Here is a 62,450-nt window from a genome sequence, read left to right as displayed (position 1 = left end):
ACTGCAGAGCTTTGTGTTTTACTCATGATTCCAGCGTCTGCAGTTCCTTGTGTCTCCAGGGCTTTATTCTTCTAAGGGGTGATTTTGGCCATTGGTTGTGTATACCGTCTGTGTAATGGTTCAGGTGCTGGTAAAACATAACCTCTTGCAACAGGAGGAATTTCCAGACACACCGAGTCAGTCTGGACTCAGTAGCAGTAAAACCTTGGTCAGTGGTCACCCAGCAGCCAGCAGTTGTTGCACGCCCAGTGTGTCTAGTATAGTATAGAGATACAGCGCGGAAACAGGACCTTCAGCCCACCGAGTCCGCGCCGACCAGCGATCACTGCGCACTAACACTTTCCTACACTAGGGACAATTTTACAATATTAGCGAAGCCAATTAACCTACACACCTGTATGTCTTTGGAATGGGGGAGGAAACTGGAGCACCCCGAAAAAACCTAGGCAGGTCACGGGGCGAATGCACAATCTCTGTACAGGCAGCACTGTGGTCTAGATCGATCCTGGGTCTCTGCTGGGGCTGTGAGGCAGCAACTCTACTGCTGCGCCACTGTGCCGTCCTTGTGTGTGTGTGTGTGTGTTGTGTTTTGAAACCTGTGGACAAATTGACAGAGGTAGACCTACCCCTTTGTGCCTTCCACAGAGACTGCTCCCCCCGCAACTCCCTGGTTCACTCATACCTTTCCACTCAAACCACACTCTCCCTGGGTGCTTTTCCCCGCAACTCCAGGAGATGCAACACCTGTCCTTATACGTCCTCCATCCAGGTACATCGGCCAGACCAACTGTAGACTCGGTGACCTTTTTACAGAGCATTTGCGTTCGGTCCACCAAGGCCTGCTGGATCTCATGGTTGCTCGTCATTTTAACATCACTTTTCATTCCCTTACTGACCTTTTTGGCTTGGGCCTCCTCCATTTCCAGAATGAGGCCACACGCAAACTGGAGGAAGAACACCTTAGGGTAGCTTACAACCCAACGGTATGAACTCAATACTCCAATTCTCCAATACATAACCTTCTCCCATACAACCCTCTCATCCCCATCCCTCTTCACTGTGCCCCACCTTGGGCTCACACCTATTTCTCACCTCCACCTCCCCCCCTCCCCTTCCACGCACATTCCTTCCTCTAGCTTCACAATTTACAACTCTTCAAGCCCTTTGTCACACACCTTCAGCCTTTTCACTGCTGGTCTTTGTCCAAACATCTGCCCATCAACCTATCTACCCGTTATCTGCCAGGCTTTGGGAATAGGGAACAAGATGCTAATTTCCGAGTATGTAAATGGCCATAACTTTTTTAATACTGAAGATACGAAAGTGAATTAGGTGTCAAATTAAACTTCTTTTTATGCTTTATCCGATGGGATAAATTGCAGACTTGATTTTTTAAATCTCAAAATTTTGTAACATTGCTACACAAAGCTGGAGTAACTCAGCGGGACAGACAGCATCTGGGTCACCTATCCACATTTTCTCCAGGGATGCTGCCTGACCCTCTGAGTTACTCTAGCACTTTGTGTCTTTTTTCCCCGTAAACAAGCATTTGCAGTTCCATGTGTCTGCCCTTTAAACGTAATATAATCTACCCCACCTTAAATACATCTGGACTCCACTGAAACTACAAAAGAACCGCACTGATAATGATAATGTGAGTTGAGGGGAACTTGACAAAATCCAAACACAGAGGGTGCTAGCAATCTGTTGCACCGCCGGAAGGTGCTGGCATTGGGGCCGGGCAGGGCTTTAGACACACTGTTTGCAAGCAAGCAACGTTGCAACGCGATCTGTTGCAAACCCCCCTCCTCAAAAGCAGTGCAACGTTTCTGGGGAGGAATCGGCGAGCCATCGCTGCCGCCTGTCCTCAGAGAGACAGCACTGACGCCGGCCAAGCGGCCAACGTGACGGGTCGATTGACATTAAATGCCATTGATTTTCCGATCCGGAAGAATAACTGAGAGGTGTGTCACCCTGGATTGCGGAACTGTTTATTTACGGTAAGAGTGATCTGATTGTAACCAGATTTTATCTTCAGAAAAGGAACAGCGTTGTGTTCTCTGCAGCGGCTGTTGTTGATGTTATTTCAGGAGCGAAGGAAATAGGCGACGTTTCGGGTCGAAATCCTTCTTCAGACAACGAACGTCTCGTCCCGAAATGTTGCCTATTTCCTTCGCTCCACAGATGCTGCCTCACTCGCTGAGTTTCTCCAGCATTTTTGTCTACCTTCGATTATCCAGCATCTGCAGTTCCTTCTTAAACAACCTGATGTTATCTAAACTGCCATAAGTTACAGTGACACTGTGAAACACACGGTAATGTTTTAATAACAAACTAATGATAAATCCTTACTGTATCCTGCAGCGACAAAAAAAAAAAATCGGGAGCAAATACATTGCAGTTAATCAAAATCGTCTTCACACTGTGCGTGTGTGATCGGTATCAGGTTAACTCACTATAAATGTACATGTTGACTTGTGTGTAAATGATAATGGATATTTGATGGAGTGCAGGAGGATGAGGGGTGATCTTACACCGGTGTATAAGATCACGAGGGGAAAAGATAAGGTAGATGCACAGTCTTTTACCCAGAGTAGGGGAATCAAGAACTTATCAAGGGCATAGGTTTAAGGTGAGAGGGGAAAGATTGAATAGGGAGCTGGGGGGCAACTTTTGCACACAGAGGGTGGTGGGTGTATTGAACAGAGGAGGTAGTTGAAGCAGGTACCATAGCAACATTTACAAATGTATTTGGACAGGTACATGGATGAGAAGGTTTAGAGGGATATGGGTTAAATGCTGGGCAGGTGGGTCTAGAGTAGACGGGCATAAATAATAATAATAATAAATACTTTATTGATCTCCCTCAGGGAAATTCAGATGTCTAGAAGCCAACAACCAACAAACCAACACATTCAGAACAAAAGCAGACAAGAAAATACATAAAATACAATATGGACAATACCTGAAAGCAATAAATACTTAAAAAGACCCAATAATTAACTATTAAAAATGCAAAGCACCTCCATACAGCCTAGCGGTCAGTATTATAAAATCTAACGGTCGGTAAGGGCAAGTTGGGCCAAAGGACCTGTTTCCGTTTTGTATGACTCTATGAAGATAGGAACCAGACCGGTTAATAAACAACCATGATCAGAAGTCCTTGCCGTATCAGAGTAAAATACCATGTGACTTGAATTTCAATTCACACAGACACACTGCAGAACAACTCAAGGTTTTGATTAGCTATTTGAAAAGCTTCATTGTTTGTGAACAAGCAAACACAAGGTCACATTTATGGGTGAGCACAAATCGTCTTTTCATGTAGGTGTACAAATGTTGAATAATGAAACTTACATTGTACAGTTGTATATTGTCCCGTGTAGTATAGTGCAACGCGCTCGCTAGTTGGTGCAGACTCGGTGGGCCGAAGGGCCTGTTTCCGCGCTGTATAGAAACAGAAAATAGATGCAGGAGGAGGCCATTTGTCCCTTCGAGCCAGCACTACCATTCATTGTGATTATGGCTGATCATCCACAATCAGTAACCCGTGCCTGCCTTCTCCCCATATCCCTTGATTCCGCTAGCCCCTAGAGCTCTATCTAACTCTCTTTTAAATTCATCCAGTGAATTGGCCTCTACTGCCCTCTGTGGCAGAGAATTCCACAAATTCACAACTCTGAGTGAAAAAGTTTTTTCTCATCTCAGTTTTAAATGGCCTCCCCTTTATTCTTGTGCCCCCCCTAGTTCTGGACTCCCCCAACATTGGGAACATTTTTCCTGCATCTAGCTTGTCCAATCCTTTTATAATTTTATATGTTTCTATCAGATTCCCTCTCATCCTTCTAAATTCCAATGAATACAAGCCCAGTCTTTCCAACCTTTCCACTTATGACAGTCCTGCCATCCTGGGGATTAACCTTGTGAACATACGCTGCACTGCCTCAATAGCAAGGATGTCCTTCCTCAAATTAGGAGACTAAAACTGTACACAATACACCAGATGTGGTCTCCCCAGGTTCAACTGCAGAAGGACCTCTTTACTCCTATACTCAAAATCCTCTCGTTATGAAGGCCAACATGTCATTCATTAGCTTTCTTCACTGCCTGCTCTACCTGCATCTTTACTTTCAGTGACTGTTGTACAAGGACACCCAGGTCTTGTTGCACTTCTCTGTTTCCTAATCTGCAGACCATCAGGCCCTGGGTATTTATCAACCTTCAGTCCCATCAGTCTACCCAATACTATTTCTCGCATAATGCAAATTTTTTCCTGTTCCTCTGCCTCCCTAGATCTGCTGTCCTCTAGTACATCTGGGAGATTGTTTGTGTCTTCCTTAGTGAAGACAGAACCAAAGTACCTGTTCAACTCTTTTGCCATTTCTTTGTTCCCCATAATAATTTCACCTGTTTCTGCCTTCAAGGGACCCACATTTGTCTTTACTAATCTTTTTCTCTTAACATACCTAAGATGGTTTTACTATCCTTCTTTATATTCGTGGCTAGCTTACCCTCGTACTTCATCTTTTCATCCCGTATTGCCCTTTTCGTTACCTTCTGTTGTCCTTTGAAAGTCCTCTGGCTTCCCGCTACTCTTTGCTGTGCTATACACCTTTTCTTTTCGTTTTATTTCCTAACTTCCCTTGTCAGCCATGGTTGCCTTACTCGCCTTAGAATCTTTCTTCCTCTTTGGAATGAAATTATCCTGCATCTTCTGGATTATGCCCAGAAATTCCTGCCATTACTGTTCCACCGTCATTCCTGCTAGGATCCTTTTCCAGTCGACCTCGGCCAGCTCCTCTCTCATGCCTTCATAGTCCAGTTTGTTCAACTGCAACACTGACACTCCTGATTTAACCTTCTCCCTCTCAAATTGCAAATCTCTAAAAAACACCAGTTGCAATGGTTGCAATGTTACCAGTGTTCAGTCTGAGGAAGGTTTTCGGCCCGAAACATTGTCTATTTCCTTCGCTCCATAGATGCTGCCTCACCCACAGAGTTTCTCCACCATTTTTGTCTACCAAAAATAAAAATGTTTTAGAACTATTGGAATGTAGCTCTGACGTGAATATTCTCTTCAGAACATACACATGCTGTTGTGTAGTAACAAAGGGATGTAGGTGACAAAACAAACGCTTAGCTCCTGCACACCAAGCAAATAATAAGCTGACCCATGAAGTCTCTTTCCAGAGAAGGCAGTGTGAACCATTGTAAACATCCCAACAGCCTATATCCCAATCTGAGCAAAGCCTTTCTAGTTTGAATTGACTTCTGAAAATCAATGACACAGTCACAGCTTTGGAAGTGCCAAGTTGCCAGTGTAATATTCGGCTTGGTGTCAGTCTCTTTAAGGGAAATAAACAGCTTCAGTCTCCTTAATCTAATCTGTTTAAAGCTGATTTTGGGACCAGTTCCAACTGTTTAACACTCTTGTTTAATATACAATTAAACAGACTGAAACTGTGAAGTTTAGCAACGCATTAATGTTCGGAAATATTTTTTAAGGTGTCCAAACATAAGCTGACTGTTGGTACCGTAAAATGGCATTGTTTTAACTGTGAACAGCAACATTTATTCTGCAGGGTTATTGTGTCATTGTGTAGTTATGGAAACCTGTTGGAGATGTTGTAATACTGTAAATCATGGCAACATTCTGCTGGATAGTACTGCAGTCAGAAACGGCCTACCGGTGTTAGTTAAGTAAGCTGTTACTCTCTATGAGACTTCTGCCATTCGGCTTGGCATGCATAAGAAGAAAAAAAAAAGGTTCAAGGTGTATTGTGGTTTGTACTTTGATGGTGAAGCACAAGGTGACGGGACCTAACTACAGGCCAGGATTTAATAGATAACCTCAGTTGACAGTGGGATATCCAACTGAAAAGGCACTCTGTTTATAATGAGAAATTAAACTGACACTCCATCCACTTTGAAGTTATAAAGGTGTACAAAATCACGAGAGGAAAACATTGGTCTCTTGCCCAGAGTAAGGGAAACGAGAACCAGAGGACAAAGTTTTAAGATGAAGGGGAGTAATAGGAATCTGAGGGGTAACTTTTTTTCACACAAAGGGTGGTGGGCGTATGCCAGAGGAGGTAGTTGAGGCAGGGACTAACACAATGTTTAAAAAACATTCCGACAGGTGCATGGAAAGAACAGGTATTAGAGGGATGTGGGCCTAACACTTGGCAAGTGGGACTAGCGTAGATGGGACATGTGAGTCAGTGTGGGCAAGTTGGGCCGAAGGGCCTGTCTTCATGCAGCCTGAGTCTATGACACTACTAGTTTAGGTGGATGTAAAAGGTAACATGACACACTTTAGAAACCTTTAGGTTTAGATTTGTTATGGTCATTTGTACCGAGGTGCAGTGAAAAGGTTTATCAGATCAGATAATACTATGATTAAATACAATCAAGCCAAACTCAAGTGCCACGGGCAGTGCAAAGGGTAAGATACAGAGTGTAGAATTTAATTCTCACCATTGTAGTGCACTGAGTAGAAACATAGAAATTAGGTGCAAGAGTAGGCCATTCGGCCCTTCGAGCCTGCACCGCCATTCAATATGATCATGGCTGATCATCCAACTCAGTATCCTGTACCTGCCTTCTCTCCATACCCCCTGATACCTTTAACCACAAGGGCCACATCTAACTCCCTCTTAAATATAGCCAATGAACTGGCCTCAACTACCTTCTGTGGCAGAAAATTCCAGAGATTCACCACTCTCTGTGTGAAAAATGTTTTTTTCATCTCGGTCCTAAAAGATTTCCCCCTTATCCTTAAGCTGTGACCCCTTGTTCTGGACTTCCCCAACATCGGGAACAATCTTCCTGCATCTAGCCTGTCCAACCCCTTAAGAATTTTGTAAGTTTCTATAAGATCCCCCCTCAATCTTCTAAATTCTAGCGAGTGCAAGCCGATTGGCTGGCGGTCCCCGGCCCATCGGGGAGCGGGGTTGTGCTGGAGTTGCCACTTCTTCTCCGCGCTGGCTGTGGGTCTGGGGCCGCTGGTGTCATCAGACCGGCCCGGCTGGGGTTGGCTGAAGAATTCCATTGCCTTGAAATGAGCAGAATAGTGAAATTCGACTCAGAAACTATCATCGTTGCATTCCAGTCTGGAATACATTAATTTCCCTATAATGTGACCACATGGCACCCCCGTTCCTCAGATGAAATATATTTTTACACACAAATTATAAATAAAGATAAGAATTTATAGTTTCTTCAGCCAGCGCTACCTTTGCTTTTTTTTTTGGTGAATGTCCTTTGACAAATCCCATGATTCCTTGCATTTTTTGGAATACCGAACTCGCTTATTCCCAGTGGCATGCAACCCTCACCCATTCCTTCTCTCCAGAGATGCTGCCTGTCCCGCTGAGATACTCCAGCATTTTGTGTCTATCTTCTTATTGCATCTTATCAACCAGATAAGGACCCATTTCTGGACACAGAGTGCTGGAGTAACTCAGCGGGTCAGGCAGTATTTCTGGAGAAAAAAGACAGATGACGTTTTGGGTCGGGCCCCTTCTTCAAACTCATTCCAGACTACTCTATGCTTTCTGTTAACCAGCAACCTTCTACCCACAGCAATAGCACAAGCTTTTCCTTTCTGCACTAACAATTGATGTGGCATTGTATTGCTTGCTTTCTGCAAATCTCAGTGTTGTAAATCCATCTTTTTATCCACTAGCTACTTTACTCCTTGACAGAAGTCCTATAAGTTGGTCAAATATCTTTCACAAACCTCTAATATCAACTCAAAAAGCTGGAGTAAAAACTCAGCGGGTCAGACAGCATCTCTGGAGAAAAGGGATAGGTGACGTTTCGGGTCAAGGCCTTTCTTCAGACTAAGACTAAGGGGAAAGGGAAACGAGAGATATACTGTAGACGGTGATGTAGAGAGACATAGAACAAATGAATAAAAGATATGCAAACAATAGTAACAACGATAAAAGAAACACAGGCCATTGAAACAGGTGAAAAGGAGCAGACAATGAGACGCGACAAGACGACTTTGAAGCTGCTATAATGGGTGGGGGAGGGATGGGGAGAGATGGGATGCTGGGTTACAAATCTCTTGACTTTTACCTTGAATTTTACTGTGTCCTATTGTAATGCATTGAATGATAGTTTTCATCACTTTTAAGCTTACTGACGTGTATACTCTTGTTTGAACAAAGATGCCAGCACAGAATCTCCTGTCACTTAACCTATGAATGCCCAACACAAGGATTATCCTCATATTTGCTTATGAGACGGGCTCAATGGGCCATAATGGCTACGAGCTGCTGCAAGGTCAATCATGTTCTCACACTTATCTTCCACTGAGCTCTCTCTCACATTGCCACTAACTGCCCCATGATTCTACTAACATTCATCTCCTCTAGTGGTACTTTACAGGAGCTAGTAAACTAAACAGCCAGCGTGCCTTTGTGAGGTGGGATGCACCAGAGCATCTGGTGGTCTCAGGGAGAACATACACAGGCCACGTTGGGGTTGGAGCACAGAACTGACTTGGGTTGTGGGAGCTCTGAGACAGGTACATTACCAGGATTGTCTCTAAGCCACCCATTATATTAATTATTACGTAAAGTATTCCTTAAGTTATTTCATTAATTCATTTAACAGCAAAAGATCAGGGACATAGTGTTTATTTTAGTTAAGTTTAGAGATACAGCATGGAACCAGGCCCTTTTGGCCCACCGAGTCTGTGGGTGATCTCCGCACTCTACCACTATCCTACACACTCAAAACAATGTACACATTTTTTTTAATCTATGCCAATTAACATACAAATCTGCACGTCTTTGGAGTGTGGGAGGAAACCGGAGCACCCGGAGAAAATCTACCCAGTCAAGGGGAGAACGTGCAAACTCTCTACGGACAGCACCTGTGGTCAGGATTGAACTCGGGGTCTCTGGCGCTGTAAGACAGCAACTCTACCGCTGCGCCACCGTGCCGCCCAGAATAGATGACACACGAATGCTTTATCTCTTGTGTTGTAGTCTTGATGCTTAGAAACCAGGCAGGAAAAACACCAGCTTTGGTGAGCGTCCTTTGCCACAACATATCTACACACTCGGTGGCAAATGATTTTGCATCAAGGTGGTTCAGTTTATTTTAAACCTGTCATTCTGCTGTCCTTTATTTTGTTGGACAAGATGGAGGAGCTGTCCGGTGCTTAAATCTGCCTTGTGCATCTTGCCTCCTTTCAGGTAGGGTGACAATTTCAAAGTGAAGCCACGCTGATTTGGGGCTGTGCTGCTGTCAGCAGGAGTGAGATAACGTTGATCCGTCAGGTTCAGGTCCTGGGGGTGGGATCTGATCAAACTATGGAAATATCGTCATATAACTATCGTCAACCCATCACAGCTGAAAGATGGAGAGGCAATGATATTGTGTAGGAAGGAACTGCAGATGTTGGTTTAAACTGAAGATAGACACAAAAAGCTGGAGTAACTCAGCGGGTCAGGCAGAAAAGGAATAGGTGATATTTCGGGTCGAGACCCTTCTTCAGAATAGTCTTCAGAAGAAGGATCTCGACCTGAAACATCATCTATTCCTCTTCTCCAGAGATGCTGTCTGACCCACTGTGTAATGCCCCTGTCCCACTTAGGAAACCTGAACGGAAACCTCTGGAGACTTTGCGCCCCACCCAAGGTTTCCGTGCGGTTCCCAGAGGTTTTTGTCAGTCTCCCTACCTGCTTCCACTACCTGCAACCTCCGGCAACCACCTGCAACCTCCGGGAACCGCACGGAAACCTTGGGTGGGGCGCAAAGTCTCCAGAGGTTTCCGTTAAGGTTTCCTAAGTGGGACAGGGGCATTACTCCAGCTTTGTGAGGCAATTATATTGTCCCATTCAGGGAGTGGGGACGAGCAGGAAGTGTATCAGGACTTAACAGTGTGAGAGTGAAGCTTGTGTTTCTCACTGGATAGCAGCCCTGCTTTATCTATAGTTTTACATTTCTCTCCGCCGGGTCTGAAAGCCCGTGGAGCTGAATTGACGATACGCCGACGTTACAGTCTCCTGGAATCAGCGAGTTTGCTCCAGTCTCACATCGTTTGTGTGCATTGAGTTGCCGATGATGAAAGTGAAAATGAAGGCAGGTCTTGATTTACGTCGAGTCTAATCAGAGTTGAACTGAAAGCACCATGTTAACCAGACAATCTACTTAAGGTTGGCAATCATATCTTCTCATGGAGTGCATTTGCTTCATTGCCAAGCTAATCATTTACAGCAGATGGTTTGCAAAGTGGAAGCAAGCCAGCTTAGCTTTTCAGTTGCAAATTTAGTGATTACTGTTACTTCCAGCAAAGAAGCCAAGTGGTTGCTTTTGGGCCACTATTTAAGGGTTAACTGAGCATTGCTTAAGGGTTTTTGAGGCTTGCAGTGAAGGCCCTTGAAGCTCCCAGATTGCGGGTTATTTTGGGTCCTGCAATGGGTCAAACAGCAGGCTGACCAACGGAGCGGTGCCTCCAGTTATGAGGGCCAGAAGCTGTCAGCGGCACTAATAAGTCATCTGCATCCCAGCGGCAGTGGCGAGTGTTTTGATATTGCAAGCTCTGCCACAGGGCACTGGACTCTCCAAGGCTGAGGAACTAAGTGTTTCAGGAAGTGTATCAGGACTTAACAGTGTGAGAGTGAAGCTTGTGTTTCTCACTGGATAGCAGCCCTGCTTTATCTATAGTTTTACATTTCTCTCCGCCGGGTCTGAAAGCCCGTGGAGCTGAATTGACGATACGCCGACGTTACAGTCTCCTGGAATCAGCGAGTTTGCTCCAGTCTCACATCGTTTGTGTGCATTGAGTTGCCGATGATGAAAGTGAAAATGAAGGCAAGTCTTGATTTACGTCGAGTCTAATCAGAGTTGAACTGAAAGCACCATGTTAACCAGACAATCTACTTAAGGTTGGCAATCATATCTTCTCATGGAGTGCATTTGCTTCATTGCCAAGCTAATCATTTACAGCAGATGGTTTGCAAAGTGGAAGCAAGCCAGCTTAGCTTTTCAGTTGCAAATTTAGTGATTACTGTTACTTCCAGCAAAGAAGCCAAGTGGTTGCTTTTGGGCCACTATTTAAGGGTTAACTGAGCATTGCTTAAGGGTTTTTGAGGCTTGCAGTGAAGGCCCTTGAAGCTCCCAGATTGCTGGGTATTTTGGGTCCTGCAATGGGTCAAACAGCAGGCTGACCAACGGAGCGGTGCCTCCAGTTATGAGGGCCAGAAGCTGTCAGCGGCGCTAATAAGTCATCTGCATCCCAGCGGCAGTGGCGAGTGTTTTGATATTGCAAGCTCTGCCACAGGGCACTGGACTCTCCAAGGCTGAGGAACTATAGGATTGATGACCAGGTAGTTGGACTGCTCCTACAGGGGGCAGGAGAAAGGAATTGGCCGCATTTGCTGGAAGTGATACAGTCGGAATGAGAAGAAATGGCAGGTGTGAGCAAACGGTGTTGCGAGGATAGAGAGAGTGATCAGGGAGATGACTGGCCTGAAGAAGCTGAAGTGTAGAGAATCATGAGAAGAATGGATCGGGTAGATGCTTGCATGGAGTCTCTTGCCCAGAGTTGGGGAATCAAGAGCCAGAGGTTCAACATAGGTTTAAGGTGTCGGGGGAAAAATTTAACAAGAATCTGAGCGGTAACCTTTTCATGCAAAGGGTGGTGGGTGTATGGAACAAGCTGCCAGAGAAGGTACTTGAGACAGGAACTATTGCAATGTTTAAGAAACAATTAGACAGGTACATAAATAGGACAAATTTGGAGGGATATGGGCCAAATGCAGGTAGGTGGGACTAGTGTAGATGGGGCATGTTGGTCGGTGTGGACAAGTTGTTTCCATGGTGTATGACTCTATGTCTCTATAACTCTTACGTTAATTAAGTCAAAAGAACCGTTTTGAAGGCCAAGCTCTGATTACGAGTGAGCATATTAGGAAATCGGCTTTGAAGGGACCTAAATTTGGATGAGAATGTAGGTGGCGTGGGTAGTAGGTATGTGGATGACATCCAAATATTGGGCAGTGAAGAAGATTGCCGCAGGTTACAACAGGATTTAGATAATCTGGGAGATCAGGCAAGGGAATGGTAGATGGAATTTTATTTTATTCGGACAAGCATTTTGAGAATAGGTAAGGACATACGCAGTGTTGGCAGGGCCCTCAAAGTGTGTTTGAGGCATGTCCTCGGGGTTGAAGTACATAGTTCTCTGAAAGGTGCAACACAGGGTAGCAAGGAAGGCGTAGAGCATGCTTGCCTTCATTGACCGGGGCATTGAATACCCGAATTAGGATGTAATGTTAGGATAGTGTTAGTATCTGGGGATCACTGGTCGGCTTGGAACTGAAATAAAGTAAACTAAGGGTCCCGACGAAAACAAACTATTATGAACGGGTGATCGATGGTCGGCGTGGACTTGATGAGTTGAAGGGCCTGTTTCCATGTTGTATCTCGACACGAAGCTAAATCAAGTGCTTTGAGAGGTTGATTATGACATATATTAACTCCTGCCTTAATAAGGACTTGGACCCACTACAATTCATCTATTGCTACAATAGATCAATAGTAGATGCGATCTCGCTGGCTCTCCATTCTGCATTGGAGAGCTTGGACAATAAGAAAACATGTATCAGGTTGCGGTTGATCAGCTACAGCTTGGCATTCAACACCATTACCTCCTCAACACTTATCATTAAGCCCTCCTCATCAGCAGATCTCAACTAGTACGAGTGGCACCAACACTTCCTCCTCAATGACCATTAGCGCGGGAGCACCTTAAGTCTCAATCCCCTGCTTTACCCTCTCTATACCCATGAGAGTGTAGCTGGAGAAAGCTACATGCCCACCTTTAATGTTACCGATGATACTACCATTGTTGGATGGTGGTTTCAACTTGAGGTCATCTCTGGCGAATGCAAAGAAAAAAATCTTCCTCGACATTCTTAGCAAGAAGGACAGGAGAGATGTTGCCAGTCTGCTGGCTAACAATGTTTCTTCATGGTCATCGTCAAAAACAAATGATCTGCCCATTTTCACACAGCTTCTTGTCAGACCTTGGCAGTTGACTGCTGCTTTTTCCACTTTGGCGAATAGTAGCTACCATGCATTTAGTGCTTAATTGACTGACTACACTGTGTTCAGGGAGTATTATTTCTTTGTTGTGATAAGATGTTCTGTAAAACTTTGTCAGGAGGGATGGACATAGAAAGATGGCAGTACTCCAAGTTCATAAAATCATAAGTGGTAGGCGCAGAATTAGGCCATTCAGCCCATCAAGTCTACTCAAGTCTAGAGCACTTTGTTTTAATTTTAAAACTTTTTAGCTGAGAAAGCCGCATTTACTTTCTTTCTCTGGTAAACCAGCATCTGCAGTTCCTTGTTATTACATATTATATTTTACTTTAATCACTTCCTTTTGGTGATGTTTTCTCGACAGATTTGCTGTAGTTTGGAACAATGTTGCCTTTTTGATCAGTTATTGGTTTACTGGGCCTTTAAATAAAGGGGAATTGGTTATTGAACTGGTGCAGAAGATATGGCCAAAAACTAGGTTGTGCTCAGTCCAATGGGGAAGAATGCACAAGGCTATCTCTAGCCCTGATAGCTGCAGTAACATGAAAAACAAAGAGTATATTAGTTCATAAGTTCATGTCATGGGAGCAGAATTAGGCCATTCGGCCCATCGAGTCTACTCCACCTTTCAAGCATGGCTGTTCTATCTTTCCTTCTCAACTCCATTCTCCTGCCTTCTCCCCATAACCCCAGACACCTGCACTAATCAAATACCTGCCAGTCTCTGCTATAAAAATACCCAATGACTTGGCCTTCACAGCTGTCTGTGGCAATTAATTCCACAGATTCATCACCCACTGACTAACGACATTCCTCTTCATCTTATTTCAAAAAGGTACCTGTATGTCTTTATTCTGAAGCTGTGCCCTCTGGTCCTAGACTCTCACATGAGTGAAAACATCTTCACCACATCCCCTCTATCCAGGCCTTTCATTATACATGAAGTTACTATGGAAGCCCTTATCCTTCTAAACTCCAGCAAGTACAGGCCCAGAGTCATCAAACACTCATGGTATGTTAACCTAATCATCCCTGGCATCATACTTGTAAACCTCCTCTGGACTCTTAGAGGTGAAAGATTTAAAATTGTTTTAATTCTGTTTATAGAAAAAAAATGAAGCAAATTCATTCATTCTCCAGCACTCCCGAGAGTAGCGCAGTGGGTCAGGCAGCATCTCAGGAGAACATGGATAGGTTGAAGAAGGGTCCCACCCAAAACGTCACCTGTCCATGTTCTCCTGAGATGCCAGACACACTGGAGTAACTCAGCAGATCAGGCAACAACCTTGGAGAAAAAGGATGGGTGATGTTTTGTGTCGGAGACCCTGCTTCAGACCCTTCTTCTTCTCCTGAGATGTTGCGTGATGCTCCAACGTCTCTGTGTCTTCTTTTGTAAACTGGCATCTGCAGTTCCTTGTTTTCTCACAGGTTTTTGTGTTCACTTGGCAGGCAATGGCATCAACAGAGCAGAAGAGCTTTCACATCTGCACACCACTGCATAAAAGTCTGGCTCTCTCCAAGGTGGCCGGGACCACAATCTACCTTAAACTTGATAATGTGCAACCAACTGGCTCCTTTAAGATAAGAGGAGTGGGACATTTGTGTCAGAAGGTAAGCAGTGAGAAAGTTGGCAGGATCATTTCTGCTTCATGTGAAAAGGCACTTGGAATTGATATTGATGTCTTGGTTGTAACTAAAACTGTGCCTCCCTTTTACAGGCAGCGGAGAAAAACTGCAAGCATTTTGTATGTTCTTCAGGTAGGCAATAGTTTCCTGGTGTGGTGTTTCATTCCTTGTAATTGTATTGGTGTATGTGTAGATAAACAAATCTATATAAGCGAGTTCGGTATTCTGACTGCGCATGCCCAGGTCAAAGGTCACTATGCATAAACAGCCCAGGAAAGCAGTGGGGCAGTGAACCTTCATTTCTTCCGGTTTTATCCAGCTTTGATTCTTGTAGGTATGAAAATACTGCATTCAAACAATGAAACAGTTGTATTTATTGTTCCTTTGTTAATAGCTATGATTATTTTGTCGTTTTTATAGCTTTATGCGTTGGTGAGTGAGGGAGACGGTGCTCGTCCGTGACTGGTGTCGGGCCCGGTTCTGTTGAGTTGCTGCTGGGCCGTCCCCGTCTCTGTCCCGTCCCTGTCCGGGGGCGGCCGGAGGTGTTGGGCTGGGCTTGCAGCCGGCGCGGGGGGGAAGGGGGGGGGGGGGGGGGGGGTTGGCCGCTGCCGGTCCCCGGGAGTTGTGCTGGAGTTGGCGCTTCTTCTTTGCGCTGGCTGTGGGCCTGGGGTTGCTGGTGTCGTCGGTCAGGGGTTGTCAGTTGTCCCGGCGGTAGTTGAGCAGAATAGTGAAAGGCAATGGGATTCTTCAGCCAACCCACAGCTCAACTCCTGCTGGGCCCAACCCCAGCTCAACTCCCGCTGGGCCCAACCCACAGCTCAACTCCCGCTGGGCCCAACCCACAGTCCCGGACCGACGATACAATTTTACTGAAGCCAATCAGCCAACAAACCTGCTCCGTTTTGGGATGTGGGAGGAAGGTGGAGCTCCCGGAGAAAACCCATGCGGTCACAGGGAGAATGTACATACTCTGTACAGACATCACCTGTAGTCAGGAGCTGTAAGGCAGCAACTCTACCGTGGCTCCACCATGAGTACATGGTCCATGGAGCGCGCAGGCAACAGGCGGAATTTTTAGGCATCATCTTTAAAGGCCGTGCCCTGGTTCTTATGAGCGGTGCTGATAAGTTCCAGGCTGTTGTGGGCCTCCATCCATCGCCTTCCTTGGGCGCCACGTTCCTCTCCTCGCCCGTCCACTTTTGTTCCCCACGGAAGGGGGTGGGGGGGGGGGGGGGGGGGGGGGGGGGGGTGTAAGGGATGCAGGAGATGCCTTAAGGGCCTGTCCCACTTTTACGACTTAATTCCCGACCTCTGCCGAGTTTGCCCTTGACTCATACTCGCAGCAAGGTTGTCACGAGGTCATATATAGGTCGTAGGTAGGTCGTCATGCTAGTCGTAGGTACTCGTGGCATCAAGTAGGTCGGGGCGTTTTTCTAGCCTGATGAAAAATGTCCACGAGTAAAAAAAGGTCGTGAATTAAGTCGTGCAAGTGGGACAGGCCCTTGAATCTGTTTACTAGGTGAAAGCGATCGGTTGTCAACGTTGTTCTAACGCCTGTGGATGTTTTGACTCTCAAGGAGGAAACGCTGGTTTAGCCGCTGCATATGCTGCCCAGAAGCTCCAGATTCCGGCCACTATACTGGTGCCCAGTAGCACACCGCTATTTACCATTGAGAGGTTGGAAGAATATGGAGCTCTTGTGGAAGTGGTTGGCAAGGTAGGTCCTCGTTACTGTCTAGAACTGAGGTGGTGGGATGGTTTAGGATGTAAAGTTGGTGAGGTGAAACTATGAGTCTAAATTGTAAATCCCACAAAAAAATATGGTAAGATCATCGGGGGGGGGGGGGGGGGGGGGGGGGGGGGGGGGGGGGGGGGGGATACCGGCCCGCAAAGTCACTCTTGGGCACTGTCTATGGGAGCGGATCAGAGTTAGAGCCCCGGCCACAGGGGACAAATATGATCGGCCGTGAAAGTCCTGAGGAGGTTGAGATCGGCCACCTCACCCGGCCTAGGCGCCACAATTTCAGGGGGACTTCCGGGGGGGATTTCAAGTGCGTTCTCATCATTTTGTCCAGGTTAAAGGAGGATTTCCTGGAAAATCGGTGGTGGGCTTGTACTGGATCTCGGAAAACACCCTATCAAAACTGCAATAATCTGGGAACAAACTTGCCCAGGAAATATAGACGTACCTCCACTTTTTTTTACTGGCTGTTGTTGGAAGGAGGATTGCCGAATGTGTATTGATGAATAAAACATCCTGGTGCAGCTCTGTACTTTTGCTTTTACTTCAAGATATTGGTGGGTGGAAAGAATTTGCTGAAATATGAAAGAAATGAATAAGTAATTTGACAATTCTCTGCAGATGTTGCAACAGACAGCTCTGTGTTTTGTTGTTCTGTACGTTGCATTCGGTAGTTGAGTTCAACAGCTGTGCCTGTATTCTGAGGCATTTCAAAAACATTGTGAAGTTAGTGGTTTGAGACAGTCAGTTCAGATTCAATGAGTCTGCTGTTAAACCTGCTGAGTCCTGCTGTTAGCCACAATTCCAATTGCGATTAATCTCGCCGTTGGTTCACGGGATCCACACCCACTGCATTCATTGGGTTTTGTTTCCCTCGCCTCTCCATTTGGTTCACTTTGAATTTTCTGGCTCATTAAACTGAACAAACCTTGCATACCACTCAACATTTTGACCAATTGGCCAGATCTTAAACATATAACCTTCTGTTCACCGGCCATCGTACAAAAAAAACCTCCCATTCTGCACATAAAGATCATTACGACGGCAGAATAGACACATTTTTTAACTAGAGATTAGTTCAGTTTTAAGGGACTGTCCCACTTGGGCATTATTTACGTGACATCATTTACGTGTCACGAGTAAATTTACGCGTCACGAGTCACGAAATCGTCGCGCACCACCTGCGTGACGCGCTAATGACGCCCAAGTGGGACAGGCCCTTCAGTTTTGAGACAGCGCGGAAACAAGCTCTTTGGCTCACCGAGTCTGCGCCGACCAGTGTACACTAGCTCTATCCTACACACTAGGGACAATTTACAATTTTTACCAAAGCCAAATTAACCCACAGATCTGTACGTCTTTGGAGTGTGCGAGGAAGAACACCCCACACAGTCACGGGGAGACCGTACAAACTCCGTACAGACAGCAGCCTGTGGTCAGGATTGAACCCGGGTCTCTGGCGCTGTAAGACAGCAACTCTACCGCTGCGCCGCCCTTGGAGATATGGAAGGTGTTGATAAAAGTTTGCTGAAAAGCGAATAAGGATGTATTAATAGTCTTCGATGTATTTTTAGTAAAGCCTACAAGGTATTCATACTGAGCCGTCCCTGTCCATCTGTTTGTCAATGTGTTTGAAATAGGTTCAAGTATCTTGCATATTTAGCGAAGGGTTGGCGCGCAGTCTGCCTGGGTGGAGAATGCATAATTGATGTCTGTCCTACATTTGTCCGCTTTCCGCGCTGATAGCAGCTGAGCACTGTTTCTGTTTTGTCCCATTGCTGGCTGGGTTAATGAGCTGACCAGCAGGTCACCAGCTTTGCCCCACTTGAGGGTAGCGGACCAGGACAAGGGGCTGTAAGAGCATCATCTGGAGCAAATCTGTTCAATCAGAAGCAGACGCGTGCATTTTAAAATGCCCCCTCTCTAAATTTGGAAAAACTAGTCCTGAAATAACCAAATGTGTCTGTGGCAAAACAAAGACCTAATGTTGTGTGTTGGCATGGCAAAGTAGTATTGCACACTTCAAATGCAATGTGGAAAATCCTGGTGCGTTTACACAAGATCAGAAACTGCGTGCGTAAGCTCGACTTTCGCTTGCTCCTGCACTGGAGGTTAGTCCGGCTTTGCATGGTTCCCCCACCGCACCCCCTGCCAGTGCAGGCACTCCCGCAGCCGGACTGGTCAGCAGCAGATAACGGCTAAACATTGGACCCTGCCTGGTGAGTTTAGGCCCACAGAGTCCATGTCGGCCATTGATCACCCGTTCATAGGTAGTTCTATGTTATCCCACTTTGTCATCCACTCCCTACACATTAGGGGCAATTAACCTACACACCTGCACGTCTTTGGGATGTGGGAGGAAACTGGAGCAAACCCACATGACCACAGGGAGAACGTGCAAACTCCACACAGACAGCACCCGAGGTCAGAATCGAACCTGGGTCTCTGGCTCTGTGAGGCAGCAGCTCTACCAGCAGTGCCACTGTGTCGCCCTTCAGACACACTAGCCCAGAACAACGTAGAGGGCAGAATCTCAGTTCTGAGATCCTGGATCTCTTGGTATTTGTCCGTGGCATTCAGTGACACATCTCATAATCCCCAGACAGATGAGGTAGCGTTACCCTCCTGGGCTCAGCGCTGTGGCCCTACAATTATGGGGAGCATTGCAACCGAGCTTACAATAAAAGAGCAATATGAACGTGAATTCATTGCAAAGTTTAGTTTAGCTTAGCCTAGATTAGTTTAGTATAGTTTAGTTCAGTTTCGAAATACAGCGTGGAAACGGGCCCTTCGGCCCACCGAGTCTGCACCGACCAACAACCACACTGGACACTAGTTCCATCCTACACACTAGGGACAATTTACCAAAACCAAATAACCTACAAACCCAATCATCTTTGGGATCTTTTGCACCAGGAAAAAAACCCACGCGGTCACAGGAAGGGCGTACAAACTCCGTAACGACAGCACCCACAGTCAGGAACGAGCCTGGGTCTCTGGTGCTGTGAGACAGCAACTCGAGCGTTGCACCATTGTGCCGCTCACTGTGCCAGCGTAGAGCACGAGAAGATTCTGTAAACATGTTCGACTGCCTGTTGCATGTTCAGGGAAGTGTGGTCCTTGCATTCACTGGTCTGAAAGAGAGAGTGAAGGGGCCAAACGAGGATATTTATTGCCAGCTGAACCTAAGAGGTGAGATGCAGATCAGCGACTGGTGTCGGGAAGTTCAGATTGGTTGTGATATTGACATGTGTGAAAACTGTTGAGGGATGAGTGGATGCCAGATGATGTGGTAGCTGGAGATGATAGTTTGCTGACTCTGCAGACACCATAGTCCAGAGACATTGGACTTGAGGTTGAGTGTGGAAGGTGACTCAATGTATACTTTGGTGGGGGGGGGGAGAGAAACGGATGAATCTTTGGGCTCTCCTTGCTTTGAGTAAGTAGTTAGGTAAATGGGCATTGTGGGCATTGCCGTCAGAATTACCAAGTCTAATTGGAGCTTCAGTTTCCTTCCACACTCCAAAGACGTGCAGGTTTGTAGGTTAATTGGCTTTGGTAAAAATTGTGACTTGTGTGCAGGATAGTGTTAGTGCACGGGATGATCACTAGTCTACACTGACTCAGTGGGCCAAAGGGGCCTGTTTCTGCTCTGTATCTCTGACGTCTATAGTCCAAAAGTCGAATTTTTGTTTTGTCTGAATATGGATGAGGAAAGCACACTGTCACTCTTCACTCCAGGAAGAGTCATTTCCCTGCGGCATTGTTGATGAAAGCAGCACCGCATATATTGGAGATATTCCAGCTTCACACATCATTGAACGCCATCAGGACTGTATCAATCTCCTATTTCTCCCGCAGAATGAAAATCTGCCCAAAGAACTCAGCAGGTCAGGCAGCATTTGTGGAGGGAAAGGCACAGATGATGGTCTTAGACTTTCTCATATTTTTTATGCCATGGAAGAATCATCCTGACCCCATCATATCTTAGTATCCAAAAGGATCTCAATAGTCATACTATACTTGCTCTGAAGTTCTTGGTCCTGCTGTGATACATTGGATGGCACATGGAATGTCAATGGCCTAAGTAAAAGTTTATTTACCTTACCAGCCATGTTTGAATGGTGGAGTAGACTTGATGGGCTGAGTGGCTTAATTCTACATCTTTGTCTTATGGTTTAATTCCATTGTTACCCATTGAGCCACCCCTTAACGTGGCTCTCCACCCCACTGAGTTTTCCTAGTTGCTTACCCCCCATTCCCTACACACTACCCCTAGACCAGCAAGTCACTCTGCTTCAGTTAAGCTCCAGTACTTTTAGCGGGGAAGGAACTGCAGAAGCCGGTTTATACCGAAGATACACACAACGTTTTATTGACTTGGGTTGTGGATCGGTGAAATCGACAGTTTTGATGAAGTAAGTCAGGGGTTCCCAACCTTTTTTTCGTCCCGTTTACCCCTGGCAACTTTAATAGCACATAACAATGTGACTTCACATATTTAAGAACAACTAATGATGAACAGATACCGGTGTACCAGAACCAGTCAGTCAATGAAAAAAAAATGTTCAAATCCAGAATCAACAAATTTACCCCCTGGGTAGGTGAAATTACCCCCCCCCCCCCCGGGGTAAATTTACCCCAGGTTGGAAACCCTTGAAATAGTGAAGCGTTAAGTTCAAGATCAAGGTCAAGTTTTAACCCTTTCACTGCATTCATCTCAGCCCCTGCGTGCAAAACCATCTGTTGCATTTCTCAATGCCACAGACGGGTTATTGCCACAAACATTTAGACGAACAAAGCAGACTTCTCATTTGCATTACAGTGAACCTTATTTCCATGATGCTGAATCTTATTTACATAACGGACCTCTTGGCTTGTTGCGAACGGGTACATTAATTCGGCAGTGAATTGTGTCTTGAGCTACGGCAGCATTAAATCATGGATTACATCTAATTTTGATTCTATATCTCTCCACTTGCAGGTTGCATATTTTTCTGTGAGTGTTTAACGTTGCTTCCAAACAGTCATTTTAGTTAGACAATTTCACTGATAATATGGTGGTTCTTAAGCCTGTCATCTACAGCAGTCTTTGCAAGATAAAAAGTGTGATATAGTGAGGAACAAAGCCATAATGTAGAAACAAAGAACTGCAGATGCTGGTTTATACCAAAGATAGACACAAAGTGCTGGCGTAACTCAACGGGTCAGGCAGCATCTCTGGAGAAAAAGGATTGAGTTGAGACCCAAAACGTCACCCATTCCTTTTCTCCTGAGATGCTGCCTGACCCGCTGAGTTACTCCAGCATTTAGTGTCTATTTCAGTTCTATGTTCTATGGGAAGGACTTGAGTCAGATTGTAAGAAACGGGTCAGAAAGCATCTCTGGAGAAAAAGGAACAAGCGACGTTTCGGGTTGGGACATTTCTTCAGGCTGGAGTCCTGAAATGTAACCCATCCTTTTCCTCCAGAGATGCTGTCTCCAGAGATGCTGGAGTTACTCCAGCACTTGTGTGTGTGTGTATCTGGGCAACAAATGTGTTGAGCACTGTTTATCCACAGCAGACTAATGTTTGGAAACAGACGAAGAATACTGTTCACAGTCTCCCAGCCAGGTATCCACTTCCAGCATTATTTTAATGCCAAAGGGTCTGCCGTGCAACTGATGATTTGTTGATGCTCAGCTGGAATCTGAAAGTGTGTGCAAGGCACTCCAGTCCCAATTTGGGCAGCACAGCCCAGGGAGCAAGCGATGCCTGCTTGGCAGCAGCCCAGCACAATGAAGATAATTCTGTCCGTCGGGATTTGCTAGTTACTGTAAAAACTGAATGGTCGGCAGTGGGTTAAAAGGGCTGTCATGTTCACGTACTGAACACAAAAATGCTGGAGAAACTCAGCGGGTGCAGCAGCATCTATGGAGCGAAGGAAATAGGCAACGTTTCGGGCCGAAACCCTTCTTCAGACTGATAGGGGGTGGCGGGGAGAAGGAAGGAAAAAGGAGGAGGAGGAGCCTGAGAGCTAAGGGATGGGAGGAGACAGCCCGAGGGCTGAGGAAGAGGAGGAGACAGCAAGGGCTAACAAAATTGGGAGTATTCAATGTTCATGCCCGCAGGATGCAGACTCCCCAAGCGGAATATGAGGTGCTGTTCCTCCAATTTCCGGTGTTGATCACTCTGGCCATGGAGGAGACCCAGGACAGAGAGGTCGGACGGGGAATGGGAGGGGGAGTTGAAGTGCTGAGCCACCGGAAGGTCAGGTAGGTTCTTGTGGACCGAGCGGAGGTGTTCGGCAAAACGATCGCCCAACCTCCGCTTAGTCTCCCCGATGTATGTTCACATACTGGTCGCGTACACACCTTTTGTCGCAAGATCATCATCATAGGAGCAGAATTAGGCCATTTGGCCCAACGTGTCAACTCTGCCATTTGATCATGGCTGATCTATTTCTCCCTCTCAACCACATTCTCCTGCCTTCTCTCCGCAATTTTGATGGCTCACTAATCAAGAACCTCTTTGCTTTAAAAATACCTAGTGCTTGGCCTCAACAGGCATGTGTGCCAATGAATTACACAGATTTACCACACTCTGGTAACCACAATCCTTCTCATTTCCATTCTAAAGGTACGTCCTTTTACACTGAGACTGTTTTGAAGGTGTCTTCAGTTGGATTACAGTTGCTCATGTACTGGTGGGATCTGCGTCCTTACATCACCAGATAGGTTTTCCTGCATGATCCCAACAAGTGTGCAGCGTTGGATTGAGCATCAATGGGGCTAAAGTGGCTGAACCTGTTTGCTATGCCTCCATTTGAGATTGCAGTAAAGTGTGTTGTCAGTAAAACTATTTTATTTGCTTGCACTCCCATCCAAAGAAGTGTCCCAACCCAAAATGTCACTTATCAATTCCCTCCACAGATGCTGCCTGACCTCAGCACTTCAACTCCCCCCCATTCCGAATCCGACCTTTCTGTCCTGGGCCTCCTCCATGGCCAGAATGAGGCCCACCGTAAATTGGAGAATTTCGCTTGGGCAGTTTACGCCCCAGCGGTATGAACATTGACCTCCAATTTCAGGTAGTCCCTGCTTTCTCCTCCCCTTCCCAGCTCTTCCTCAGCCCACTCTCCTCCTCCTTCCTTTCCTCTTCCCGCCCCCCCCCCCACCCTCACAACAGTCTGAAGAAGGGTCTCGACCCAAAACGTCACCAATTTCCTTCGCTCCATAGATGCTGAGTTTCTCCAGCATTTTTGTCTACCTTCGATTTTCCAGCATCTGCAGTTCCTTCTTAAACACTGAGTTACTCCAATACGTTGTGTTTTACTCAAGATTGCAGCATCTGCAGTTCCTTATGAACGTTAATTCTGACTCCATGTTGTGACCATGCATTAATATGGTGATTAGCTGTTTTACTTAAAAAATTGATTACAGACACTCGCCAACGTACGTAATAGGCGACCTACATAAACTTGCACGTACATACGTAAACAATTCTGTATTCAGTCCCTAGTGGAATCAAGACAATTTGTAATTTACACAACACTGTACGATCACTCACGTTTACATCAAAAACAAGCTGGCAATGGTGGCCGCGCTTACCCAGAATGCTGTGCACCGCATAAAGTGCCCTGGACTCAGTCGGACGCCGCTGAGACAGATAACACTCTCAGTGAGTTATTTTAGGTAGGGGATTGTGACTTGCGTTAAATCTGACTTTTACGTAAGGGTTTCATGGATCGTAACGTTTATGTTAGGCGGGGGGAGGAGGGGTGTGTGTACTTGAATATGTTGTCCAGCTGAGTGGCTGTACACTCTAGAGGCCACTGTCTCATCCATCCTGTAATGTTAGTAGTGGCTTCCCTTCCTCTACTCTCATCCACTGTTGTACTCAAGGAGTGTAGTCTTGATCTCTTTCTATATCCCAACTGGTAAGCCACACCTCCGTGGTAACATCACCTAAAGCAATAGCATAATTTTCACAAACCTGCTGGTGACTCTGAGCTTAACCTTGCCAGATCAAACACACACAATGGAGAACTGGGGATCTCGGTCATTCAGGGCAAGTTACATTCATTTTAGCTTCCTTGTGCTCATGGTTCTGAACAAAGCGAACACACGTACTACTCCCACACCTTAATACTCTCTGTGTGATAGGTTTTAGATATTCAGCAAAGAAACAGGCCCTTCAGCCCACTGAGTTCATGCTGAGCATCGATCACCCATTCACACTAGTTCTATGTTCTCCCAGATTTTCATTCACTCCTCAAACACCAGGGGGAAATTTACTGAAGCCAATTAACCTACAAACCTGTATGTCTTCAGGATGTGGGAGGAAACCGGATCACCCAGATGAAACCCACACGATCACAGGGAGAAAGTGCAAACTCCACATAGACAGCTCCTGAGGTCAGGATATGTATATGTGTTTACCCTCTCTACAATTTAATAGATTTGATCTCCCCCGAGTACAGGGAATATAAAATGACTTGAAGGTGAGGATGAAGATGGCCTGTAAAACAAAATTACTTCCTCAGGCTGTGATTGCATTTCATGGGCTAAGAATGAGTGAAAAGTGTCTCCATGATGGACAAGGCAATGTACATGCTCCTGCCTGGTCATTTTGGTGGAGTACTGGCAGATGGATGGGAAGTAATGTCTTCCATCTGGCTGGTGTATGGCTGGTGGAGTGTGTAAGGCTCATAGTTACTGCACTGATGAGTCCGTGCCGACCAACGACCAAGCGTAGACTAGTTCTATGTTATCCTGGTTATGCATCCGACACACTAAGGGCATTGAATGCACAGGTTACTGTGTCTCTGACAGCCTGGCCTACCCCGTGCAACTGCACTCACCACCTTTACTTTAGTTTAGTTGAGAGATACAGCGTGGAAAGAGGCCCTTCAGCCCACTGAGTCCGCGCCGACTAGCGATCCCTGCACACTAGCACAATCCTACACGCTCTAGGGACAATTTACAATTTTACTGAGGCCAATTAGCCTACAAACCTGTACGTCTTTGGAGTGCGGGAGGAAACTGGCGCACCTGGAAAAAACCAACGCAGGTCACGGGGAGAACGAACAAACTCCGTGCAGACAGCACCCATAGTCAGGATCGAACCCGGGTTTCTGGCGCTGTAAGGCAGCAACTCCACCACTGTGCCGCCCTGTGTGCAAAGGTCTCTTGTAGATTGTAACGAATACCCTGACTCAGCGGAGAATGAGCTAAGACTTCCATCTTAAACTCATCACAGAACACAGTCATTAAAAAGAAACATGAAGTAAATATTTGTTTCCTAGAACATATGTGTGGAAATAATATTTGTTGTGTTAATTGCATGATGGCTTTACTCAATCAGTAGTTCTCGGACCTTGCAGTATATTAGATACTGGGCACGTGACTGAGCGCTTCTCACTTACACCCCAAATCCTACCAATCTCCAGAGCAGTGAACAGAATTGCCAGTAAAAGCAGGCCTCACATTGGCACAGCCTCTTATTTTAAAACTAGCTGTGATGAAAATAAATCTCTTTAATACTTGAATCTCGTGAAGTTTTCTTTGGAGGAATATTTTGGAAACCACTCTTTTAGTTTTCCTGGCTCCCAGTGCGGTTCCGTATACATTTCAAGACCCTCTTCTATGTCTACAAAGCCCTCAATGGGCTTACCCACTCCTACATTAAAAGTCTTCTCACCCACCACTCCACCTCCAGGTCCCTCAGATCGGCCGACTTGGGGCTGCTGAATATGCCGCGGTCTAGGCATAAGCTTAGGGGCAACCGCGCCTTTGCGGTTGCAGCTCCTAGACTGTGGAACAGCATCCCCCTTCCCATCAGAACTGCCCCCTCCATCGACTCCTTTAAGTCAAGACTAAAAACTTATCCATACTCCCAAGCCTTTCCTGACGTCCACTGAGCGAGGGCTATATGTATATATGTATATAGTTTGTTTGTTTATACTATTCTTTTTTTAAAAATATTTTATTTTATTAGAAGTAAGTAGTCATATGGCACCAAAGTGCCTAATATATATTTTCATAATACATTTTATGTACAACTTTTTTTTTGTTACATTGAAAAAAGATTAGAATAAGAAAAAGAAGTTAGATAGTAAAGGATAGAAAGATGTGAAATATATAGTGTGTGAAGAAAGAAAACGAGTAAATGAAGAAAGTTGAGAGAGAAAATAGAGAAAAGAAAATAAAATAAAAAAGAAAAGGAGATCATTATTTATAATCTTGACCAACCCTCGTCCAGTCCTGAAACAGTTATTTTTTACAATTGTGTTGCACCATATGATTCCAAAAAAACGACGAATGGAGACCAACTCGTTATGAATTGGTCTGATTTATCCATTAGGAGGAATCGCATTTCCTCAAGATGAGCGGTGTCCAACATACTTGCAATCCACATTTTAAGCGTTGGTATTGATGTACCCTTCCAAAATTTAAGTATTAATTTTTTTGCTATTATTAAACCATAGTTAAGGAATAGATTTTGAGATGTGTTCAATTTATTCCCATCTTCCCAGTTTATACTATTCTTATAACAAATGTGAAGCACTTTGACCAACGAGAGTTGTTTTTTAAATGTGCTATATAAATAAATGTGACTTGACTTGACTTAAGTTAATTGCTCGCAATACATGGGTATCGTGTAGCGAAAGCTGCTAGAATTAAATAAGCACACCCATAACCACACAAACCATCAGCTCTGATGATCAATCTTGCCCTTTATTTTAAGCACAATCATGTAATGTCCAGCATAGAACCAGGTTAAAAAACACACATGCAAAATGCTGGAGTAACTCAGCGAGTCAGGCAACATCTCTGGTGAACATGGATAAGTGACCTTACTGCTTGGGACCCTTCTTCAGATAGACTCATCAGTCCACAGAAAGGTCCCAACCCGAAATCTAATTTGGAGATGGTGCCCGACTCGCTGAGTTACTCCAGCACTTTGTGGGTTTTTTTGTAAACTAATATCAGTGGTTCCTTGTGTCCACAGAAAGTGGTCATTCGACCCAAAACTTCACACGCATGATCCTGTCATGTATCTTATTAGCATGTTATCTTGTTCCTCTCTCCTTGTGTGTTATCGAGTGTCACTTTAAATGCATCTGCCATTTTACGCAACTACTTGCGTTCGTGAGTTCCACATCCTAGTACTTCTGTGTAAAGAGGCTTCTTCTGAATTCTATATGATTTATTAATGATAATTATATTTTTTGGCCTCCTAGTGTTGGCTTTCTCTTCCTTTCTTTTTGTTCGTGGAAACCAAGGTCAGAGGAACCAATTATGTCTAACAACCTTCACTTGTGGCTTTGAATGCCTATATTGGTTCATTTCTTCCATTGGAGTGAAAGGAACTGGGTTATCTTGAGATTTCTTAGGGTTGAATTGATAGAATGACTGCTTTAAAAAAACAAACTCTGATGGGTGCTATCTACTTTAACAGCAGGAAAGATGCCACTTTAATTTAAAAGTCATTCATTTTGCAAGGTAATAATTTGAGATAATGCTTTGAGGAGCAATAGAAAGTTCAAAATGAACGTTTAGTTGCGAACCACTTCAGGGGAAAAATAGAATATTATTTATTTGCTTGTCTTTATGCTGATACGTAGAGGTCTAAGCTGATTGTAAATCCACAACATGGAAGCTGTAAAGATTGCAATGAATGGTGAAAATTGTGTCACACTTGCAGGCAAAGCTGTATTTAGCAAATAATTATGATACATATTTGACAAAAGGATATGTAATCAATGGTTTCTGAATTATTAAGGCCCTATTCCATCTTTCTTTGTCTTTTACTAGGTTTGGGATGATGCTAACAAGCAAGCATTAAAACTATCTGAAAATGATGGCTGGGTGTACATACCTCCATTTGATCATCCCTTGATCTGGTAAGGTTTCTGCAAAGACTCTGAAAGTTCAGCTTGCTCAGTTACTTCAAAAGTACAAATGTTCCTCAGGTTACGAACGGCTGAGTAAAGTACAGCCTTCCATGCGGCGAGTGAATGTTTGGGAGAGAGGCGGGGATGCACTTGCTGCGGGGCTGCAGGTATCGTCTGCCGGGTCGAAACTTGGTACACCGACGCATTTTCCGACTGTTTGGGTTACAAACGGTTTACAGGAACAGAACCCTGCCAAAACCTGGGGGACAATCTGTATCTGGTATCGGCCGTGCCAAAACATGGGTAGAGAAGTGTTTAAAAAGTATATAGAGTGGCACAGTGGTGCAGCTGTAGAGTTGCTACCTTAGAGACCCGGGTCCGATCCTGACTACGGGTGCAGTCTGGACGGAGTCTGTGCACTCTCCCTGTGACTGCATGGGTTTTCTCCGGGTACTCTATTATCCTCCCAACCTTCAAAGACGTGCAGGTTTGTAGGTTAATTGGCTTCTTGGCCCAAGAGTGTAATATAGACGAGTCCACAGGTGATCGATGGGCCAAAGGGTCTTTCCCACGCTGTATCTCTAAACGGAACTGATGATTGCTGCCCACCAGAACAACATGAAACTTAGAAGTCATTTATTTTTCATATTTTCTTCGTAAATGATCCACTATGATCAAAATCATCCATGTATACGTTATTGAAGAAGAGGTTTTGCAGTTGGGGGAATGTTTTATTTTGGAAGTATTTTTCATATTATTTTTAGTTTAAAACTCTTGTTGTAAAACTTTTGGAAAAGGTTCTGGGAGAGACTGCGGGTCATGACTCCTTGCCGCCCGCAGCACATTTCGGACTTGAGAGCAGAGGTTCACATGCAGTGAATCGTCTGGCAAGAAACCGTAGCAGGGAGGGACACGAGTCGACAAGTGAAAGTGACACAATATCACATGTGGTGTAATGTGATGAAGGAACAGTATTATTGAGGTGGCACAGCTGGCACAGCCAGAGACCCAAGTTCAATACTGATTTTGGTGCTGAGTTTGCATGTTCTCCCTGTGACCGCCTGCATGGGTTTTCTCCGGGTGCTCCGGTTTCCTCCCTCACTCCAAAGACATGCAAGTTTATAGGTTGATTGGCTTGGGTTTAAAAAGTAACTTGTCCCTTGTGTGTGTGTGCGGTAGTGCTAGTATACAGGGTGGCCGCTGGCTGACGTAGACTTGGTGGACCGAAGGGCCTGTTTCTGCGCTGTATCTCTACAGTTTAAAGTCTAAAGACTGCGTAGGTTTCCTCCGGGCATTCCTGTTTCCTCCCACATCTTGATGATGTGGGTTTGTAGGTTAATTGGCCTCTGTGTGTGAAATTGCCCCAAGTGTGTAGGGGACGGAGAACATTAAACCAGTGTGAACGGGTGCCTGATCGACAGCATCAACTCAATGGCCCTAAGGTCCTGTTTCCATGTTGTATCTCGAAACTAAACTAAATGAGGGGCACATGACATGGAAATATTCATTCAGAAAATTGCACGACAAGGAATCATTTACCATAACTGGTAGATGTACTGCCAAATCCTGCCTGCCCTCTTACAAATCCAGCTCTTTAACCCCAACTGGTCAATTTGGGAGATTAGGAATGAATCGCGTGGGCCTTTTCTGTGTTCTGTGCAAAGCCTCAATGACTCCCACCCAGTGAAGAGACTGAAATCAGACTGATTTCCCAGACCTAAATAAAAGTCTTGAGCAAGGATGTAAAGTCTTGACTGTTATTACCAGAATCATAGAGAGTTGGGCCGAAGGGCCTGTTTCCACACCGCATGATTATGACTTGTGTTTCGGACCTGAACTGTCACCTCTGTTTCTCTTCCCAAGGATCCCGCTGATCTGCCAGCATCTCCACCATTTGTTGCGACTTTGGAAACTAGTCAGAACACCAAGTAGTTTTAAGTGTCCTTTTTTAAGTGCCCATTCTGAAGGGTCAGTGAGTGCCCCTTTCCCAAAGTAACTTTCCAGCTTTGAAAAGTGCTGTTTAACCTTTCCTAAAGAGCAGTGCTGAGAAAGGTGAATTGATTGACCATTTCATGCCAGTTACCGCTGATTCTGCAGAATAAATCATGAGGTTTTTTTTTCCCGTGGTTGCCTGCTAAGCGATACGGCTGGATTTCCCCTTTTTTTTTTCAATGGACGATTTACAACTAGCGGCTGTTTTGCGATATTTTTCACAATGCTTTATTGCTGCATGAGGTGCCCTGCTCACAAGGTCTGCTGTTTGATGTAATCAATCATTTACTTGGCATGTCTTGGTCTCCAGTATTTGCTTACTCACCCAGTTAAAACAAACACTGTTGGTGATCGATGGAGGTAGGCAAACTACTACAGTCCATTAACTTCTCTTCCCATTTTTGGTTTGATCAATTACGAGCATGGACTCCTTTGCTGTTGTACTGTAGCCCATGTAGATTACTCAGTAAACATGACAAATTTAACCTAATTGAGACCCCTCCTTTCCTAATTATTCTCATACCCAGCATGACAGGCACCTCACCTGATTTACTGCTTGTTATTGCTGATCTTCTTTAGGAAACCTACTGGGTAGAACATCTGTGCATTTGGCACCTGCACCTGTTATTATTGATAAGCTTTGAGTTACCATTTTAATGTGCTTTAAAAATGTCTTTAGCTTCTCTGACGAGTGCATTAATTTTCCAAACCCCCCCCCCCCCCCCCCCCCCCCCCCCCAATCACACCTTAAAAAAAAGAATTGAAGCCTTCAAAAAATGTGAAGTTATTATGGGAAGAATGTACAAACTCTGTACAGATAGCTCCTGTAGTCAGGATCGAACCCTGGTCTCCAGTGCTGTAAGGCGGCAACTCTATCGCTGCGCCACCGTGCCGCCCCAATATTGTTGGGAACAATAATGTTGCAACTCTGATAAAGCAGGATTTTACCAAGTTTTTTGTTAAAGAGCCTTTAAGTCAAACCTCACCATCCTCATTACAAATTGACGGTAGAATATAATTTAGGTAATTTAGATCATTTTTATCATTCTATTTCTCCTGTCTTCCACTTCACCACAACATTTTTCATTTGAGATCCATTCATCTTGTTTTATCTTTAGATGCTTGTAGCTCTGATAAAAGGGAATTTGTCCCGAAATGTTAAACCTGTTTCTCTCTCCGTCGATACTGTCTGACCTGCCGAGTTACCCCAGCATTTTATGTTTTATTTCAGGACTGTCCAGGACAGATGGATAGGAAAAACCTTCTATCTTTTAGCTACCAAGTTTTGAGGGGTTTGAGTTTGATAGTTCCAATTGGCCACAATAGGGGGCAAAGGTTTTAAAAGACCTGTTGGGTGATTCACATGTTTTCTAAAGTTCAATCACCACAATGGGATTAAAACGCCATGTACAAAATGTGAACCAAGGGAATGTGCAAGTTGTGGACGGGCCCCGTAGGTAGTTGATGGAGTGGCTTGGCACTGGACATGTTTTATGGCACAGCAGGTGAAGTGAAGTTGATGGGGTAGGAGCTGATAGCGAGTGTGGTACCACACTGTGCCACCGACTTTATATCAATGTTTTAACATGTCTAGATGCATGGCTAAACAACTAAATACCACAGGTGACAGGTGTAGTTCATGATTGCGAGCTTGTTAAATTGGGCAGCCACCAGTAATAGATAGAGACACAAGAGACTGCCGATGCCACAATCTTGAGCATAAAAATAATATCTATTAACTTCTTAACAAGTGAGAAGTTAACAGATTAACTCTTACTGGTAGCAGCATACCGACCTGCAAGCTCAATACACAGTGATAATATATAGTAAACATAAATTAAATACATTAATAACCACAGTACTGATGCAACTCCCCCCCCCCCCCCCAAAAAGTCCTCAGTGCAACCAAAAACAATCCGTAGAAGTTCATAGTTGAGGTTAGTGTTGTATAGTGTGCAAGAACTTCATGGTTGTTGGGAAGAAGCTATTCTTGAATTGGGTTGTCATGGTTTTCAGACTCCTAGAGTCATTCAGCGTGGGGTTACGTCCGTGCCCGCGTGTCCGTGGAGAGGGACCACGCGGTGTCCACGGAGACGCTGGAGGCCTTCCGTGAACGCTGGCCGCCGCGGGAGGTCGGTGGAATTATAAGATAAGGATGGCGGGATTTTTATTTTAATTTTTGTCTTTGTTTGTAAACTGAGACACAGGCAGTTTTGATGTGAACGATATGCTGTTTTGTATGTTCATTTTGCTTTTTGTTTAATAAAGTATTTGTAAAAAAAAAAGTAATACAGAGTGGGAACAGACCCTTTGGCCCAAATTATTCACGCTGACCACGATGTAAACCTTCTCTGTACACTGTTCCTTCTTCCCGATAATGGGAGTGAAATGACTTCACTGCCATAACCACCTGTCCTTCCAGACTGAAGAATGGTCTTGATCTGAAACATCGAGTGTCCATTTCCTTCCACAGATGTTGTCTGGCCTTCTGAGTTCCTCCAGCAGGTTATTTTATTATTAACAGATACTAATTAGGCTCAATTAACCTTACAATTTACTCAAGAGAATAATGAGCGTTTGAGCTAGCTCCTGATTGTCAATTCCATAACAGGTTGCTTGCTTTCAGAAAGGATACAGGAGTATGCAGTGCATAGATTCACTGATAACAGTGGCTGACAGCATTAACTGTCATCTCATATACCCTTCAATACATTCCAAATCTTTGCCCATTAGATTCAATTTGACTATATTTGTTGAATAAAACCCAGGATAGACACAAAGTAGTGGAGTAACACAGCAGGTCAGGCAGCATCTCTGGAGAAAAACGATAGGTGACCTATAAAACTACTTGATTCGAACAAAAAGTGATTAAATTGATTCTTGTCATTTTTCGGAAAAGGGAGCAGGGTTTGGGTTTATCTCTCTAAAAAGCAGTTATTTACTATCTCAGAAAAAAGGCCATTCATCCCATCAAATCCATTGCCTCCCTGTTTTCTTGTAGCTCTGCAACTTCTTTTTTCTCACATGTCCATTAATTCTTCCGCTAGTTATTCACAATGAGGGATAATTTTAGCAGCTAATGAACCCAATACCATGGTCTTTGGAAATTGGAAAGAAAATGGAGTTCTTGCAAACTCCAGGCAGACTGCACCCAAGGTCAAGATCCAAACCAAGTGCTGTGAGGCAGCAGTGTTAATCTTAGCACCTTGTACTGCCTATCAATAGTATAGCAATATCACAATACCTGTACTAGTGCAGCCCCCTCACCCCCCCCAAAGTGAAACCGAAGGCAATCCATAGAAGTTCAGAATTGAGATTAGTGTTGTATAGTATTGTTGCCCATCCAGTTCCATACGTTATTATCAATGGCATTGTGTTCATCTCCAGCCCTCAAGGTTCTTTGGCCCTCGTATGCTTTGAATCATAGAGCTCTGAATCTGGTCCAAAGCCACCAACTGACATTAAATATAAATCTTAAATTAAGGGAAATAAATGATTCTGTTTGTATGAAATGAATGTCTCTGGCGTACAACTGAGTATGGTGTTCTGCTTTTGCAACGTTTGACCAGTTTATAAGCTTATGTGTGTTGTACAATGGGATATGTACCGTCACTGTGAGAGGTGCTAATGCAAGGTCCATCAATGGGTCAATGATTAGTAAGGGTGGAAAACCTTACAGGGACAAGGCATGAGAATAGGGTTGAGAGGGAAAAATAAATAAGTCATGATCGAATGGCACAGAATCAAACTCGTGGTAAGCAGGTAGAATGTACGTAGCGGGTACGTCAGAGCTTGGGACGTCTCTTAGCGGCTCATAACACTAACAGCAGGTACTTGGGAAACGCTCGTGAAGACTTGTTAAGATTTTTCAACATGTTTAAAAATGTCCACGAGAGCCCCGAGTACCTACGAGCAGCTATTACCGTAATTCTCCAAGTTCGAATCAGGTGAAAATTGGGAGAACTCTTGAATTAGCTCGTACAGTGGGACAGCCCTCAATCAAGCGAGTGCTACTTTGAATGTTCACTGATAGGCATGGTAGTATTGGAATGGAGCTTTGGGAGAATTGCCTCGTAAACCTAGGTCTATAATTCTCTCGGTTTGAGGTGGGTGCCTATTTTCGATGAAAAGTTATTGATGACGGCATTCAATAGAATATCAACTCCCTTTAGGAAGACTGATATTTATTAGGTCTGTTACACCTATACTTCCTGCCTTAGTAGAAGAATCCAATAAAATGCATTTTGCATGTACATTGATATCAAGTCCATCTTTGAATCTGAAAAACTCAAATGGCCTGCTGTTGGGCATATAGAATATCCACTTTTCCCAAGGTACATTGATAGCCATTACCACAACTGACTTCTGCCAAATGTAATCGTAACATTTAATTCAGACTGGTGTCAAATAACATGTAGTTGATGTGTGTTGCTTGATGTGACGCTTATTCAGTCAACGTTCCTTGTGGTGTACAAGCAAATTACAAGTGGGCAGTCATTTTTCAAAGCTGAATTCCTTTGTGGGTGCTATTTCCATATCTTCAGATTTCATCTTCATTGCTCCGTGCATGAATGATATTAAGAGGAAAGAAATCGGTCTACGTAGCCTTCTCTCAGTAACATAATTCTAGCACCAAAGTCACGTTTAAGAACTTGGAAAGCTGGTGGATGCTGACTCTTACATTTAAATTTCAGGGAAGGGCACGCCAGTATTGTGGTGGAACTTTGGGAGGCACTGCCGTGTAAGCCTGGGGCTATCATTCTCTCGGTTGGCGGTGGAGGCCTCTTTTGTGGAGTGGTAGAAGGCCTGAAGAAAGTGGGTTGGCGTGATGTGCCGATAATCGCCATGGAGACCAAAGGTGCGGACAGTCTGAGTGAGGCTGTGAAGGCCGGGAGGTTGGTTACACTTCCTGATATCACAAGGTATGTTGGCTCGTCCCCTCAAACACAGAGTTCTGCTATCAGTATAGAGATATAGTAATGGAAAGCCTTGCTGATGCTGAGTTACCCCAGCATTCTGTGTCTATCTTCAGTATTTTACATTATGAGAACACTGAGTGTGCCAACATCAAACATTCATTAAAAGGGCCGTTCTTTTAAGATCTTGACGTCATTGGGTTGTCGGTAACTTCTGATGTGATGGCAGTTTTAGTTTTTAAGAAATACAGCATTGATAAAAGGCCCTTTGAGTCGACGTCGACCATCAATCACCTGTTCACTCCGGTTCCATGCTATCCCACTTTGTCCCCCCCCCCCCCCCCCCTACATACCAGGGGCAATTTACAGAGGCCAATTAGCCGGCAACCCTGCACACCTTTGGGACATGGGAGGAAACTGAAGCACCCGGAGAAAGCCCACGCAATCACTGGGGGAACGTGCAAACACCACAAGGACAGCACCCGAGGTCAGGATTGAACCAGGGTCTCGGGCGTCGTGAGGTAGCAGCTCTACCGGCGGTGCCATTGTGCCGGCCAAAGGGAGATTGAACAGCTTCAGGGTTTCAATGTTGAAGTGACGTGCTAATAATCCTTCAGTTCCAAATGCTTTGTCACTCTTTGATGGTACTGGATATGAAATTTCAATTCTTCACCTACCATGAGATTTAAACTCATACCCCTGGTTCTTCATCAACGTAGGCATTAATAGTAAGCCCAGTGTTTATCACTCATCTTGAATTGCTTCCTCGGCTAGTTCTCATGGTGTAATTGTTAACTTTAATAGTTAAGGTGCAGTTATTGATAGGCCAGACCAGGTTGGCACAGGAGACTTACGTTAAAAAAAACATGGGCATTTATGATGACAATTCATTGTTACTTATTTTTATTTTTGCTTTTGATCTTTTATCCAAATTTAAATTCCCCACCAGTCGGTGGGATTTGAACTGGTCGTACTAGTTCACTAAACGGGTGGTGTTGAAACTGTGCTGCTGTCTCTCTCTCTCACAGTCATGAAGTCTTACAGCGTGGAAACGGGCCCTTCAGCCCAACTTGCCCACACCGGCGAACATGTCCCATCCACACTAGTCCCACCTGCCTGCGTTTGGCCCACATCCCTCTAAACCTGTCCTGTCCATGTGCCTGTCCAAACGTTCATTAAATGTTACAGTAGTACCTGCCACAACTACTCTCTCTGGCAGCCCATTCTATTAACCCATCACCCTTTGTGAGAAAAAGTTACCCCTCAGGTTCCTATTAAATCTCTCTCTCCCCCCCCCCCCCCCCCCCCCCCCCCCCCCCCCACCTTAAACCTAGTCACAAATTCTAGGAGAAGAATTAGGCCATTCGGCCCATTGAGTCTACTCCGCCATTCAATCATGGCTGATCTCTGCCTCCTAATTCAATTTTCCTGCCTTCTCGCCTATGGTTCTCGTCTCCCCTTCCCTGGGCAAGACACTCAGCGCGCCAACCGGATCTATTCATCATGATGATTTTGTACACCTCTCCTGAAAGGAACCTAGTTACGCTCTATGCCATTGATGCCTTTGTCCTGGTATCTCCACCATTGGCAGAGCAAGCATTTTGTTGTCAGATAAACGCCATGGAGTGTTGGTTTTTTTGAAGGTCCTTCATGAATGCAGGATGTTATTGTATTAACGTGTGGGTGAATTCTTCTCATGAGTCATTCCTTGCTGTTCTTTGTACATCAGTGTGGCCAAAAGCCTTGGAGCGAAGACCGTGTGTGAGAAAGCACTTCAGAACACACAAGAACACAATGTTTACTCTGAAGTAATCAGTGACTATGAAGCTGTGCATGCAGTAGAGCGATTTTTAGGTTAGACTTTTTTTTATATTCAGATATGTGGTATTGAAAATCGGGCTTCATTCTAAAAAGGCACAATGCTATTTAATTTCATGTCTTACAGATTTAAAGATTCTCCCTTTACAATAGGATTAATAATAGATTCCAATTCGTATTCTTTCCTTACACAGACCATTTGCTGCAGAAATCTTCAGCAGCTGACTCTGGCTCAATGTCGGTTTCAAATGGAAAATTCAAGTCAATTTCTACTTCACAAGGAAGAATGGTGTCAATTGGTTTTGAGAGTTTCACATCTCAACTTAAGTGAAGAGTTGTGAAAATTTAATGCAGTTTTCTCTATGGGAAGATTGTGTACTTGTCATTTTAATTGAATCTGGATTAATAACTACGGCAGATTTTGTAATGCACTATTTTGTTAAATTATAGTAATCGCGATGTTTAATTGCAGATAGGGGTTGTTCCAAAGGTGAATGAGCTGAATATGTGTTGTGTGTCCTAAATGCTGGTTCTTCAGCACATCCACTGAAGTACACAATCCAAATGTGAAGAAAAGGTATTAACAATGGTCACCACTGTTAAAATAAAAATAAGGGCACTTTTGTCTTTATTGACCTAGCCAACTTAAAAGTTTTGAATTATTATAACATAATTCATGTGGATTTATTGCCATGTGTAGCAGGGTACAATGTAAGACTTTGTTTGCGTACTAGCAAGCATTGAAAATAGATGCAAGAGTAGGCCATTTGGCCCTTTGAGCCAATTCAATACTGCACATGGACCCAATCAATACATGCATAAGTATTATTGCTGACTATGCTGCATGAATTCATGGCTTTACAAATCCCCAGTGACGCAACAGTGGTGTTGCTGCCTTACAGCGCCAGAGACCCGGGTTCAATCCTAACTGAGGGTGCTGTCTGTACGGAGTTTGTATGTTCTCCCTGTGATTGCGTGGGTTTTCTCTGGGTGCTCCGGTTTTCTCACATGCTCCAAAGACATACAGGTTTGTAGGTTAATTGACTTTGGTAAAATTGTAAATTGTCCCTAGTGTGTAGGATGGTGTTAGTGTATGGGGTGATCGCTGGCCAGCAGGACTCGATGGGCCGAAGGGCCTGTTTCGGGGCTGTATCGAAAGTCTAAAAGTCTAAAGGTGTGAGTTCCCAAAATTAGGATTCTCCCTTCTGGAAAGTAAAGCATTTTGATTCCTGATTCTTATGAATATGGCTCATATTTCCCTCCTAACCTAAATAATTTATCTGGTTTGTTTCATAGAGATGAACGATTTCAATAGATTTTCACAAAAGGTTGTAACCATCATTTTGACAACAGCAAAGTTTGAATAAGCAATGTGGCAAAAAGATTCAGGAATAATGTTGTTTTGTATTATCCATTGTGAGTCAGCTCAAGTTGAATGCTTAATGATTTTGCCTTAACAGAGCACATATAATTCACTAACCTCTCATAATAGCCATTGTTAGTGGAGGCAACCACAACAATCTTGGTTTAGTTTAGTTTAGGTTAGTTTACTATTGTCACGTGTACTGAGTTACAGTAAAAAAGCTTTTTGTTGTGTGCTATCCAGTCAGAGAAAAGAGACAGTACATGATAACAATCATGGTCATAGAGCCATAAGGCTATTTATGAAAGGAGTAGAATTAGGCCATTCAGCTCATCAAGTCTACTCCACCATTCAATCATGGCTGATCTATCTCTCCCTCCCAACCCCATCCTCCTGCCTTCTCCCCATAACCTCTGACAACCGTACTAATCAAGAATCTAAGGTAGACAAAATTGCTGGAGAAACTCAGACCTGAAACTTCTGAAGAAGGGTTTCGGCCCGAAATGTTGCCTATTTCCTTCGCTCCATAGATGCTGCCGCACCCGCTGAGTTTCTCCAGCAATTTTGTCTACCTTCGATTTTCCAGCGTCTGCAGTTCCTTCTTTAACACTAATCAAGAATCTATCTATCTCTGCCTTAAAAATATCCACTGACGGCCTCCACAGCCTTCTGTGGCAAAGAATCCCATAGATTCACCACCCTCTGACTGAAGAAGTTTCTCCTCATCTCCTTCCTAAAAGAACGTCCTTTAATTCTGAGGCAGTCCACAGTATACAGATACAGGATAAAGGGAATACCGTTTAGTGCAAGGTAAAGCCCGATTAAAGATAGTTCGGGTTTCAAATGAGGTAGATGGGAGGTCAGGACTGCTGTCTAGCTGGTGAGAGGTCAGATTTAAAACTTTAAAAAGTGGATTTCACTACAATCTTTGCACCATTTTATCATTTTGCCTTAAATATATTTATAGTTGTATCCATTATCATATATACCATTCACCCAAGTGCTTCATGTGAACCAGGAGTTTTGTTGCACCTTGCCGTATACGCCAATAAACTCATCTGAATCTAAATTTGAACCAGGAAAGCAATTGGGAAAGAAGTGGGAAATGGAAGAGGATAATGCTATTGCCAGCCTGGGTGAATGAGGGTGTATAGGGGTCAGTGATGGTTGGAAAGCAAGCAGTATGAAAGCTACTTTTCATAATTTTTTATTTATGAAATAACCGCACCAGTATACTTCTTGTCAACCTATTGTATTTGTTTACTGAGATTCAATAAATGCATCAGCTGTACTGGTCTGAATACCGGGTGGGTCAATACTGCCCTAATTTGACAAAAGGATATCCACTGACAATTTTGTCAAAATTGAGTAATTGCTTGTTTTAGGGTATTTGAGCTATTGCTCTACACAATGGTGAACACAATAAGTCTTCTCTGAGTACAATTTGAAAATATTTATACCAGAGAAGTAAGAAATTCCATCACAGAGAGCTGAAAGAAAAACACATTTTCCTCATTTACAAGAAAACGCCTTTCTGTCAGCTGCTTCCTTTTGTCAAAGTAGGGCAGAATAGTCAGGCCCAAAATTGGATGAGAGGATGGTAGGGAGAGTGGATAGGACATGGTTTAGGACTTTAATGGCCTTTGGAAGCGTGATGTTCTGAAAATCTCCAAGTGGAAGGAATGGATTTTGAATTTAAAATCACAACTGTTATTGGTTTACATTTCAGACATTTCAGTAAATGGTACATGGATATTTTAAATTGGATGTATTTTCTGTCCACTGAGTTCGTTTACAAACCTCAGATTATTATCAAATCCGTGCAGAAAAACGTGCTGAAGAAACACAGCAAGTCGGAAAGTCATAAAGTCATACAGCTTGGAAACAGGCCCTTTAGCCCAACTTTTCCAAACCGACCAACATGTCTCATCTACACTAGTCCCACCTGCCTGCGTTTGGCCCCCATCCCTCTAAACCTTTCCTATGCTTGTACCTGTCCAAATATTTCTTAAACGTTGCAATACTACCTGCATCAATCAGTTCAATCCATACACTCACCACTCCTCCGTGTGAAAAAGTCACTCCTCAGGTTCCTTTTAAATCTTTTCCCCCTCACCTTAAACCTATGCCCTCTTCATTCTCGATTCCACTTCTCTGGGCAAGAGACTCTATGTGTCAGGCAGCATCTGTAGAGAGAAATGGGCAAGCAACGATTCCGGCGATGACCCTTTTTCAGACCAGAGCCTGGAGTCTGAAGAAGGATCCCAACTTAAAAAATATCGCCTGTCCGTTTTCACCCCATAGACGCTGCCTGACCCACTAAGTTCCTGCAGCACAAGTCGCTCAAGATTGCAGCATCTTCAGTCTTTTGTGCGTATCTTATCAAAGCAGAGGTTGTGACCTGACCGCATGCAATGGGTTGTTTTTTGCAGATGATGAAAGGATACTGGTTGAGCCAGCCTGCGGGGCATCAATAGCTGCCGTCTACAGCGGCATTCTGCAGCGGCTGCAGCAGGAGGGAGAGCTGCCCAAGGACATGCAACCGGTGGTGGTCATCGTCTGTGGCGGAAGCAGCATCACAATGGCGCAGCTCAACGAATACAGAATGCAACTGCAGAGAGATGCATGAAGCAGTTTTTCTCAACGTGATGCCTTCCTTGAAAATCATTCCTGCCTGGCAGACTTTAATCAGGTGAAATCATTTGACTGGGATAGTCCAAAGGCCGAGTGAATTGAATGGATGAGAAAGGTCCCTTTCATCATTTATTTGCTTTACTCCTCTGTGCTACAATGTGGGTTGCAGGTCTGTTCTGCCTTGCCACAAAGCTCAAATCCACGGCAAGCAAAAGTGTATTTAGTAGTTTCACCTGATGCTCTCATTTCTTTCCCACCATTCTCCACTGTTCCACTCTCTTTCTTGTTGACTTTCGACTTTAGAGATACCAGCATTGAAACAGTCCCTTCGGCCCACCGAGTCTGCACCGCCCAGCAATCACCCTGTATACTAGCACGACACACATTAGGGACAATTTTACAACTTACTAAAGCCAATTAACCAACAACCCTCTCCGTTTTTGGAGTGGGGGGAAACTGGAGCACCCGGAGAAAACCCACATGGTCACGGGGAGAACGCACATACAGACGGCTGCCGTAGTCTGGATTGAACCCAGGTCTCTGAAGCTGCAAGGGAGCAACTCTACTGTTGGGCCACTGTGCCACCCGCTCTCATGTTTGTTGAATTATTATCATTTTAGACCACCTGTTTTTTGAGGTGGACAGAATAAGTGTCTTTCTATCTCGAAACAGACACATTTTGAATTTGTGTTAAATAAATGGAGACTAATCTATATTGTAAGGTTTGGATAAAATCACATCAAAGCAATGGCCAAGAGAACACACCAATGCCTCTACTTCCTTACAAAGCTTAGGAAGTTTGGCATGTCCCCAATAACTCTCACCAACCTCTACAGATGCGCCGTGGAAAGCATCTTATTAGGATGCATCACAGCATGGTTTGGGAACAGCTCCATCCAAGACCGCAAGAAATTGCAGAGAATCGTAGCCCAGACCATCACACAAACCAACCCCCTTTCACGGACTCCATCAACACTTCACGCTGCCTTGACAAAGCCACCCAGCGTAATCAAGGACCAGTCTCAACCCAGTCACTCCCTCTTCTCCCCTCTCCCTTCAGGCAAGAGATACAGAAGTTTGAAAGCTCATGCCTCCAGTTTCAGGCAAAGTTTCTTCCCAACTGTGATCAGGCAACTGGACCATCATCTCACCAGCCAGAGTGCGGTCCTGACCTCTCATCTACCTCATTGGAGACCTTTGAACTAACTTTATCCGGACTTTATCAGACTTTATCTTGCACTAAATGATATACCCTTCATCCGGTATCTGTTGTAATCATGTACGGTCTTGTGGTGATTGGATAGCATGCAACAAAAAAACTTTTCACTGTACGTTGGTACAAATGACAATAATAAACTAAACCAAACTAATGTAAAAGAATGTCCCGACCTCTCTCTTTCTCCTTAATAGCCCTTTTGTAAAGTTTGATATTTCCCATTTCCTAACCTATTTTTTCTTATATTGACTATTTTCACTGTACCTAACTATCAAGAAAGGTTGTGGTATCAGGAATATATCATTGGTTTGTAACTTTAATGTGGCTATTTGGAATGAATAATAATGGCATTATGTTTAGCACAGACATTGTGGGCCAAAGGGCCTGTTCCTGTGTTGTACTGGTCTATGTTGCATGAAGGAAGATGAATGTAAACATGAAATTGTTGCGTTGGTGAGTGGGATCTAGATGCAGGGCAAATATGATACTGAGGCTTTAAGTAGCCAATGACCAATAAATTCATCTTCTTCTTTCGAGTCCATCTTGTTACAAATGTTGATATCGCTGTTATCGTACATCCTGAAAGGGATGCAAGCTTCCGGCGACAATCAGTGGGGGCCACCATTTGTTACAATAGATGATGGTGGTAGCAGAATTAGCTCATGATACTTCCAGTTTCCAGCCCCACAGACATGGGCGCTTCCGTTACGGGGCCACCAATAAATTAAAGTGTTGCAACCAATATATGGCCAAAAAAGAATCTGGAAATGAGCAATGAGAAAATAATTAAAAGCACAATTATTGGATCTGTTTGCTCTTCTGGTTTATATGCTGCACCCGAATACTGAAAGCCGTAAATTACGGGCACCTCATGTTTTACGCAGGGGTTACTTGCTTGAAAACCGCGTGATTCAAAAACGTGTAAATTGAAGCGCGGGTTTTCTCCGAGATCTTCGGTTTCCTCCCACACTCCAAAGACGTACAGGTTTTTAGGTGTATAGGAAGGAACTTCAGATGCTGGTTTAAACAGAAGATAGACACAGAACAGCAGCCTCGACCCGAAACATCACCCACTCTTTCTCTCCAGAGATGCTGCCTGGCCCGCTGAGTTACTCCAGCATTTTGTGTCTATGTCAGGTTGTCTATGTCTATGTAGGTTAATTGGCTTGGTATGTGTAAAAATTGTCTCTAATGCGTGTGTAGGATATTGTTAATGTGCCGGGATCGCTGGTCGGTGCGGACCCGGTGGGTGAAGGGCCTGTTTCCGCGCTGTATCTCTAAACTAAACTAAACATACATGCGACTATGCTGTCAATGGTAAATTTGAGTGTGTTTTATAAAGGTACGAACCATGTATGCATTTGTAAAATGTTATTTCACAAATGCACACATCAAACCTACTTTGTTGTCAAAGTAAGTAGAATGCTGTTTGTAGCTTTAGTGTCAATGTTACTAAATATTATCCCATTTAATAAGATAGACACAAAATGCTGGAGGAACTCAGCAGAACAGGCAGCATCACTGGAGGGAAGGAATGGGTGATGTTCTATCCTTCTCTTCAGAGATGCGGCCTGTTCCGCTGAGTTACTCTGGCATTTTGTGTCTATCTTCGGTGTAAACCAGCATCTACAGTTCCTGCCTACACATCACATTTAATAACTTGAGGCCTGTTGGCTCTGCACTAGATGACAATAAGCTCAATCTTCTGCTTCTAATTCAAAGTTTGTGGGTGGATCTAATTCATTGCGGAACAGTATTTCTTCATTCTGCAGGACTTCAATGTCATAGCAACAGGTTGATAGCAGCCTTTGGTGAAAGTAACCATAATCCAATCCTCAAAACTGGACCCATCGACAGCTGCTTTTTAAAAAACTAAGCAAAAAGAATACGTGAACCGTTCAGCTGATGTTTCAACATGTGTAGGACGGAACTGCAGATGCTGGTTTACACTGAAGATAAACACAAAATGCTGGAGTAACTCAGCAGGTCAGGCAGCATCTCTGGAGAAAAGGAATAGGCGAAGTGTTGGGCCCTCCTCCTCCTTCCTCAGACTGAGAGTGAAGGGAGAGGGAAACTAGAGGCATGTAAAGGTTCACCACAAATCGGAGCCGGCGATGACTAAGGAAAGGTGGAGCCCACAATGGTCCATTGTTGGTTGTGGAAGAGGTGATAACGGAAGGAATATATGGATGTGAACAGTGGAACTAGCAGGAAGACTAGGGTGGGGGAGAGACGGAGAGGGAGGGAATGCAAGGGTTACTTTAAATTAGAGAAATCAATATTGATACCGCCGGGTTGTACGCTTTGTATCACCGGTATATAGGAGCCCACACAGAGAACAACGGACACAGTAGATGCGGTTGGAGGAGGTGCAATATTTGGTGTTTCAACATGATGACTCCCATATCAAGATTCAAGAGAGTTTATTGTCATGTGCCCCAGATAGGACAATGAAATTCTTGCTTTGCTTCAGCACAACAGAATATAGAAGGCATAAATACAGAACAGATCAGTGTGTCCATATACCATTGTATAAATATATACACACATCAGTAAATGAAACGGATAAAGTGAAAATAAACAGATAATGGGCTATTAATGTTCAGAGTTGAGTTCAATAGCCTGATGGCTGTGGGGAAGGGGCTATTTCTGAACCTGGACGTTGCAGTCTTCAGGCTCCTGTATCTTCTACCTGAAGGTAGCGGGGAGATGAGTGTGTGGCCAGGATGATGTGGGTCCTTGATGATGCTGCCAGCCTTTTTGAGGCAGCGACTGCGATAAATCCCCTCGATGGTAGGGAGGTCAGAGCCAATGATGGACTGGGCAGTGTTTACTACTTTTTGTAGTCTTTTCCTCTCCAGGGCGCTCAAGTTGCCGAACCAAGCCACGATGCACCGGTCAGCATGCTCTCTACTGTGCACCTGTAGAAGTTAGAGAGAGTCCAGTGGTGGTGCTGGTCATCACAGAATTGGAATGGACACCTCCAGGTGTAACACATCCTAGCTCAGCCGCTGCCTTTCTGGTGCCGTGTATGAATGGCGTTGATGTGGTCAACTCTTCTATTGACCTCGACAACGGAGACTGCAGCATGAATGTGCGGCCCACAACCTTAGTTTTTAACTCCCACTGATACAATGGTACTAAACGCTGTAGGGAGTTGTCACCAATATCCCATTGAAGAGACCCCACTGGAACATTGATGTTTTGACTGTACGTTTAATTTAGTTTTAGAGATACAGTGCGGAAACAGGCCCTTCAGCGACCAGCGATCCCCGCACATTCACACTATCCTACACACCAGGTACAATTGTTACATTTACCAAGCCAATCTACCTGCAAACCTGGACGTCTTTGGAGTGTGGGAGGAAACCGAAGATCTCGGAGAAAACCCATGCAGGTCACGGGGACTCCGCACAGACAGCACCTATAGTCGGGATCGAACCCGGGTCTCCGGCGCTGGAAGCGCTGTAAGGCAGCAACGCTACCGCTGCGCCACCATCTTCCATGATCATGTTTAAGTGTTAAATTTTGTCTGTAGACCTGGGTGGCAAAGATTGGCGAGTCTCTATTCTCCACCTCTGTTATCCTGTTATTTACTTCCTCAGGTTTGTCAGGCAAGTCTCCTTTTCACAAAACCATGTTGACTTTGGCCTAATTGATCAAGTGCTTCAAAGTACTCAGAAACCTCATCCTTTATAATGGAGTCTAAAATCTTGCCAACCACTGGTCAGGCTATAGTTTCCACGCTTCTGTTTCGCCCCCTTTGTGAACAGCGGAGGAATATTGCATTTTTCCGATCATGTGGATTGTCACCAGTGTGTAGGATAGGGCCAGTGTACGAGGTGATCACTGGTCAGCAAGCACTCAGTGGACGAAGGGCCTGTTTCTGCACTGTATTTCCAAAGTCTAAAGTAAAAGTCCAAAGCAAATGTCAATGGATCCCAAGGTGAGATATTGCACCTGGTGTGATAATTTCACACATCAGATAACTGCAACCATTTTGATCCCTTCTCTGCAAGTTTAACGTGGGACGTTCAATTTAACAATAACTCATTCCAGACTCAAGTCATCTCTCTGGCTACTTGGGGCCAGAAGATTCGGAAAAGCTACAAATATGTTGAATGTTCCAAATTTCTAATTGATGTTAATGATAACGATAACTGTTTAGTTTTTTTTAGTTTTAGTTTTAGAGATACAGCGTGGAAACTGGCCATACGGCAAGTTACCGAGTCCGCACTGGCCAGCGATCCCCGCACATTAACACTACCCGTCCCACGAGGGACAATTTCACATTTATAATGCCATACCAATTAACCCACAAAACTGTACGTCTTTGAAGTGTGGGAGGATACCGAAGATCTCAGAGAAAACCCACGCAGGTCATGGGAAGAACGTACAAACTCCGTACAGACAGCACCTGCAGTCAGGATCGAACCCGGGTCTCTGGTGTAGAGCAGTACACCACCGTAAGGCAGTAGCTCTATCACTAATGCACCATGCACCCCCAAGGTTTTAGCTGCTTAGCTCTTGAAGAATAAGATGCAGTATGGATCAATTATCCTAGTCTGCGCCTACCAACCATCACCCGCACACTAGTTCCATATTATCCCAGTTTCACATCCTACACACTATAGGAAATTTACAGAAGCCAATTAACCTACAAACCAGCACGTCTTTGGGATGTTGGAGCAAACCAGGGCACCTGGAGAAAACCCACATGGTCAAAGAGAGAATGTACAAACGCATAGACAGACAGCTGTTGACAAGAAGATAGACACAAAATGCTGGAGTACCTGAGTGGGTCAGGCAGCATCGCTGGAGAAAAGTAGTAGGTGACATTTTGGGCCGGAACCCTTCTTCAGACTAAAAGATAGAGGTAAGGAAAGGGGAGGGGTGTTTATGTGTGGGGGTGGAGTGGGGTACGGTGGGGGGGACGGGACTGGAGTGGGGTGGGGTGCAGTGAGGTGGGGTGCAGTGGGGGGGGGGGGGGTGCGGGACTGGATGGGTGCTGTGGGGGTGGGGGGGGGGGGGGGGGGTGCTGGACTGGATGGGTGCTGTGGGGGTCGGGTGCAGTGAGGTGGGGTGAATTGGGGGGGGGGGGGGAACTGGAGGGGCGAAACGGCCAGAACAAAACCGTCAGAATCGGATAGGATGTATATATTTATTCCTTATTTTGCTTCATTAATTTCATCGATTACATGGAGCTTCACAGTTGATGTTCTTTAAGGAACTAACTAACATTTGTTTCAATTATCTATCTTGGTGACTCTTGACAATGTTCCTGTATCCCCAGTATATGTGGGGTCTTTTTCTGCAAGGAGCTGGTAAAATCATATTACGAGACAGAAGAGGGTGTAATTTTACCAATTTTAAATACAGCATATCAGCAGCTTAGGCATTTCCAACTGTGCATGGGAGGTTAATTTTACTCGGTGATTTAGCTGGCAATGATGTAATTCTGTTTTCAATAACTTGTTCCTGAATGATCAAATAAATATCAATCAGTTGACTAACCAGCAGGGCATTACTGCAAGTGTGATTACTGTGAGTATTGCAAGTCTTAGTCCTTTCTTTATCTCAGTGTGATGTTCGGGAAATTCCATTAAATAAAACCCCCAGCCATTTCTCATTATTGAAGCATTACTTTTATAAGCAAGTTGTGTTATGCTTGCAAAGGATGAATTTTCTTCCCTGTCAAACAAAATTAAAAAAAGAAATCTGAATAATTTTAGTAAGATAACGGTGTAGAGAGGTGCTGCCTTTTGGCGCCAGAACCCGGGTTCGATTCTGACTACGGGTGCTGTCTGTACGGAGTTTGTCTGTTCTCCCTGTGACCTGCGTGGGTTTTCTTCAAGTCCTTCGGTTTCCTCCCACACTCCAAAGACGCACAGGTTTGTGGGTTAATTGGTTTTGGTATAAATGTAAAATTGTCCCTAGTGTGTGTAGGGTAGTGTTAATGTGTGGGGATTGCTGGTCAGTACAGACTCGTTGGGCCGAAGGGCCTGTGTCAACGCTGTATCTCTAAACTAAACTAAAATTTAATATGGCGATGTTAAAAAAAAATTAAGCTACCACATTTTGTGAGGATTTCTCCCACATCCCAAAGACGTGCAGGTTTGTGGGTTAATTGGCTTCTGTTAATTGCCCCTAGTGTGTAGGATGTGAAACTGGGTTAAGGTTTACAAGGTTAATTCCCGGGATGGCGGGATTGTCATATGCTGAGAGAATGGAGCGCCTGGGCTTGTACTCTCTGGAGTTTAGAAGGATGAGAGGGATCTCATTGAAACATGTAAGATTATTAAGAGTTTGGACACACTGGAGGCAGGGAACATGTTCCCAATGTTGGGGGAGTCCAGAACCAGGGGCCACAGTTTAAGAATAAGGGCTAAGCTATTTAGAACGGAGATGAGGAAACATTTTTTCACACAGAGTTGTACTGTTGTGGAATATATTGTGGAATTCTCTGCCTCAAAGGGCGGTGGAGGCTGGTTCTCTGGTTACTTTCAAGAGAGAGCTAGATAGGCCTCTTGAAGATAGCGGAGTCAGGGGATATGGGGAGAAGGCAGGAACTGGGTACTGATTGTGGATGATCAGCCATGATCACATTGAATGGTGGTGCTGGCTTGTAGGGCCGGATGGCCTACTCCTGCACCTATTGTCTATTGTCTATTGTCTAATAGAGCACTAGTGTATGGGTAACTGTTGATAGGCATGGACTTGGATCATTGGCCCATGCTGCATCTTATTCTTCAAGACCTAAGCACTTAAAATCTTACCTATATCCATCAACTAAACTTAACTAATCTATTCTCTCAAGGGATGTGAGCTAGTCAGTATTTGATACCACAATATCACGTCCAATGGCAAATGTTCAATGACAGTTGAAAATCAATCATGCGACCCGAAACATCACCCATCCCTTCTCTCCAGAGATGCTGCCTGTGCCGCTGTGTTCCTCCAGCATTTTGTGTCTATCTTCAGTGTAAACCAGCATCTGCAGTTCCTTCCTAGACATGTGGATTTGAGAAAAGGAATCAGAGGGAGGCCATTCGGCCCATCGAATCCTCTCCATCACTTAATATCCTCTCCATCACTCCGGAAGTGGCGGCGCTGCCCTGGCAGCAGCGGCTCGCCTGCAGTCCGTTGGTTTTTACTTTTTGTATTGTTTTTTTTTTTTCGTTTTTGTCTAGTTATGTTTTTGGTTTTTAGGCTGTGTTTATGTGGGGAGGGGGGTGGGGGGTGAAACGGGGGCTGCTGTCACTCCCTTCGGGGGGAATACGACCTTTTTGTCGTATCCCCCTTCTTTGCCTCCGTCTACGCTGAGGCCTAGCGGAGCCGGCGACCTCGGGACTCTGGAGGCAGCTGACAGGACTCGTCCTGGGCTCGCTCCCGGCCCAGCCCGGGATGGAACGGTGCTCCCGTGAGAGCGGCATGGTGAGGGGCTGGAGTGGCCCAGCCCGAGGGAGGAACGGCACTCCCGTCGGAGTGGCCCAGTTCTCGGGGTTCGGTGAGCTGCGGGACTGTTTATACCATCGCCCGGTGGGGAATCGCCTCAGCGCAGAGGGAGCAGAGGGAGAGACTGCAACCCTAAGATTTTTGCCTCCACCACAGTGAGGAGGTGTTTGGAGGACTCACTGTGGTGGAAGTTAATTTGTGTTTATTGTTGTTATTATTGTATCATTGTATGTATGACTGCAGGCACAAAATTTCGTTCAGACCGTAAGGTCTGAATGACAATAAAGGAAATTCAATTCAATTCAATTCAAAATATGATGACGGCTGATCTTCCCTCTTAACTACACCGATGCCCTAACATTGACTCCCACTAGATCCTCGTAGTATCGGATAGTAGTCACGTGTAGGGTGGTCGGGGTGAAGGCACCAAATGGTTTTTTCCTACTGAGCATAAATTAACCAAATATAACCCAGTGGTATGAACATTGAATTCTCAAATTTTTTTGAGTCACACACAGAGTGATACAGTGTGGAAACAGGCCCTTCGGCCCAACTCAGCCTTAGTTCCAGGCTCAGTGCTGGGACCCCAGCTATTTACAATATATATTAATGATCTGGATGAGGGAATTGAATGCAACATCTTCAAGTTTGCAGATGACACAAAGCTGGGGGGCAGTGTTAGCTGTGAGGAGGATGCTAGGAGGCTGCAAGGTGATTTGGATAGGTTGGGTGTGGGCAAATGCATGGCAGATGCAGTATAATGTGGATAAATGCGAGTTTATCCACTTAGGTGGCAAAAACAGGAAAGTAGACTATTATCTGAATGGTGGCCGATTAGGAATAGGGGAGATGCAACGAGACCTGGGTGTCATGGTACACCAGTCATTGAAAGTAGAAATGCAGGTGCAGCAGGCAGTGAAGAAAGCAAATGGTATGTTAGCATTCATAGCAAAAGGATTTGAGTATAAGAGCAGGGAGGTTCTACTGCAGTTGTACAGGGTCTTGGTGAGACCACACCTGGAGTATTGCGTACAGTTTTGGTCTCCTAATCTGAGGAAAGACATTCTTGCCATAGAGGGAGTACAGAGAAGGTTCAACAGACTGATTCCTGGAATGGCAGGACTTTCATATGAAGAAAGACTGGATAGACTCGGCTTGTACACGCTACAATTCAGAAGATTGAGGGGGGATCTTATAGAAACTTACAAAACTCTTAAGGGGTTGGACAAGCTAGATGCAGGAGGATTATTCCCGATGTTGGGGAAGTCCAGAACTAGGGGTCACAGTTTAAGGATAAAGGGGAAATCTTTTAGGACCGAGACGAGAAAATCATTTTTTACACAGAGAGTGGTGAATCTGTGGAATTCTCTGCCACAGAAGGTAGTTGAGGCCAGTTCATTGGCTATATTTAAGAGTTAGATGTGGCCCTTGTGGCTAAAGGGATCAGGGGGTATGGAGATAAGGCAGGGATGGGATACTGAGTTGGATGATCAGCCATGATCATATCGAATGGTGGTGCAGGCTCGAAGGGCCGAATGGCCTACTCCTGCACCTATTTACTATGTTTCTATCAGCAAACTTGCTAATCTAGCCCTGTATGTTCTCATCCAAATCATTGATATAGATGACAAACAGTAACGGGCCCAGCACCGAACCCTGCAGCACACTGTTAGTTACAGGCCTCCATTCTGAGAAGCAACCTTCCACCATCACCCTCAGCTTCCTTCCATGGAGCCAATTTTACATCCATTTTGCTATCTCTCATTGGATCCCATGAGATCTAACCTTCCAGAGCAGCCTACCATACTTCTACATATACTTCCCTCCCCTGCCCAGTTCCTTCCTACCTAACTTCCAGAGTGGGATTTGCATTCCAGATTCCTGGACTATAGGTGAGGTCTCTGGAAGGCTCCAACATATCAACCCAAAAGCAACGTAAATAATGTACTTTGTAATCGATCAAAATAATGCAAATTCATCATGAGAGCAGTGAAGTGTAGGTGTTTTAGTGTATGTAAGTTGTCAAGAGTCACAAGTGGAAACAGTGTTTAATTGGCATTTGAGTCTGGACTGGAACAATTAATATTTTACTTACCACAGCTTTGCAAGCCCATTAAATGCAACAACACCACAAAATAAATATACAATAAAATATCAGTCATACTTGGTAAACTAGGCTAAAGCGTGTTGTGCAACGTTAGTCGTGCAAAGTCCATGGTAAGTTGGCGCCAAGATAGATTTGTGGTTAGGGTTGTGAAGGGTGGTGCACATATCTGATAGTTGATCGGAAGATGTTATTCTTGAACCTGGAGGTAATAGTTCACAATAGTTCCCAATCTTCCCATTGCGACCAGTGAGATGAGAGTGTAATCAGAGTTGTGTGGGTCTTTGGTAATGCTAGTTGTCTTACCTGAGACAGTGCTTCCTGTAGATCCTGTTGACCCCTTCAATGGATGCGATCCCTTCAATACATGCGATGGACTGGTCAATGTCCAACACGTTCTGCAGCCAACCTGGTTCTTAGGTGTTTGAGTTGCCAAACATATTGGATTGTAGCTGTGATGCTACAAACGAATATGCTGACCACAATACACCTGAAGAGATTTGACCGAGTATTTTGTTCTCGCACCGAGTCCCCTCAGAAGTAGGGGCATTAATGATCTTTATTTGAGATTGCATCAATATGATGAACCTCAATACGATAGACCCCAGCCATCAACGGCTTGTCATTTCTGGCAAGTGATAAGCAGTTGAATATATTTTGCTTTTTTTTTTCCCCGACTGTGTATATTAAGTGAAGACAAAGCACATTCTTCTTTCAGGAATTAAGACAAGAACAGATGCTTGGTAATTAAAGGTGTCGAGGCAATGACAGAGAGTGTACAGGTATACAGCTCCAGCTGTCAGAATGAAGGAAGGTTTTCTTTGCCTCTTGAGTTTCTCTCCTTGAGTACAGCTCTGTGGAGATGACTTCTCCAGCAGTTTATGCAGCTTCTGCCATATGTTGAGGTGTTTATCCTTCTGAACTGTTTGGGGAATAATCACCCGATTTAATGTTCTGCAGTGTGGGAATGCAATTTGAGAAGACTTTAATGCTTCTCTTTATGGCTCAGTTTAGTTTAGTTTAGAGATACAGAGCAGAAACAGGCCCCTTTGGCCTACCATGTCCGTGCTGACCAGCGATCCCCACACACTAACACTATCCCACACATGCTAGGGACAATTTACCATTTTACCAAGCCAATTAACCTCCAAAACCTACACGTCTTTGGAGTGTGGGAAGAAACCGGAGCTCCCGGAGAAAACCCATGCATGTCACGGGAAGAATGTACAAACTCCGTACAGACAGCGCCCATAGTCAGGATCGAACCCTGATCTCTGGCGCTGTAAGGCAGCAACTGCCGCTGTGCCACCGTGCCGCCCCCTCGATTAGTACATTACCACAATTTAATAAAAGCCCCACAATACCTTGTGAACATTTCAGTTAGGTTCATTTGCTGTTTCCAGTATTTGAATGCTTTTTATCATTATTAACAAAATATTATTTTAAATGTGTCCATAAATTTTTCATATTAAAAAACATGAGTGCAAATGATTAATTACTGGCAATTCCTTCATTAAGTGTTGCCAAATGCTATCAAAAATGGAACTGCTGTTAATTCTGTTGTATACTTGACATTAGATAAGGCAGAGTGCTGGTCACTCTGTGGTACAGTATTGAGTTGACATCTGCTGCAACAATAATGCCACCTACAGGTTTAAGGATTGAAGGACTAATTCTAACGCAGTTCCTAATCCATCATGAACCATGGTTTGTGTTGGAATGAACTGCAGATGCTGGTTTAAACCGAAGATAGTCACAAAATGCTGGAGTAACGCAGCGGGACAGGCATCAACTCTGCAGGGAAGGAATGGGTGATGTTTCGGGTCAAGACCCTTTTTCAGACTTGGCACTAAGAAGGTTCTCGACCCGAAACATCCCATTCCTTCTCTCCAGAGATGCTGGTGGCACGGTGGTGCAGCGATAGTGTTGCGGTAAAGCGCATACAGCACCAGAGACCCGGGTTTGATCCCGATTACTAGTGTTGCCCTACGGGGTTTGTACGTTCCACCCCCCCCGTGACCGTATGGGTTTTCTCTGAGATCTTCGGTTACCTCCAACACTCCAAAGGCGTGCAGGTTTGTAAACTAATCAGCTTGGTATAAATGTAAACTGTCTCGAGTGTGTGGGATGGTGTTAGTGTGCGGGGTATCGCCGGTCAGTGCTGACTTGGTGGGCCGAAGGGCCATGTTTCCACGCTGTATCACTAAACTAAACTAAACTAACCAAATCTGAGGAAGGACATTATTGCCATAGAGGGAGTGCAGAGACGGTTCACCAGACTGATTCCTGGGATGTCAGGACTGTCTTATGAAGAAAGACTGGATAGACTTGGTTTATACTCTCTAGAATTTAGGAGATTGAGAGGGGATCTTATAGAAACTTACAAAATTCTTAAGCGGTTGGACAGGCTAGATGCAGGAAGATTGTTCCTGATGTTAGGGAAGTCCAGGACAAGGGGTCACAGCTTAAGGATAAGGGGGAAATCCTTTAAAACCGAGATGAGAAGAACCTTTTTCACACAGAGAGTGGTGAATCTCTGGAACTCTCTGCCACAGAGGGTAGTTGAGGCCAGTTCATTGGCTATATTTAAGAGGGAGTTAGATGTGGCCCTTGTGGCTAAGGGGATCAGGGGGTATGGAGAGAAGGCAGGTACGGGATACTGAGTTGGATGATCAGCCATGATCATATTGAATGGCGGTGCAGGCTCGAAGGGCCGAATGGCCTACTCCTGCACCTAATTTCTATGTTTCTATGTAAACTCAGGAATAAATAAGCAAAACTTGCGATGTAAGATATGTGAAGAACAAAGGCCAGTATTTACCGGTAATTGGCAGATGAAAGCATGATTCATTTTGGAATCTCCTTCATTCTGAACTGCCCTAGTTATGCACACAAGAAAATATCTGAACATTCCACTACAACCCTCTCAGTGTTGACTCAATCTTGCAGTTTACAAAAAAGACATGGAAAATTTCCACTTCACGATTAACACTGCACTCAATGCTTTTTAATAAAAGTGAAAATAATTAGCCTGAAAGCATCAGTGACAATCTCATTCCTAATTAACAGGAGTACCAGTTCTTTGAAAGACTTTCAGTTATTCCCTTTATTGTTTCAATTGTTTAGTTGAACAGTATCTCGACTACATTTCCAGACTCCATGCAGAGGTGAAATATGCTAACAATTCTACAATTCAATGAATCTTAACTCTTCAAAGTACCTTGGCAAACAATATCTCCCAGCAAATTATTTTTTTTTTAAACAACAAATCAGGACTGCTTCTTTCTTCAATACATCGAACGATGCCACATTTATTGAGTGAATAATGTAAAATATCTAATTAATTCATATAGATGTTCAGCATAATAATGACCAGAACAGCAGGATTCATATCTCAGTTTTCAATTAGTAGCTTCTGTATTAAAAATAAATTTCCACCCACTGTGAGAATAATATTTGAGTCTCTAAAGGCCACATCAATTAGCAATCACATGTGCTCAATATGTATCAGTTTCATCCTTTAAACCGAACAACATAATTTAGGATAAAATGGACAGGCAGTTAAGTTTAAGATGAAATTATACTGCCATTTGTTGATTTGATGATCTGATGGGAAATGGCTTTCAATGTAAGTCCAAACGAAAATGGTCAGTGTGTTGTGATAACGGTCTTTCATGACTGTACGAGGATAATAACGACACATATGCAGGAAGGAGCTGTAGATTCTGGTTTACACTGAAGAAAGGCACAACATGCTGGAGTTTTACTCAGTGGGACAGGCAATATCTCTGGGGAGAAGGAATGGGTGACGTTTCAGGTCGAGACCCTTCTTTAGACAACTATGTTTGGTCAGTTTCAATCCCTGCTTCACAAACTTGTTTATCTCCGAATGAATGACCTTGGACTTTAGGACTTTAGAGATACAGCGTGGAAACAGGCTCTCGGTGACCGAGTCAATGCCGATTAGCGATCGCTAGTTCACGATAGCGATAGCATTCGCGAGTGCTACCCTACACACAAGGACCAATTTACAATTTTACAACAGCCAGTTAATGTACAAACCTGTGCGTCTTTGGAATGCGGGAGGAAACCCAGGTGGTCACGGGGAGAACGTACAAGCTCCGTACAGACAGGACCCGTGGTCAGGATCGGGCTGTGGTCTCCGGCGCTCTAAGGCAGCAATTCTACCACTGTGCCACCCATCTCTGGTAAAGAAAGAACTGCAGGTGCTGAAAGAATCGAAGGTGGACAAAAATGCTGGAGAAATTCAGCGGGTGAGGCAGCATCTATGGAGCGATGGAATATACCTTCGCCCCATAGATGCTGCCTCACCCGCTGTGTTTTTCCAGCATTTTTGTCTACCGCCCGTCTTTGGTTGTTCGTCTCGGAGTGAAAGCTGGCATGCTCATAGCAAATGTTAATTGTAGAAGTTGCTGGTGTACAGAGACCGCACAGTTCACACCTACTGGAAAGATGCTATTCAGAGTCTTAAGCTGAAATGTCTTTTGACTCTCCGTGGGGAGGAGTTTTAATGCCCTGGTGTGAACAAGGCCCTGAGGGGTTTGAAACCTGTCCCTTCCCAGTGCTGATGTATTCAGTCACCTTGAAGAAGAAATCGCTGCAATATTAACTGAGAAAGCTAAAAAAAACACTGATAGGATCATTTAACACTTACGAGAGTGCTTGACTGCTTTTGGTGGAGGATTTAATCATTTAAGATAAGTGAGTTAATCACCCTCAAAATAGAAGAAAGCATCAAGTGACTTCATGTGCCGAGCGTTCATTTAATTTCCAAGATCTCCCAGTCACCCAATCCTTCAGGAATGTTTGAATCTTCCCTTTATTCACATTGAAACTCATTGCACTTGAATTAACTTACAATTTTACTGATCATCGGGTTTAGATTCAAACACTTGAAGCCCGGAATTTGATTTCCTGGAGCAGCGAATTCTAGAGTCCTCGAATTTGGCACAGAAGTGAGCCCTTTGGCCCAACTTGTGAATGCTGTCCAGAATGCCCCATCTGAACTAGTTCGATTTTCCTAGGTTTGGCCCGTATACCTCTCTTTCCTAGCTATGTACCTGACTATCTGAAGGTGCTGGGGATCTGGTTCGGAGGAGCCGAGGTGTGCAACAAGAATTAGCTGGAGCGGATAGCCAAGGTCAAGCAAATATTGGAAGCAGCGATCTCTCTCGGAAACCAGGAACAAATGGGATCATCAGGTGTGTGTTGCTCACGAGGCTGTTCTCCAGTGCAAGTCTAGCCCGTCCCCCGCACCTCTACCTCACCAACCTCCTTGCCATCTTCCAGTTCGTCGGGGGATCAAAAATTGAGTGGGTACGATGGGTTACGATACGCAGGTGGCAGACGACGGGGACACAAGTGTACCCAAAGCCACCCTCTTCCTGATGGCCACCTTTGTGTGTGTGTGTGGCTGCACGGTTCTGCATAGAGCCAAAGCACCTGAGCACTAATTGTCACTATCCGCTGAGATTCTACCTGTCCCCGGTCTTGCGAAGGATCTGCCTGGCACCGATGCCCTGCAATGTCCCAGTCAGCTGGACATTTCCGCATCACCTGTCCTTTGTGGCAAAGTTCTTCCGGACCAACACCTTTGACCACAAGTCCATCAGGCATTGGTCAGCACGGAACATCCTGCGGGCACTGCAGGACAATGACTCGATGGATCCTGTAGCATGGTTCCCTGAGCAGATCACAAAATGCCTCATCGCCAGAACTCACCAACAAGCACCAAGACCTGGCTTGGCTGGAGGGGAGAGGAGCCCTCCCAGTCAGATCCTTCCTTGCCCACCTCTTCACAGAGTGTGGATTTGTGAAATGAGTCGGGAGAATGAAGCAAGGGTCCTTGTCACGGTTCATCCCGAACAGCACGGTGCAGAAGACTCTCTGATTTATGATGTTTCTGCTTCAATCTGAAGGAAGGTTCCGAGCTGAAACGTCACCCATTCCTTTCCTCCAGAGATACTGCCTGACCCGTTGAGTTTCTCCAGAATTTTGTGTCTATCTCTGATTAATGGGCTGTTCCCAGGGACACATGTGGCGACGGATGTCAAGTGCTGCTCGAAGATCATCAAAACATGCTCTTTGCTCTGCCCGTAACCTATGAGTCATTTAGCGCAGCGCGATGTCCATCAGGGAATGTTACCGACTGCCCCGCTCCAGACTGCAGGAGTACGTGCTGAGGGACGCACTGAAGCTCGGTTCAGCCAACGCCAAGGCTCTGTGGGGGAAGGACCACAGTCTAAAGAGCCTGACCCACTTAGGCATCTCTTTAGGCGACTGCCAGGGACTAGTTTTAATGGAATTCACCTACGACAGCTGGTGACAACCTACAACAGCAAAAATTGTTGCCACTGTCGCCGAAAACTTTTCATATTTGTTGAAAGTTTTGCGGCAGTCGCCTGTAGTCGCCCAAATAATTGCCTAAGTGGACAGGCACATGAGGTTCTTCCACCGCTGAACTTCGAGGAGCTGAGTCCAGTGGGGACACGCCTCAAGCAGGGGCAGGGATATCATCATCCCACGGTGCACATGAATAGCAAGGATGTTTTGGTTTAAAGATTGGTGTGAACACCTCACAGTATGACATTATTGGATATGGAGACTGAAATGTATCATGAGTTTTTGCCTTTTTTTTGGTTTTCTATATATTTTTTATTCAGAATAGTTTATTTTTGAAATTAACAAAATGTCTCTTTATACCTTCCAGTTGTTCAATACCTTCCAATTAATCAACAACAAGTCAAGAGAGAGTCAAGAGTCAATTTAATTGTCATTTGAACCTCTTGAGGTCCAAACGAAATGCCGTTTCTGCAGCCGTACATTACAAACAAATAGACCCAAGACACAACATCATTTACATTTTACATAAACATCCATCACATCGCTGTGATGGAAGGCCAAAAAAAACTTATCTCTCCACTGCCCTCTCCCCCCCCCCCGATGTCAGAGTCAAAGTCAAAGCCCCCGGCTGGCGATGGCGATTGTCCCGCGGCCATTAAAGCCACGCTGGGTGGTGCAAGATCGCACACCGGGTCTTGGTGTTAGAGCCCCCGGCGTGCGCTCGCAGAGTCCCGCGGCCATTCCAAGCCGCGCGGGGCGGTGATGTTAGGCCCCGCTACAGGAGCTCTTCGACCCCGCAACTCGGGCGGGAGAAGTCGCCGTTGCAGGAGCCCTGAAAAGCTGTCTCCCTCCAGGGACCCGCGGGCTCCCGGTGCCGCCGTCCGCAGACCCGCAGTAGCAGCCTCCGAATCTCCGGAGGTCGGGCCGCAGCAGCAGCAGCGCTCCACCACCGCTCCACCCGCTCCGGACTCGGCCAGCTCCACGACGGTGACGGTGAGTCGTCGGCACCAGAGTCCCCGGTCTTCTTCTGTTGGAGGCCGCTCCTCATTGCAGCCCCAACGACAACGGAGACCCGACAAGAAAAGGTCGGGTCTCCCGTGCAGGGAGAGATTTAAAAGTTGCCCCCTCCCTCCCACCCCACCCGCACCCCCCCCACACACACACCCCAACAAAAAATAACAAAAACTACATAGAAACATAGACAAAAAATAATAAAAACTCGGACGGGCTGCAGAGGCCGCTGCTGACGAGAGTCGCGCCGCCTACCGGATGTAACAACATTATATTTAACGCATTCCCCTTCCACTTGTCTCGCTCTGAAAGCAATGATGCAATGGCATTTCATTTGTCCCTTGTGCAATTGCACAATGAGATTATTTTTGCATATATTACACATGCAGGCGCCACCATGTTTTGGCACCATTTCCAAAGTCCAAAGATCCCCCCGTGCTCTCGGTCCATTGAAGCGGTTCCCAATCTAAGTAATTCCCAGCCTATTGTAGGGTCTCTTCCGTCGCCTTTGACCGGATCGGCCTGAGAATCGACGTCCCTCTCCTCGCCAGCCCCGGTGGGCGCCTCCTGCAGCTGACCTTGAAGACGCTGGAGGCATTACCCCGGTTCACCCTTTAACTGGCCCTTGCTCCTCACGTTCAACATCTGACTGACATTCAAAGTCTGTATTAACTTGAAAACGTAAAAATGATTGTTTGAAAACTTGACAAGAATCTGCAATTATTCTCCTCTTTGAAAAAGTGACGCAAAGTGCTGGAGTAACTCAACCGTTGAGTTTCAACGGGTCTGATAGCATCTCTGGAAAACATGGATGGGTGACGCTTCGGGTCGGCACCCTTCTTCAGACTGCAGAGCTTTGTGCCTACATTTACCCTCTTTAATCTGTTCCACAAGATGGCAGCACAGAGCTGCTGCTCAGTAACACTTGTCTCTCATTGTTTATTGTCTAGACTATCCCTCAGACAGCCGCTGCTGATGCTGGCAACACTGGGGCAGGCGAGTGAAGGTGCTCGTGCGGTTCTTTGGAAGGGATCCAGCCTCTGGGATAAATGACATGGATGTTAGAGTTGTGGCAGGAAAGGTGGTGGTGGAAGACTATCTCCCAGCAGCCTTGGTGCAGGGGCATGCTGGGAGAAGGATGATGCTTGTCACTCTTGAAAGCAATGAGCAGCCGTGAGCTGGAGATTACGACATGGGGGGGTGGGGGAAATGATTCCAAGTTAGAAGACTGGGAAAATGGGAGAATCTCGAGGGAAGGGAAGGAACTAAAAGGGAATGTGTGAAGAGGGAGTGAACTGAGAAGTCGGGGGACAAAGGGAGAAGGAAGACTAGGAGAGGCATTTCGGAGGGTGGGAGGCTGGAGCAAGTTTCTCCCAGTCTTGGCTATGAATGTTGAGAAGTAACAAGAAGGATGGAAACCTGGTAGACTTCACCCTCTCCAACCTACCTGTCATAATAGTTTAAATATTGTACTAAGTATCAAGTAATAGTAATGTCATAAGATTGGCTGACACACAGTTGTAATGGAAGTCCTCCATTACACAGTGATCAATCTCTGTGACATTGTGTGCATTTAGCACCATTGTGAAATAAGATGGATTGAGACCAATCCAGCTGCTCAAACTAGGGCATCCATGAAGAGGCAGTACAATTGCATTCTGCTATAACCTGTAACTTTATGGCCTGGTATTTCCTTTAGGCCAGGGGACTAAAACTGACTGAAAGATTTTGTCCTATATCGCTCTAAATCACTCTCTATATCTCTCGCTTCCTTCTCATTTCCCTAACTCACAGTTTGAGGATGAGTCTTGACCCGAAACGTCACCTATTCCTTTTCTCCAGGGATGCTGCCTGACCCGCTGAGTTACTCCAGCTTTTTGTGTCTATCTTCGGTTGAAACCAGCATCTATAGTTCCTTCCTGCACAGCCTAAAACTGATTAATTGTAGATAGCAGAATGGGTGTTCCAGGAGCAGTACATGGCCCAACTAAGAGTAATATTCCACGCAGGATCACATGCCAACCAGCACAAACAACATGCCATTGATTGTGTTCAGTGATTCCACAGCCAATGGATCAGATCAAAACTTTATCATCCTTCCACGTCCATTTGTGAACCCTCAGTGTGCAATTACACTTCTACTGAAAGGATACTCTATAAACATCAATGATGTAGAGCTACCTTTTCATCCTTTCCTCCCCTGTCTCTTTAGAATGTATCGTGCATAGATGTGCAGATGATGTAATCTTGCATGGCATCTGCAGTTCCTCACGTCTACCTAGAATTTATCTTGTCTCCCATATTTCCCAATGATGCTCGAAGATCACGTCGGGAGGCAGAATAAAAGATGTCCTCATCACAAGGTACTGCTCCTATTCCCGACAAATGACAGACAGTGCAGGTCCACCACCGATATTCAGGCACCCTTGGTTCCAGAGCCTCTCTGGATTATCCGTTTTGCCGGACCAACAGAGGTCACGGTTTTGTGTTCATTTTCTAAGTCTGCGCAAAATTTGAGCGTTTTCAATTTACAACAGAAATCTTTAATGCTTTACTCAATGCTGGCAGCAAGACAACTGAAAATGGCTGCACACACACACACACTGTCTACAGACAGGATAAACTATATACAAAACATCCCCCTTTGTCCTGTGCAGCGCCACCTGCTGCACGGGAGGAGCAACGGGTCCTCCCACCCCACACAGTCCACCAACATCACACGCGGATTCCGAGAGAAGACGAACAGAACCGAAACCAAGGATGGCCACCGATGTCGTCTATGGGAACGGATCTGCCGACTCCGGCTGGGCCTGAGTTCTAGAGCCCCAGCCGCAGGGGGCAGAATCAACCCACAAATTGGCCGTGGAAGTCCCATTGAGATTGCGATCAGCTACCTCAGACTGCCTTGAGGCATATTTTCTGGACACCTACACACACACTTCCTAGGCGATTTCAACTGTGTTCAGGTAATTTTGTCCGGATTAAAGGAGGTGCCGGACCACCAGAGGCCAGAAAACTGGTGATGGACTGTACCTGTGATGGAATAGTGAGCTTGTCGTTCAGCTTTCCTCTCCGATGATACACTTATCATTGTACGGAGCACAGGAAGCTGTGTATCTAAGTGCATGTGTCCAGGATTAAACCTAAGGATCCCTCACACAGAACTTGGCCGATAGGATCACCTTGATCCTAGCCTTCTGAACTGTGTGGGAGAAACATATATTTTAAATGACACAGAGGAAAATTGTTAATGCCCCTGTTCCA

At 44.9% G+C, this 62,450-nt stretch overlaps 1 protein-coding gene across 2 annotated transcripts; it reads left to right on the top strand.

Annotated features, from left to right (window-relative positions):
* Positions 1 to 1,721: 1,721 nt before the first annotated feature.
* On the top strand, positions 1,722 to 43,346 carry sdsl (serine dehydratase-like). Of its 2 annotated transcripts, none has more exons than XM_055655609.1 (8): positions 1,722 to 2,000; positions 14,518 to 14,679; positions 14,787 to 14,826; positions 16,272 to 16,411; positions 28,235 to 28,323; positions 35,001 to 35,228; positions 36,952 to 37,076; positions 40,836 to 43,345. In XM_055655609.1, exons 2-8 carry the CDS (start codon positions 14,521 to 14,523, stop codon positions 41,030 to 41,032), a joined length of 978 nt encoding a protein of 325 aa, XP_055511584.1. In that variant the 5' UTR covers positions 1,722 to 2,000; positions 14,518 to 14,520; the 3' UTR covers positions 41,033 to 43,345. The 2 variants fall into 2 exon arrangements, with proteins under 2 accessions (XP_055511584.1, XP_055511583.1); XM_055655608.1 differs by lacking the exon at positions 1,722 to 2,000 and adding an exon at positions 13,959 to 14,080 and having other exon boundaries at positions 40,836 to 43,346.
* Positions 43,347 to 62,450: the final 19,104 nt, after the last annotated feature.

The sequence above is a fragment of the Leucoraja erinacea genome, chromosome 25 (assembly GCF_028641065.1).
Source record: "Leucoraja erinacea ecotype New England chromosome 25, Leri_hhj_1, whole genome shotgun sequence".
NCBI lineage: Eukaryota > Metazoa > Chordata > Chondrichthyes > Rajiformes > Rajidae > Leucoraja > Leucoraja erinaceus.
The sequence above is the reverse complement of the archived record's forward strand: the minus strand, read 5'-3'. Positions and strand labels throughout refer to the sequence as shown.

Bases quoted from the DNA above. Each gene is read 5' to 3' on its own strand.
- sdsl (XM_055655608.1), top strand. The intron at 14,680-14,786 runs GTAAGCAGTGAG...TCCCTTTTACAG, and splicing joins TGGGACATTTGTGTCAGAAG to GCAGCGGAGAAAAACTGCAA. The intron at 14,827-16,271 runs GTAGGCAATAGT...TTGACTCTCAAG, and splicing joins GCATTTTGTATGTTCTTCAG to GAGGAAACGCTGGTTTAGCC.